This window comes from Lathyrus oleraceus, chromosome 1 (assembly GCF_024323335.1).
Source record: "Lathyrus oleraceus cultivar Zhongwan6 chromosome 1, CAAS_Psat_ZW6_1.0, whole genome shotgun sequence".
Lineage (NCBI taxonomy): Eukaryota > Viridiplantae > Streptophyta > Magnoliopsida > Fabales > Fabaceae > Lathyrus > Lathyrus oleraceus.
Window position 1 is genome coordinate 94,757,235 of NC_066579.1, and position 63,299 is coordinate 94,820,533.

The 63,299-nt window shown below is 42.6% G+C and overlaps 1 long non-coding RNA gene across 10 annotated transcripts; it reads right to left on the reverse strand.

Moving 5' to 3' along the window:
- Positions 1 to 22,715: 22,715 nt before the first annotated feature.
- Positions 22,716 to 54,749, reverse strand: LOC127118767 (uncharacterized). Of its 10 annotated transcripts, XR_007802355.1 has the most exons (6): positions 54,354 to 54,749; positions 54,067 to 54,256; positions 53,738 to 53,926; positions 38,546 to 38,714; positions 38,027 to 38,443; positions 22,719 to 23,229 (listed from the first exon to the last, which is right to left on the reverse strand). It is a non-coding gene; the product is annotated as an uncharacterized LOC127118767 (long non-coding RNA). The 10 variants fall into 10 exon arrangements; XR_007802342.1 differs by lacking the exons at positions 38,546 to 38,714; positions 54,067 to 54,256; positions 54,354 to 54,749 and adding exons at positions 52,932 to 53,348; positions 53,451 to 53,619 and having other exon boundaries at positions 22,716 to 23,229; positions 38,027 to 38,133; positions 53,738 to 54,060; XR_007802358.1 differs by lacking the exons at positions 38,027 to 38,443; positions 38,546 to 38,714; positions 54,067 to 54,256; positions 54,354 to 54,749 and adding exons at positions 52,932 to 53,348; positions 53,451 to 53,619 and having other exon boundaries at positions 22,718 to 23,229; positions 53,738 to 54,060.
- Between the last annotated feature and the right edge of the window lie 8,550 nt (positions 54,750 to 63,299).

Here is a 63,299-nt window from a genome sequence, read left to right on the forward strand (position 1 = left end):
AAAATCATAACTCACAAACCACAAATGATAAATTCACAAACTCTACACCAAAATCACCATGAGTGTGTCTAGTTTAAGCACAAAAAATTTGGGAGCCATTGGATACATTCTCATCATTTCACAATTGATTTGGCAAAGTGTACAAAAATTGGTCACATGTCACAAACCCTAGCAACATTTAAAAACCAACCATCCAAAAATTCTGGAAAAAATATGATAAAATACTAGAGATCATGATGAACACAACACAAAAAATCCCATTGAAATTGGATTAAAATTGAAGCACTTATGATTTTTGGAAGTTTGAGTATCATAGTGAAATGAAATGAAGAAATAAAATGAATTGATAATGCAAGAATGGCATTTTGGTAATTCTTGAATCCACTTATTGAAGTGCTGCCGTTTTGGGCCAAGGAACGAAATGTTCCTATTGGCTGAGGCAATGAACCATGCCATGTACGTGAGAAAGAGGAAAAAATTCTGGGAAATGCATTGGAGAACTAGGGTTTCAAACAGTACAGCATCATCTCATCCCTTTCCCAAATCGAATTTTACAAACTTTCCCAAAAATCAAAATTGATTATACCCAAATGACCAGCAAGCAATGACAAACATGACTCCACCATTGGTTTCCATTAAAACACCACACAGCTCAAGAATCGAGCAAAATAAATAAGCATCATCAAACTTCAAGATGACATAACTTCATGAATAAGCATCCATTTCAAAAAGTAAAAGCATCATGACAATCAGCATGGAGAGACCTTTTGAAAGCATGTAATAATTAAACAAAAGGGGGAGGTCGAATCCATACCAAAAATTGAAGCAGAATGAGAAACAATGTGGTTTTGGCCCTTTAATGGTGAGACAGATGAAGCAAGGCCTTCCAAGTGTTGATTGGTTGAAGAGCTTTGGCTTGTGGATGCTTGGAATGAGCTCAAACAATTTCTGCCATGGATGATGCAAGGTTGAAGACAGTGGTGGAAAGGCTTCTACAGGTGGAAAATGATGATTGCCACAGGTCCATAATGCTGTTTTGATGATGTTTCAACAAAAGCCAGGCTTGGTTATGTGGAGTTTTTGGACTGTGTTTTGGAAATGCACAAAGGTCATTTTTTGAGAATGAGAGCACAATGGTCTTTTTGCTGGTTTGTGGCTGCCATCTCATGGTTTCAAAATGGTGCTTGGACAGTGCAAATAATCATGGCCAAGCTCAGCCTCTTTGAGTTCTTGACTGGTTTTGAAAGTGCTAAGAATGAGTTTTCAGAAGAGGGATGAAATTGGTCTGTTCTATGTGTTATGTTGGCTGCTGTTGGTTGGTTGCTAGCAGGTTTTGTTAGGCTTTCACTTTTGGGAGTCTTGACAGGTTTTAGGAACAAGTGCCAAGCAAAGTCAATTTTTTTAGGATGAGCATGAATCAATGCAGTTCTGTTGGTTTGATGATGGCTGCTATTGATTTAAGATGCTGCTTGAATAGTGAGAATAACAATGCCAGGTTTTTGTTCATTGGAAGTTTGGACAGGAAATTCTAAAATGCCAAAGCAAAAGTCAATGCAGTTTTAGGATCAGTGATCTTTTTCTGTGTTGCAATGTTTGATGGCTGCAGCTGGTTTCATGTGACAGGAAATGATGGAAGATATGGTATTTGGTATTGTGCAAATCCTTTGTCTCTTGACAGTTTTGACAGGTTTTCTAAAGAATGGCCAAAGTGGTTTTTAGCATGAATGAAATTCTATATGTTTGTCATGTCTTGCCAAGAGTTTGTAGTATGACAGAAAATGAACAAGACTGCTATGTGCAGTACCAAGCATGGCCAGTTTTTTTGTTCTTTTGAAATTCTTTTGACAGCTCTTTGAAATGTAACAGCAAGGTGAGTTTTTTGAGAGAGTGGACCATGCTTCTTCTGCTGTCAAATGGCTGCTATTAGGGGCTGGTCATGACAGAAAATGATGATGATTCTGCTGTCATGGTACAAAGCATGGTTGTGGGATGTGGTGGTTGCAAATTGTACTTTTCTTCCCATTTTCAAGCAACTAGGCATGGCTATGTGATGGGTGCAAGTACTTGCACGAATTTGACTTTGTACATGCTGCAAATAACATTCCAAGCAAGTTCCAATTGGCCCCAAGTGTTAAAAATGCATAATTCAAAAAGTCAACCATTGGTCAAACTTGAATTTCACATATGCTAGGTTCAAAAATGCCATTTTGATTGGCAAGGTTTTGGTTCATGAAATTTATATTTTTGGAAAGAGGAGATGAAATGTGACTTGTAGGAAAAAACCCCACCAAAATTGGCCAAACGGTTTGAGAGATATGGCCCTTTGAAGTTCAAGATTTTCTGAAATCGATTCGATCATAACTTGCCAACCACACATGGGAATTGAGAGTTCTTGGACTTTTTGGAAATGGGAGAACAAGATCTTCAACTTTCATGTTGGGCAAAAATTCATTTGAAGCTTGTATCATGATGTAAGTTTGAGGATCAAGACTTTCCATTTATGGCAGGTTTCAGTTACAGGTCCAGTTTCCACTTTTGGAAATTTTTGATCTGGCTTCAAATTCTTCCATGATGGTGTTTGACATGATATATGAGGACTATTTGGCCATGAATGAGCTCTCACAAACCAAATCCAATCATCAAATCACTGATTAAATGGACAGTTGACCAACAGTTGACTTTTAGGGTTTCTGTCTGATTGTGCATTGACTGATGACTTCCAAACCCTAATTCCTTGAGAATTTGACTTCAAATGATGTCCCAAGTTGTATGAACTCTTGATTAATGAGCATGGTGTCCAAATTCCACAAGAATGGCCACCATCCACTGCTTTGACTGACTGTTGACTGTCTAGGGTTTTTGACTGTCTGTGTATGAACTGATGACCTCTGAGCCTTCAACCCTTGACTTGAACACTTCAAATGGACCTCCAAGTCATGTGAACTTGTTGGACACCCTAGGGCCTTGGCTCCTTGAAAAATGCACTTGCCTGCTTGACTGACTGATCTCCTGATCAGTTTGACCTAATTCTTGCTTGCTTGCTCTTGAGGCAACTGAGGGTTATGCAAATGCTATGCAATGGACCATGATATGCTATGACCTAATATGAAAATGTATGTACAATGATAGGTGCAAATTTGAGGTGCTACAATGCTTAGCTCATATGCTTTGAGCTTTGTGCATTGCACATTTGACTGATTGTGTAGACTGTTGATCCTTATCTTATATTGGTTTTGAATTTGAGTTGTATTGGTTTTGAATTTGAATTTGTGACATGTCTTTGTTGTTTGCCCATTGAGGACAATTGTAAGACCATTCATTGGCCATTGTTCCTATGATATGGAAGTGAGTATAAGACCATTTCATTGGCCACTCATCTTCTCTTTGCTTGATGGATTTGTTTGTTGTATGTGAGGATGCAATTGTAAGTCCGTGTAATTTGGCATTTGTTTTCCTATGATCATATGTTGGAGGTTAGAGTAAGCCCAGATAGACTGGCATCTGACATCCAAGTTGTTTGCTTTGTTTTTGTTGGAGATTGGTATAAGTCCAGATAGATTGGCATCCGGTATCCACTTTTTATTTCTTTGTTGAGGAGATTGATATAAGTCCATAGAGTGGCCTCTGATATCCAGTTTTGTTTTAGGAGATTGGTATAAGTCCAGTGATTGGCATCCGGTATCCGCTTTTGTTGACTTTCTTCCTTTGCTTTGTTTGTTTGTTATTTCTCATTGCCCATTCCAAAGGACACACTTGAGTCATCTTCTATATGATTTCAAGAGGTGAACCTTCTAGGAAGTTTTACACTCCATCTTCATCCATTCATCCCATTTTGTCCTAAACCTTTTCACACATTACTTTCAAAACTTGAGATAAATATTGTGCAAACATCTTCATGATTTCAAATTAAAAACCTGGACCCAAGTCCTTGACTTTTCAAACTCCATTTCATAATACTTCTTTTGAATCAATCTTAATCATACTTTGACCCTCCTTTTGTAAATACTCATAATCAATTAACTTCACCCATTCAATGGTTTTGTGGCTTTGTCCATTCTTGTTAAGTTTTCATACATTAGCCATAGGTTTGATTTATCCTAGTTGGTTGATGTTAATCTCACCTATTCGTCCTTAGTTGATTGAACTGTAAGTCTTCCTTGCTTATTATAGGGTTAACCCCTCACTAGCAAGTTGAAGCTTTTCTCACATGGTGGACTCGTTGTTTTATAAGGTTGAGTTTTCTCCCGTGGATAACGTAAGACCTTAGGGCTTGTGTTTAAAATTGAATCCACTAACTTTTGGAAATCTTTTAGCCGAACTACGGCGTTTTGATCCTTACCTTTGATGGAAGGTACGTAGGCAACGGGTTCATCCGTTCGAACACAAAAATAATAAAAATTGTATATTCTTTTCTCATCATCCCAATCATGTTTTCACAATAAATATTTCATAACAAATAACAATTTAGTACAACAAGTGTGAAAAGGGCTCCCTAGGAGTACCTAGGACGTTGTGGGTGCCTAACACCTTCCCATTGCGTAATTTACCCCTTACCCAGACTCTCTGATCTTTTAATTAGTTTTCTACGCGTAAAACTTCTTAGGCTTTTGTTCGCTTTTTAGCCAGTCCTTTGGATAAATAAAAGTGCGGTGGCGACTCGATTGATTGTATGCTTTGCTTATGGTTTAATCAATAAATCATATAGCGACGAATACACCGCTACAGAAAAGTGGCGACTCTGCTGGGGATGCTTAAATCCTTGGTGGTATTGCCTATTTTTCACCCTTGTTGTGATATATTGTTATTTGTTATATGACATATTTTTGTACCATTTGGGATAACTGTATTGATTGTAATGTTTGAATTGCTTGATATACAATTGTTGTTTGCTTTGGTGATCTGTGAGATGAGTTCTATACCCGAACTCGAGTGCACTCTAGGATAGGAGAATGGCATAGTCTTGTTGACTGGTGTGGAGTATTCCTTAGCCAGTTGACTTGCGAGTCCATTCACTTGGTGGAGGTCATGTTGGATTAATAATGTCACACAAGTTATTTGTGGTTAGGCATTATTCTTTCAATCATGTGCCGCAGAAGCCAAGGACCTTAGTTTACCAAGCCCATCTTGGCCTATTTTTTAGGACGTAGTGCGGAGGTCGTTCAGATGTAAGTTCTGATGCGATTGTTACGCGATACTACACTCATAAGAGTTTCTCTTGAGAATATTTTTGGAATACGAGTATTCGTTCCTCCGATGATATTCGAAAGATGGGACGATGATTATGGGAACCTCTGGTAGAACATGTCTGGCAGGTTTAAACCCTAGTACACTCCCTTTGGGTGGTTCTTAACCGAGACTCCATGCTCGTGACTCTCAGCAAACCCGTGATTCGTGGTTGAGTCGTTCAGACAACCTTAATATCAATGGAACCTGGGCGTTGATCAGGTATAAAACCTAAATCCCCCAAAACGGATGGTTGATATTAAGGATGTTCGAGCCGGTTCATGTACCGTTAATATCAATGGAACTTGGGTGTCGATAAGGTGAAAACCTAAATCCACCAAAATGGATGATTGATATTAGGGATACAATGAGCTTTCCCATGACCTTTGTTTGGTGTGACTTGTTTGATCCTTGAGTGTGATTGTTGCATTCATGCATTCATGCATTCATCTGCACTTCATGTCATCAGAAAAAAGAAAATTTTCAAGGAACTTAAAAGGGTTTATTTGCAAAATTTTCAGACATGGAAAGACCAAAAAGGCATACAAAGAAGTACAGCTTTAGACAGCCCGATGTAAAAGAGTTAAGGAATCTGACATCTTATGTATTAGATCCCTTGGGTTTCAAAGCTCGCTATGGGAAGCTTCTACCTCTGCTGACTACTCAGGTTGACGAAGGGCTGATGAGTACTCTGGCTCAGTTTTATGATCCGCTGTATCACTGTTTCTCTTTCCCGGATTTCCAGTTGTTGCCAACCTTGGAGGAGTATTCTCACCTCATTGGGATTCCGATTCTGGATCAAGTGCCGTTCAGTGGCCTAGAGAGTATTCCGACTGCTCGAGAGATTGCCAACTTGTTACACATAGATGAAGATCTGATTAGGGCTAATCTGACTACCAAAGGCGGAATTCAGGGTTTTCCTTCCGAGTTCCTCATTGCTCAAGCTACCTTTTATGGGAAGGCCATGAGTGAGGATGCCTTTGAGGCTTTGTTTGTGCTGCTCATCTATGGATTGGTGTTGTTTCCCAATTTCGACAAGTTCGTGGACATGAACGCCATTAGGATCTTCTCAGTTCTTAATCCCGTTTCGACTTTGTTGGGCGATGCCTATGTCTCTTTGCATTTGAGGAACGCAAAGGGTGGAGGAGTTATTGTCTGCTGTCTACCTCTGCTGTACAAGTGGTTTATTTCGCACTTGCCGCAGACAGTTGCTTTCAAGGAGAACAAGGGATGTCTACGGTGGTCTCAGAGACTTATGTCTCTCACCAATGATGATATCACTTGGTATGATCGCGTGTATGATACCGTCCAGATCATTGACTATTGTGGTGAATTCCCTAATGTGCCTCTTCTTGGCACATGTGGTGGGATCAGCTACAATCCCATTCTCGCACGACGTCAGCTTGGGTTCCCCCTAAAGGATAAACCTCATAACATTCTGTTAGAAGGTGTGTTCTTCCAGGAGGGTAAAGATCCCCAAGGCCTGAAAGCCAGATTTGTCCGTGCTTGGCGCAGTATTCACAAGAAGAGTAGGAACGAGTTGGGTCCAAAGAACTGCATTGCTTTGAAGCCATACACCTCTTGGGTCAGACAGAGAGCTGCCGTGTACTTGATGCCATATGATCATCCGAGACCTACACCGTTGGATGTGGCTGGGCCTTCAACCCTCCCTACCCAACGTGTAGAGGAGTTGAGAGAAGAAGACCTTTCACGTGCTTGGATCCGTGAAAGAGAAGAATTGCTTCAGCAGCTTAAGGAGAAGGACGCTATGATTGAGTTCCTCGAGCATCGAGTGATCGACGATCCGAACGACACTTGGACCTCTCTGCTTCCTCAGTCTTCCAAATTCTGGAAAAGGAGGTATGATCGACTTGCAAAGGAGAAAGCAGACATGGAAGCGGCCTATGAGAGAGAGATCAAGAAGCTGTGTACTTCTCGTCTTCCAGCATCCCGAGCTTCTAGGGATCCATAGGATGTTTATTTCCCTTTTCTCTTTGTAATGATAAAAAATGATGTACTTCTTTGTCTCGATATATTGAATGAAATATTTTCCATGAGAAATTAAAATGCTTCAACTATTCAAAATATTGCAAATAATACCCTAAGGGTTCCTTGAAAAAAAAAAACAAAGCATCTGCACAAGCATTTCATGCATCATTTTTGCATAAGCAGGTACCCTTTGTTTCTGGTCTTCTTTTCCTAACTCTGTGTTCTTCATTTATTTTGAAGACAAGCTGACTCACCGGTATTATACTCGAGTCAATTCTGCAAGAGTCATGGAGCAGCTAGAACAAGAGAACAGAGAACTGAAAGAAGAGGTCGCCAGACTTGGCGCTTTGATGGAGCAACTCCTCACTGCTCAAAATCAACCTGCTCAATCGCCTGCAACGCCTGCCCAGAGGACGGTCATCTCAGAGGTCGTCACTTCGACTGTGCCAGTCAGTGCTCATCAGGTGCCCAATGCTATGCCAGCCGGGTTCTCTTGGGGAATGCCTCCAGGTTTTATGCCTGATCTGCCTGCGCCAACTTTTGCTCATATGCCGGCATCTAGCCCGGTCCCTGTTCCCGCTCCTCCTGTCGTGCATACCATGCCAAGGGTGGACGACACCATCTATCACTCCGAGCCATCTGAGGGCTCAGACGTTCATGAAAAGATGGACGCCATGAACGACCAATTCCTTGAGCTGAGAAAGGAATTGAGGACTCTTCGAGGTAAAGATTTGTTCGGCAAGTCTGCTGCCGAGTTGTGCCTTGTTCTCGGTGTGAAGATACCGATTAAATTCAAAGTACCTGACTTTGAAAAGTATAAAGGGAACACCTGTCCACTCGCACACCTGGTCATGTACGCCAGGAAGATGTCTACCCAGACTGATAATGATCAGCTTCTGATTCATTATTTCTAAGACAGTCTGTCCGGTGCGGCGCTCAGATGGTACATGAGCTTAGACAGTGCCAATATCAGATCCTTCAACGACCTTGGCGAAGCCTTCGTCAAGCAGTATAAATATAACGTCGATATGGCGCCTGACCGAGATCAACTCAGGTCCATGTCGCAGAAGGACAAGGAAACTTTCAAGGAGTACGCCCAGAGGTGGCGAGAGCTGGCTGCTCAAATTACTCCACCGCTGGAGGAGAAAGAAATGACCAAGATCTTTTTGAAGACTCTTGGCTCATTCTATTATGAGCGGATGGTAGCAAGCGCTCCCTCTGATTTCACCGAGATGGTGAACATGGGGATGCGTCTTGAGGAAGGTGTCCGTGAAGGATGATTGGCGAAGGACGAGAGCTCTTCTTCTAAACGATATGGAGCGTTTAAGAGGAAGGATGGGGAAGCACATGCTGTGCAATCCCATCCCACGCACAGAAGACCCTCTGCTCAGAGGAAGCCAACACGTCGTGCCGGTCATCAGCACCAGGTGGCTCATATAGCAAATGTATTCAAAGATAATGCTCAGCAACATCAGCAGTATCAGCATCAGCAACAATATCAACAGCCTCAGTATCAGCAACAACATCGTCCATATCAACAGGCTTACCAGCCTCGTGGCAGTACAACCAATCAAGCTAACCTGAGTTATGATAGGAAGAAGATCAGCTTCGATCCAATTCCTATGACATATGCAGAGCTTTATCCTTCCTTGTTGGAAAGGAAATTGGTTTCTCCCAGAGATCCCCCTGCCATTCCTGCAAATCCACAATGGTGGTATAAACCAGATCAGCATTGTGTTTACCATTCCGGTGCTCTGGGTCATAACATTGAGAATTGCTACCCACTCAAGACTAAGGTTCAAGACCTTATGAGATGTGGAATCTTGAGTTTTGAAGATTCGGGCCCGAATGTCACCAAGAACCCATTGCCTGCGCATGGGAAATCGGTTAATATGGTTCAGGAATGCCTTGGGAAGTACACGGTCAGGTATGTAAGCCACATTAGGCAGTCGTTGGTTGAATTACATCGTTTGCTGTGTCAGTACAGCTACTTAGAGCATAACCACGACAAGTTCCGCGTCTGCTCGGTTAACCGCTTGGGTTGCAACCAAGTACGAAGAGAACTCCAAAAGTTGTTGGATGAGGGTACCATTGAGATTCTGTAGAATCGCAATGTGGATGAAGACGAGCCTGAGGTGAATGTGATTTCACCAGTGTTCAAGCTGCCTGAGCCTGTTGTTATTCGTTACAATAGCAGCAAGCCGAAGGCTTCCCCTTCTTTGGTCATTAAACCTGCAGGCCCTGTGCCTTACTCTTCAGACAAAGCCGTACCATTCAGATACAATCCTGTCGCTGTGCAAGATGGGGTAGAAGTGCCTTTGCCTTTAACTTCCGTGACCAACGTCGCTGACGTAAGTGGGTTGACCCGAAGTGGTCGTGTGTTTTCTGCGCCTCCTAAGGCTGTTGCTTCTGATTCCGCTGAGCGTCCGGTTGGGACCGCTGTTAATATTCAGAATCAGGCACGTGATGTTGCCAAACTATCCTCCTCTGTACAAGAAACTCTCGTTTCTTCAGTAGGCCCGAGTGGCATTGTAGATGAAGAATCTGATGAGATGCTGAGGCTCATCAGAAAGAGTGAGTACAACGTTGTAGACCAGCTTCTACAAACGCCATCCAAGATTTCCATTCTTTCTCTGCTGCTGAATTCGGAACCCTATAGGGAGGCTCTGCAGAAAGTCTTGGATCTGGCGTATGTTGATCACGACGTCACTATTGAGCAATTTGATAGTATTGTTGCAAACATTACCGCTTGCAACACTTTGAGCTTTTGTGACGCTGATCTCCCTGAGGAGGGAAGAGACCACAACATGGCTTTACATATCTCCATGAATTGCAAATCTGATGCAATGTCCAATGTGCTGGTGGACATTGGATCTTCTCTAAATGTATTGCCAAAGACCACACTCTCCAGATTGTCATATCAAGGTCCTCCTATGAGGCAGAGTGGGGTTGTTGTGAAGGCATTTGATGGGTCGCGGAAGACCGTGATTGGGGAAGTTGATCTCCCAATCAAAATTGGACCAAGTGATTTCCAAGTTACCTTCCAGGTAATGGATATCCACCCATCTTATAGAGATCTCTTAGGCAGACCATGGATTCACGAGGCTGGCGCCGTGACATCCACCCTACACCAGAAGTTGAAATTTGTGAAAAATAAGAAACTGGTTGTAGTAGGGGGAGAAAAGGCTCTCCTGGTTAGCCATTTGTCTTCTTTCTCGTACATTGACGCTGAGGATGAAGTTGGAACGCCATTCCAAGCTTTATCTATTGATGAACCAATCGAGAAGAAGTCTCCTTCATTCACTTCCTACAAAGATGCGAAGCTGGCCATTGAATGTGGCGCAGTTGCTGGTTTAGGGAAGGTGATCGAGCTTGAAGACAATAGATCCCGGGCTGGCATTGGCTACTGTTCTGGGGCATGTAATGAGCAAGGTTTGTTCACAAGTGGAGGATTCATCCATACTGATCAACCTGAAGAGGAAGCTGCTGTTATCTTGGAAGAGGATGCAGAAGACGTGAACAACTTCGTTATTCCTGGTGGTGTCTGCCACAATTGGGTCGCTGTAGATGTTCCTACGGTCATCCATAGATCAGAGTAATTGTTCACTTTGTTTAAAACCCTTCTCCCATGCCAAAAGGAGAAGTGATGACATTGTTGGCAAAGCATATATACAATGATGTTTTCATTCAATTAATGCATTATTAAACATTTGTTTTTCCTTTGTTTTCACTTTTTGCTTTTGCATGAAATCAGTGATCACAAAAAAACCATAAAAACCTGAATAAAAACAATCTTTTTCATCTGCATAATGGTTTACTTGTTTAAATGCTAAAGTTTTTCATTAACCAAAATCATTATGCAGGTTGATCCTAAAACCCATTGAACATAATGATCCAACGCCATCTCCCAATTTTGAATTCCCTGTATTTGAGGCAGAAGAAGATGACGTTGAGGGGATTCCTGATGAAATTACCCGTCTCCTTGAGCACGAAGAGAAGATCATTCAGCCGCATCTCGAAGACTTGGAAACAGTCAACTTGGGGTCTGAGGATTGTGTTCGTCTGGTGAAGATTGGGGCACTTCTTGAAGGGTCTGTCAAGGAAGATTTGATCAGTTTGCTACGAGAATATTCAGATATCTTTGCTTGGTCCTATGAAGACATGCCGGGTTTAGATACAGATATTGTGCAACATTTCCTGCCTTTGAAGCCTGAGTGCGTGCCTGTGAAGCAGAAGCTCAGAAGAACTCATCTAGATATGGCAGTGAAGATCAAAGAGGAAGTTCATAAGCAAATTGATGCGGGGTTTCTGGTGACTTCTACATATCCTCAATGGGTGGCCAATATTGTGCATGTTCCTAAGAAGGACGGAAAAGTCCGTATGTGCGTTGATTATAGAGATTTGAACAAGGCTAGCCCAAAAGATGATTTTCCTCTACCACACATTGATATGTTGGTAGACAATACAGCTAAATTCAAAGTCTTTTCCTTTATGGACGGATTTTCCGGATATAATCAAATCAAGATGGCACCAGAGGATATGGAGAAGACAACATTCATCACACCTTGGGGAACATTCTGTTATCGAGTGATGCCCTTCGGTTTGAAGAACGCCGGAGCCACGTATCAACGAGCTATGACTACCTTGTTTCATGATATGATGCACAAGGAGATAGAGGTCTATGTTGATGATATGATTGCTAAGTCCCGAACGGAAGTTGAACATGTTGAGCATTTGTTGAAGCTTTTTCAGCGTTTGAGGAAGTTCAGACTTCGTCTGAATCCGAACAAATGTACATTTGGAGTCCGTTCTGGTAAGTTGTTGGGTTTTGTGGTAAGAAAGAGGTATTGAAGTTGATCCTGCAAAGGTCAAAGCAATACAAGAGATGCCTGCACCCAAAACTGAGAAGCAAGTCCGAGGTTTTCTTGGCCGCTTGAATTACATTTCCAGATTTATATCCCACATGACTGCCACATGTGCGCCGATATTCAAGCTCCTTCGGAAAGATCAGTCTTATGATTGGACCGAGGACTGCCAGAAAGCTTTCGACAGTATCAAAGAATATCTGTCCGAACCTCCGATATTGTCTCCGCCTGTGGAAGAAAGACCTCTGATCATGTATTTGACAGTTCTTGAAGACTCGATGGGTTGTGTACTCGGTCAACAAGATGAATCAGGGAAGAAGGAATTTGCTATATACTACCTCAGTAAGAAGTTTACTGATTGTGAGTCTCGGTACTCTATGCTTGAGAAGACGTGCTGTGCTTTGGCTTGGGCTGCTAAGCGTTTGCGCCAGTACATGATAAATCATACAATTTGGTTGATATCCAGAATGGATCCAATTAAGTATATCTTCGAGAAGCCTGCTTTAACTGGGAGGATTGCCCGTTGGCAGATGTTGTTGTCTGAGTATGATATTGAGTATCGAGCTCAAAAAGCTATCAAAGGTAGTATCTTGGCTGACCATTTAGCGCACCAGCCGATCGAAGATCATCAGTCTGTCCAGTATGACTTCCCGGATGAGGAAATTCTGTATTTGAAGATGAAAGATTGCGATGAGCCTACACTTGATGAAGGTCCGGAACCTGGTTCCAGATGGACGATGGTGTTTGATGGCGCTGTTAATCAATATGGAAATGGAATTGGGGCAGTGATCATTACTCCTCAAGGTTCACACATTCCGTTTACAGCAAGGCTAACTTTCAAATGCACGAATAACATGGCGGAGTATGAAGCCTGTATTATGGGACTTGAAGAATGCATTGATTTGAGAGTCAAGTATCTTGATGTGTATGGTGATTCGGCCCTGGTTGTTAATCATATCAAGGGTGAATGGGAGACGAATCAACCTGGTCTCATCCCATACAGAGATTATGCAAGGAGAATTTCAACATTCTTCACAGAAGTTGAATTTTATCACATTCCTCGAGAGGATAATCGGATGGCAGATGCTCTTGCTATGCTTGCTTCCATGATTGTGGTCAGACGGTGGAATGATGTCCCCAACATTACTGTGATGCGCTTGGACAGACCAGCTCACATATTTGCGATTGAAGAAGTGAAAGATGACAAGCCTTGGTATTTTGATATCAAGAATTTCCTCCAGAACCAGGTCTACCCGCCTGGGGCATCTGTGAAAGATAGGAAAACTTTGAGAAGGTTGTCAGGCAGTTTCTACCTCAGTGGTGAAGTGCTGTATAAGAGAAATTTTGATATGGTTTTGCTCAGATGCGTGGATAGACACGAAGCAAACCTATTGATGACTGAGGTCCATGAGGGTTCATTTGGTACTCATTCCAATGGACATGCCATGGCTAAGAAGATGTTGAGAGCAGGCTACTATTGGCTGACAATGGAGTCTGACTGTTGCAAGTATGTGAAGAAATGTCACAAGTGTCAAATTTATGCGGATAAGATTCATATTCCTCCGACACTTCTGAATGTGATTTCATCACCATGGCCTTTCTCTATGTGGGGGATCGACATGATCGGCATGATTGAGCCGAAAGCGTCCAACGGACACCGGTTTATCCTCGTAGCAATTGATTACTTCACCAAATGGGTTGAAGCCGCTTCGTACGCGAATGTAATCAGGCAGGTGGTTGTGAAGTTTATCAAGAACCAGCTGATTTGCCGTTATGGTGTTCCAGAGAGGATCATTACTGATAATGGATCTAATCTGAATAACAAGATGATGGATGAGTTGTGCGCTGAATTCAAGATTGCACACCATAATTCCTCTCCCTACAGACCTAAGATGAATGGGGCTGTTGAAGCTGCTAATAAGAATATCAAGAAGATTATCCAGAAGATGACTGTCACGTACAAAGATTGGCATGAGATGCTGCCATTTGCTTTGCATGGATATCGTACGTCTGTACGCACTTCAACAGGGGCAACCCTTTTCTCTCTTGTTTACGGCATGGAAGCTGTTCTCCCAGTAGAGGTGGAGATCCCATCAATGAGAGTCTTGATGGAAGCCAAGTTGACTGATGCTGAATGGATGCAGAGTCGTTATGACCAATTGAATTTGATTGAAGAGAAGCGGTTAACTGCCATGTGTCATGGTCAGTTATATCAACAGAGAATGAAGAAAGCATTCGATAAGAAGGTCAAGCCTCGTGTGTTCCGAGAAGGTGACCTCGTGCTCAAGAAAGTTTTGTCTTTCGCGCCCGATTCCAGGGGCAAGTGGACTCCAAACTACGAGGGTCCATATGTTGTTAAGAGAGCCTTTTCAGGCGGAGCATTGATGCTTACAACAATGGATGGGGAGGATTTCACTCGTCCTGTGAATTCAGATGCAGTCAAGAAATACTTTGCCTAGAAAAAAAAGTATATGCAAATGAAAAACAGAATGGCTCGCTAAGTTGAAAACCCGAAAGGGCGGCTTAGGCAAAAATGAGCGTCTCGGTGGAGAACCCGCAAGGGTAATCCAGGCAAAAATTAGAGACTTGAAAAAAAAGAATATTTGCATCCCGCTAGATTGAGTACCTCACTCTGGGGCAATCTAGGCAAAAATTAGGGATTTGGCAAGTAACTGCATCCTGACAAGACTTTCTGTTCCACAGCTGTCATTTCGTCAGAGGATTCTCGATTCGTCGTCAAACTGAAGCTTCGAATACATCGAGATTCAAATTGGTAGAGAAAGGATCATTATGTTCAATGTAGCCCTCTTCCAATATATATCACTGATTTCAAATTTGTACAGATCTATGGAGTCTTGCCATTTGCAGGCTACCATTCCATCAAATGAATTTGAGCTTTTTATCCAATTATTTGCACTCTTATTTGTTTCAATTCAACAAATGTTTTGCATGTTTTAATTGATAAAATATCATTGTTTTTAACCAAATAAATTTTTCAAAAAAATTGTTGTTTTAAACAAAGTGAATATTCACAATGTTGAAAGGATACTCAAGAATATCTCAGTGCTCTCCCAAAGGTGGCATGATCTCCAACAGGTAAGACATTTGGTTCATATTCCTGGTTTGATTGTATCTTCTTTCTCCAGATCTTGTGATGGGGTTGTTCCCCAGCATAGTTGCAAGCAGAATGTTGTTGAAGACTCAGTTTTCTCCAGCAGCAATTTTTCCCAGTAGAGTTGCTTATGCAGTTGGATTCTACTTGGATGATGTTCTTCTCCTTCAGTGGGTTGTTCCCCGGAGTTGTTTGGAGTTACAAAGCTTTTTGTTTCTCAGTTGATGTTGAGATCCCCTGCGGATCTTCGAGATTTTCTCTTGTTCCCCAACAGATTCGTCTTGGTGGCTGTTTTGCCCGTTGTGACTTTCTGTACCCCGATTGGGTTGTTTGCTGATCCATCACTCAGAGATTTGGTGTTTCCTGATATCTCTGATCCTCTGCTCTCCAGCAGTACCCGCAGATCTATGTTTTATAGCATGTAGATCTCCGCAGATGGGCTTTCCAGTTGGTTCCCCCTGGAAGTATAGTACCGGGCGTTTGATTCCTGGACCTGTTTGTGTTAGATATTGTCTGTTTTGTCAGCATTCATCAAACATAAATCACGCATATTCATGCATATTCATAAACATTCAGATATTCATGTTGCATTTCTTGCCATATATCTTTTGTTGATTGTTCCTTGCTATGGTGGTGCAGATCCCCAATAGATCTCCCCTAGCAGATGTCGGGTGTTAAATCTCTCCATATAGAGTCAACCCCATAAGCAGAAAGTGTCTATTGTCTGTCCTTCTGCAGTTCCCCACTGAGATATATCCTCGTGGATGACGGTTTCTTCCGTTTCCGCCCAACATATATATTGGGATGGATTTTCCTATTTGAGTTACATCCTCATTAGGACGTGTCTTGATTCAGTCTGTCTTTTCGGATTATCCCCGAATTGGCTATTTGTCAACTGTCTTGTGCTTCCCAGTGGGTTGTTCCCCAGCGGAGTTTTTCGGGCCTCTACCCTTATACCGGTAGTTGTAAGTCCTATTTTTCTTTGCCCTTTCAGCGAATTGGTGGTTATATACCTTTTATTCCTCGGCAAGTTTTTCGGTTTTCTACCCCTTATTCGGTAGATGTAAACCATAGTTCATGGTTATCCCCACCAGAGTATGGCTATTACCTCGTATTCGGTAGTTGTAAGTCCTATCTCTTTTCCCCTAACAGGGTAACTTTTGTGGTTCGTCCTGATTATAAATGGATCTCTGTTGTTGTGGTTTATCCCTAACAGAGTTGGTGTCTCCCTGTGGTGATTTCTATCCCCAGTTGAGTTTGTGGTCTTCTACCCCGTATTCGATAGTTATAAATCCCGAGTGATGATGTTTCTCCCCAGCGGAGTTTGTGCCTTGTGGTACAGTTGGATAATTGCCGGATGCTTGCAATTTGTCCCCAGCGGGTCTCCTTTCATTTACCCTTGTGTTGGTAATGTTGTTGTTCCCTTTGATTGGTCATCATTATATACCTAGTTTGGTATCCCGATACCTTTCTTTTCGGTTGATCTATCTTTTATTAACCCAGTAACCGGTTGTGGATAATCTTCCATGCGTGTATATTATTCACGGTCTGCCGGTAATGAATAATATATCTCATGCACTCTTCAATCGAAGCCTTTTGTGTTTCCCTGGTCGAGTAAGATTCGTTATTTCCCTTTGTGGAATCGAATATTTCTCTGTTGTTGGATAATTGCCGGATGCTTGCAATTTATCCCTTTGAGTTATCTTTCGTTTACCCGGATGCTTGGTATCGATTGTCTCTCTTTTTGGTTAGTCACCTATTATATACTTCGGTATCTCTGGTGTCTTTTCCTTTCGAGTATATTATTCACGGTCTGCCGGTAATGAATAATGTGTCTCGTGCGCTCTTTAGTTTGGAATCCTTTGTTGATTTTCCCCAGCTGAGCAAGATTCGTATTCTTTGAAGAATCGAATATCCATCCTTAAACCAGTTTGTGTTTCGGATGATGAGTGTTTTGGCATATATACCAATTCACGTGTTCGGTAGGTCACCTATTATATGCTTCGGTATCTCTGGTGTTTCTCACCATGCGAGTTTATTATCTATGTTCTGACGGTAATAGATAATATATCTCATGCGAGTTTTCTTATCCACGGTCTGCCGGTAATGGATATTATATCTCATGCACTCTTTGGGTTTGTGTCCCCAGTTGAGTAAGGTTCGTCTTCCCGTTGTGGATTCGAATGTCCATCCTGTAATTCGATTTGCTTTTTCAAGCCCTCCTTTCGGATGATGAGTGTTTTGGCATATATACCAATTCACGCTTTGGTCGGTCACCTATTATATACCTCGGTATCCCTGGTTTCCTTCCTGTCTGCTCCCTATTATGACTTCGGTCCCCTGTGGAGTCAGATTTTCCTGAGTTTATGTACCTTTTTCAGGTCTTTCTCAGATGTGTGGTTGATTGATATCTCTCACCTTTATATCGGTCTTAGATATTCATTCTTCCTGAGTTTGTTACCCTTATACCGGTAACACCTCAATTCTTTGGTGTTTCCTCAATGGAGTTTCCTGTTGCTTCTCCCCAGGAGTCAGCTTGTGTCTCTCCAATGGATGTTTTTCCTTTGGAATTTCCTTTTCCCCAGTGTGAGTCCTTCACTCCCCAGTTAGGTCTCCAGTCTGATTTCTGTTACCCTAATCAGAGTCGTGTCTTGTTCACGCTGTGTCAATTTTGTTTTTCCCAACTTGAAGTCGTGTCCTGCTCACGCATCCTTTTTCTTTTACTATCCCCAACAAGAGTCTTGTTAGAGTCTCTGTTCCTGGTGAGTGTATTACTCCGATGGATCGTCTTTTCTTCTGTGTGAACTGTATCCCCACAGAGTTTGTGTCTTTTGCATACATACATTTGCATCATGAGGTCTCTTAGGGACCAAAATTTGTCTCATTACTGTTATTTAAGCCCATTCTACCGCGTCGAGATGAAGATTTCTAAACTTCACTTCTCCGGCTAGAATGACCTTAAATAGGGGCATCTGTAAGACCCCAATTTTGTCCCTAAGATCCCTCATGGCATCATATCATACCATATCATTGCCTCAAGGATCTTTGTGCACCTTTGCTTCCCTCCTAGTGGGTGGGTTATCTTGTGAGTGTGGTTCTTGATCACCAAGCATGTTTTGCATTTGTATATCATTGCTTTTCATCTGTCCATTAACCAAAAGTACAAAAATATTGTCATCTAACCATGCTACTTGCAGATGAAGCAAGCTAGGTCAAAACAGTCAAATCAGCCATTGAACAGTGGATGGTGGCCATTCTTGAAGAATTTGGGCACCATGATCATTCATCAAGAGTTCATATGAGTTGTGACATCATTTTGAACCAAGATCTCAAGTGGTAGGGGCTTGGAATTCATCAGAGCATGGTTCAGTCAACCAAAACCCTAGCAAAGTCAATTGTGGTCAACTGTGCATTTAATCAGTGATTTGATGGTGGGAATTGGTTTGAGAGGTCTCATTCATGTCCATATAAGCCTCATATAACATGTCAAACATCCACAGTAAAGAATTTGAGGTCAGACAAGAAATTTCCAAAAATAGTAAGTTGACCTGTAATTGGAATTTGCCAAAAATGGAAAGTTCTTCTCCTTAAAATTACTTCATCATACAAGCTTCAAATGAATTTTTGTCCCACATGAAAGTTGAAGATCTTGCTCTCCCATTTCCAAAAAGTCCAAGAACACTCATTTCTCATGTGTGGTTGGCAAGTTATGATCAAATCATTCTCAAGAATTTTTGAATTTCAAAGTGAGATAACTTCCAAACCATTTGGCCAAATTGAGTGAGGTTTTTTGCTACAAGTCACATTTGATATGCTCTATCCAAATCCTTGTTCACATTTCACCAAAAATCATCCAATCAAAATGGCCTTTTTCAAGTGCATTGAATTAAAAAAGAGAGGGGTGAAAAATGAACTTTCAAATTAATCATTGTCCACATATTCTACCAATTGCCAATGTTCAGAAATTACATTTGGAGATTGCCTAAGCCCATTTTCGCACTGTAGCATGCCATGCACATGCCATTTGAGTGGATTTCACCAATTAACCAAAACACTTCATTTAAGCTAATTTCAATTACCACTTCATTAACCAAACTTAAGCTTCATTAATCAGAGTATATATGACTCATTTCAGACTGAAAAACCCTAGCCACTATTGACAAACCAGATCTGGAATTCATTTTCTCTCAAAAATTCTCATTCTTCATTTGAAACTTTTTCTGAAAATCTTCAAAGAACTCGTGTTCTTGAGCTTTGGTCCATCCTCTACCATCATTGTTGAGGCCTTAGCAAGCATCATTTCATCACTGTAAAGCCATTCCCATACTGTTGCATTGAAGCTTCCTTCCATGGCAGTCGAGCTTTGGAGCTAGAATCAAAATAGCTGAGCTTGCAATACTTGTCCATTCATCATCTGGAGCATCAAGAAGCTACTGTTTCAACTCAACACGACCAAATAACCACCAAATCATTACTGCTCTTCACAATCAAGTAAAATTCGAATCACCCCATTGTTGAAATCGTGCTATGCTTATTAAAGATCTCTCCATGCTGATTGCAATGAAACTTGAATCGTGAGAAATGGTTGATTATTGAGAAAGAAACATGGATTTAAAGTTTGTTGGTCAAATGTGTTTTTGCTTATTTCTCCCTTGTTAGTTCGAATTAATGAAAACTAGGTTTAGATTATTGATGTACATTGTTAGCTGATTTGAATGGTGTGCTTGCTTCAAAAATCTGGGAGATTTGTTCATCACGATGATGAACATGTACTGTTGCTCATAAACCCTAGTTTGCTGTACCCAGAATTTGGCTTGATCGTGTTTGGTGTTTCTTTGCATGAGATTCACTGTTCCATTGCCATGCGCCAATCAGCACGCGACACGCCCTTAAGTGAAACGCGGCGTTTCACTTAAGGGACCGGTTATTTACGATTATGCCACTGTCCGTGTTAATTTCATTTAAATCATTTTCTTTTTTCAATATTTATTTCATTTTGTATGCCAATCTTCAAAAATTCATAAGTCACTCAATTTTAATCCAAATTTGATGGGATTTTTTGTGAAATGCTCCTCATGATCTCTAGTTTATTATGGTGATTTTTCCAGATTTTTTGCACGTGTGGATTTTTAAATGTGCTAGGGTTTGTTCATGTGTGTCCATTGTGCCTATGTTTTACCATTTTGCTTATGAAATGATGATACTTAATTCAATGCCTCTGAAATTTTTTGTGCTTAAACTAGACATGTTCATGGTGATTTTCGTGTAGAGTTTGTGAATTTATCATTGTTGGTTGATGAGATATGATTTTTTGAATAGAGGTGTGACAATTTGTGTCACACCATTCATGTCAACTTCATGATTTTAATTACCATGCTTCTTGAATTCAAAATGGTCTGAATTTTTGCATGAACATACTTATGGATGTTGAGAATACATGTGAATTTTTCTGGAATTATTGATGGCATTTCCTATTTGATTGGAATTTTCTCCCCTGTTTGGTCCCATTAATTTATCATGTTTTACCACTGTTTTATGATTAATTGAAGTTAGTGCATGTTTTGATGCTTTGTATGAGTTTGCTTGAACTTGCTTTGACTTTCTGATTTTCATTGACCTACTTCCCTTGATTCAAATGAGCTGAAAGTTGGTATGCTTATCATGTTATGGATGATGTTTGATCATGAATTATTTGAGGATTTATTGAAATGTTTGTGATTGGATTTGAGTGGAGTCTTTCTGTTGACTTCTTTGAGGTTCTATATGACATGCCTTGACCTAATTTGTTTGTGAAATGATAATGATGAATGATATGAATGTGAAACCACTTGGGTTTGTTTCTTAATTGTTTTAACTTGATTTTGGATATCTTTCACTTGCTGTTTTGGAGTTTTTATCTCCTTTTGACCCTAGGCTTGTCCTAGTGGTCTTGTTGCTCATGTTTAAGTTTGGTTTTTCAGGTTAAGAAGCAAATGCTTCAAGGAGATTAATGCAAGTTGCTTGAGTTTGATTGATTATCATGAACTAACTTGTTTGTTTTGTAGGATGCTTAGCTCATATGCTTTGAGCTTTGTGCATTGCACATTTGACTGATTGTGTTGACTGTTGATCCTTATCTTATATTGGTTTTGAATTTGAGTTGTATACTGATTTTATTTGATTGATTTCAGGTACCTTTAGTTGCTCAGTTCTTTTAAGAACTTGCTTTGCTTTGCTTGATAGCATTTGCATTGAGGTAGAATCTCTTGTCTTCATGTAGTCTGGAAGACCTGGCCTGTTACTCGGCCAGGCAACTGTCTGAAGTCCTCCTTAAGAGGCGATGTTTGTGCTTGTTTACTTTTGTCCCAAGCAGGAAAAGTCCTTTGAATAAGGCAATTGGTAGACAAAAGAGATATGTAGCCTATCTCCTACTATTCTGTGAGTCACTCACCTTGCTCACACCACATGTGTTGATGCATAGTGAGTAAAAACCCAAGATCAATCGAGTCAATAATCTGTGGAGAGAGTTCCTACTTTCTGAACTCCCACACTTTCTATCATTTGAAGCTCTCCCTGACCAGGGATAAGAGCATGAGGCACACCCCTCATATCCTTTCATCTGCTTCACCTTGGCTCTTAATGTCAAGGTTAAGAGCACCATTAACCCTATTCCAGTTGGCTTCAATGCCTACCCTTTTGTATGAGCCTCATTGTTTGGTTATAGAGTGTGCTGAATGACTTTGGTTGATTGATTACTTAGTTCATTTGTACATGTCTGCTTGCTTGCCTTGTGCATTTATCATCATTAATTGCTCATTAGTGCATGATCATTTCATTTGTCTTTGTGACATGTCTTTGTTGTTTGCCCATTGAGGACAATTGTAAGACCATTCATTGGCCATTGTTCCTATGATATGGAAGTGAGTATAAGACCATTTCATTGGCCACTCATCTTCTCTTTGCCTGATGCATTTGTTTGTTGTATGTGAGGATGCAATTGTAAGTCCGTGTAATTTGGCATTTGTTTTCCTATGATCATATGTTGGAGGTTAGAGTAAGCCCAGATAGATTGGTGTCATACCCCGATTTTGATCCTGAATTTTTATGTTCGTTTGGCATGCTTGACCTAACTTTGCTTTGTTTTTATATGAGGATTGGTTTTGATTCAAAGTCATGGTGTTGTGATTGTGGGTACATCTATGGTCTGGGTCATCTGAACAACCAAGTTTTCTTGTGTTTCTAACCACGTGCCAGTCACGTTATTGGTTCATGGATACTATAACCTTATGGTCTCATTTCATGGTTTTTGTTCATACACATTATCAGTCAAGTTGTTTTCTTTTCAAAAGTCAAACATTCAAGTCATGATTAAACCAATTGTGAAACCAACTTCAAACCATTTTGTTAATCCATTTCAATTTTATTTCATTACATTTGATTCCATACAAAAAATACAAAATTTGGCATTTTTGACCAACTGTTGACTTTGGTCAACAGTTGACTTTTTGGTCAACTTTGACCAAAGTCAACCCAATTTCATTAAACCCTAAATTCACCCATAATTGTCCATTGAATTCCATTTACAAAGAAAATACAAAAATTGACACTTTTGACCAATTGTTGACTTTGGTCAACAGTTGACTTTTTGGTCAACTTTGACCAAAGTCAACCCAATCCTAAAAACTCTAAAATCCCAAATCCTTTTCCTAATCTTGACCTCGATCTCCCATATTCCATTTTGATCTTGGATTGGCCAAGTAAGCATAATGCTTCATGATTCTTGTTGGTGTCATGAAACTTTGTATGTCCAACACATGAAGCCATAACCTGCGTGAGCGGCAAAAGAAAACAAGGAAGTAACCCACAACCTGAAGTGAGCCAGTACGGATGCACAATCATGTCAAAATCAAGGCAATGCAAATACATGACCTAACCAATGGAGACACTATGCTACCCCTGCTGCTGCAGCAGTTCATGCTACAACCTACTGCACACACTTTGCCTTGTCTATTATTTTGTAGCAGCACCATAAGCACATAACCAGTGGAGCCTATACTTGACCTTGAGTTTGTCATGATGATAACGGCATGGAAGCTGCAACCTGGAAACCCCTGCTCACAATCCAACACAACAATGGCGGTTTCATGACGGTTAACAGCTGAATGGCTAGTGGGGTTTTGAACTGTCTTCGGCGGATGAATTTGAAGAGGAGTTTCCACCTTTGGCTGGCGGCATCGCATTCAGAAGAGCAACTCCTACATGGGCCTGCTTTAAAGCTCCAACATCATTGGTTCCATCCCCGCACATCAATGTTACCCGTCCAACTGTTTTGAAAGTGGTCAAGATAAGTTCCTTTCGCTCAGGAGCAACTCTAGCAAAAAAAAACCTTCACATAAGGGATGACCAGAAGATGAGCTGATGTTTATTGCAACATCTCAACGCAATCAACTCCAACTGCAATACCACCACTTACAATCATCAGCCAACAAACAACCATGCTTACAACCTGCAACCATAACACACTTCAATTGCATCAAAACAGTAGGCCTGCAACTTCCTCACATTGCCACAACCAAAATATTAAGCAACCCCTTAACAAACCTTGCGTTCACATCATGAGCAACATCATGTAACATCAAATCCTGCAAGCAACAACATACAATATTACAACAGTCAGTTCCAATTTCATGACCTACCATTCCAATCCCTTGCACATGTAGCGTGAACAATCCAAATAACAATATAAACTTGAATCCAAACCTTGCCAAATCACTGCAATAGCAGGCCTGCAAATACACCCATACTACACCAATCAGGATGAGTGCTTGCTATAGGCAGTGAGACCAAGTCATGATACATCTGCAGAATATATATGCAGCCATGAGGAGCAAACCAATGCAGTATAACAAACCATCCAAACAGACATGCATCCAGGGAAGCCAAGTAATCCTGCAATGTATCAGTTTACATCAAGTAATTGGTAAGGCATCTAGGCCAAGTCATGTAGCAAATCATAAACCTAAAGCCTCTATCAAACTTGCAGTAGGACCTGTCATGTAAATTTTCTAAAAAAAACCAATGCAACCAACCTTACACAAGTGGACCTGACCTGCAGTATGAAATCCAACTTGCAACAAACCAACATTACCACATAAGCATAAAACCAACTGCAGCAGCACCACATGAGTGTGCTCATTCCTTGCTCACAATACACCACATTACAAGGCCAAATCTCCATGATTTAACCAACAAAAGGCCATAACAAACCTACAATTGGCCCTGCAGTAGACAAAAAAAAAACATGAATGGAAGCCACAATAGTTTTACCCAAAACCGAAACTATTTGTAGATTGAAACAGGCAAAATGAAGACTTACTGGTTTCACCGTGGCATTAACAATAGGCTTGATGAATATTGTTGGTTAAGAATCAGATGAAGTTCTGTTACGGTTATTTTATCCTTCGGCTGGAAATTCGAGATTGGTTCCTACTGTCATGAAATTTTCCAGGTTGGATTTCTGGTACAGGCATTTATGCAAAGGTTTGAGTTCAGTCCTAATTCTGCATCTCACAGCCTTCAGTTAGGTCCAGAAAGTGAATCAAATGAAACTAGAGCTGATGTTGAGTCTCACTTGCATTCATCAAAATATGATAACAATGGTAGCCACTTTCAGAGGCTGCAGTATCAAGTAACAAAATTGTTTAAGGGCTTTTCAAGTCCACCTGATGTTGAAAATGAAAACAAAACTTACAATCCTGAGATTTTGACTAGTCTCAAGCGTCAATGGGCTGTAAACTTTCAGTTGAAGTATATGGGTCATAGGTCTTTCAAGAAGCCCTCACAACTGTCTGAAAGCATAGTGGTTGTTGGACTTCACCTGAATTGTGATGATCAGACACTACATAGACAACTTGTTGGTAGAAAACTTGAAGAATCTGCCAAATTGAGAAGTGCACTTGGTTGTCAGAATCAATCTCCAGTAGAACCCAATATTGAACCTCAGGTCTTGTTTGTTTATCCTTCAGGAAAAAACCAATGCTCCATTTTTTTCACTGCAGTAACAAGTAATTAGCCAAAGCAGTGAAAAGTCAGAAAAATTCCCAAATCGGCATTGAGACAAAATTCAAAGGGAAGGCATGAGTTCAGGTTACCTTTTCAGAATCAAGCATCAAAAAGGCCAATCCCAACTGAGCGCATCAAAAGTAGTTTGCAGAAGATATTCTTTGGAATTCCAGGCAACAACCCTAAACCCTAAAGCTGTGAAGATAAAAGGAGAAGGAAGCGAATCAGAGGGGAGGCGATTTTGAAGAGAACAACAGAAACAAGGAGGCGAAAAATCCCAGACAAACCCTAAATCCCAAATCAAAGCAAAACGAAAATCAACGAGAGGACGAACCCTAAGAAAGGCGCAACGAAGGAGAAAGCGGAAGGAGGATCACGTACCTGTTCGTTCACTTCCGAGACATCCCAATCCGGTAGAATTCTTGCCTTTTTGTTTGTTCCGTATTCAGATGCATGTTTACTACTTTCCAAGCCTGATGTATTCCTGCGCGATTGGTGTTTCTTTCACATTGATGATTCTAGTTTGGACTGGGTTTAGGGTTGTGTTTTTGTCATTTGCATTTGTTTTCTTCTTGATACTTAGGTTTGGTTACTGTTAGTAGGGTTTGGTTTTGCTTTGGGGGGAGTAAGCTGAGAGGAGAGAAGAGAGAGCGAGGGAGGAAGACGATGGAGACGAGCTTCTGCTGTTTCCATTTCCTTTTTTTTTCTTTTTTTGTTATTTCTTTTTACTATTTAATTTATTTTGTTTTTTAATACAAAAATCAGAAAATGTTTATATGTTCTTGATTTCTTTTTTATTATTTATTCTTTTTATTATTTAACTTAATTTGTTTTTAACAGAGATAATACGAAAACCATGAAAATGTTTGTTTTATTTTTTATTTTATTTTAAATTTTTAACCCAGTTCATTTATTTTTGGCAGTACTTCAATAGCAGATAGTGTTGAATGGCCTAGTGGAGAGAGGGTAGTTGAATAATATTAGGTGGGGAGGGTTCAATACTCATGTGTGTTGCTTTTGCTTGTTATTTGATTTTATCTTCCTTTAGCATTTTTTATTCTTTTAGTATGTTGATTAATATCTTTTATATACTCATGATTTCATTTGTTAATAATGCATAGTTGTTGTATTTTAGTTTAGTTCAAAACCATTTTTTAAAACTATAAAAATCATACTTTTCTCGATTTAATATCGAGCCCATTTTTACACCCTCGTAAGTCGATTGCTTTTTAAGCATCGCCATCAACCTCACATAGCTTACTCTTGGGCTTTCTTACAATGAGACATGTCCCTTGCACTTACACTCATACATTGTTTAATGCTTCATTATTTCATTCTTTGATTATTTGATTTGATCATATACTTGTTTATATCTTAATTGTTTGATTAACTGTGGCCTACTTGTATGGTGTATGAGGCATGTATTATTATTGTTTGTTTGCCATGAACAACCCCCATTCATAACCAATGTATCCCTCTCCCATGAAATGTATAATATTTATTCTTTCATTCTTTATTCATCTGTTAATACAAGAATTAAAATGAACATTCGATAACCATTTCAAAACAAGATCAAAACCTCGATCCAACGTCGAGTAATCATTTTTCAAAACCTAACAGAACCAGCACGTATTCATCCACCCTTTTGTAAGTCGATTGCTTTATGCATCGCCATCAACCTTGTAAGTCGACTGCTTTATGCATCGCCATCAACCTTGTAAGTCGATTGCTTCATGCATCACCATCTACCCTTTTCCCCAACACTTCTCCTTGCTCCACTCGTCAATTCTTGTTCCGATTAGGTAGCACCCATTAGATAGAACCCTTTGTATGATAACATAGGTAGTTTTCCCATATCCTTTTGTATGATAACATAGGTAGGATTCCCATATTCTTTGCATGCTAACATTAGGTAGATATTCCCATTTGTAAATCCTAAACACTTAAGTACACATTGCATGACAACTTTAGGGCAGAGCTTCCCCCACTTCTAGACCTTTCCGAGCGTCTCCGATCTTGTGGCATGTAGTCCGTTCTATTGCAAAGAGGTAACTGCCTAAGACTCGATTCAGCGAGCTGCGACACCTACTGCTAGGACGTGAACACATTGCCCACTCTCCTTTGACACAACTGGTGTCCTCCTTTTCTAAGTCCATATTCAGATGGCAATCCCTATGTAGGGGAACTACGTCGCCCTGATTCTCATACCAGATGAGGTACGTAGGCAGGAGATCGTGCGAGATCTCTCCGGGCGCCCCTTTTCTTTTTCAACCTTTGTGTCTCAACCCCCTTGTTTGGTTGTTGTGTGCTTGGAAGCTGATGTAAGTCCATCGAGTGGCATTCGGGTTCCAGTGTGCGTGTGTTTTGGTTCGGATGCCGATGTAAGTCCAGTGATTGGCATTCGGGCTCCACGTTTGCCTTCTTGTGTGTGTTTTGGTTCGGATGCTGATGTAAGTCCAGTGATTGGCAGTCAGGCTCCACGTTTGCCTGTGTCTGTTTGTGTGCGTGTTAGCCGAACTACGGCAACTCTGATTCTCATGTTCAGATGAGATACGTAGGCACAAGATGCGATGTCTTGCCGAGTTTGACTAACGACTAACAACTAATCCTTGTTTGCTTTCGCCCTCGTTGCGATCCTTTCTCTCGCCCTCGTTGCGATCGAGACATTCCCTTTCTCTTGCCCTAGTTGCAATCGAGACCCTTATTCCCGTAGTTAGCTGAACTACGTTTTGCTCTGATTCTCATTCCCGATGAGATACGTAGGCATAAGACGCGATGTCTTAGCGAGCACACTTATCCTTAACCCATAGGTGGCCGAGCTACGAAGACTCTGATTCTCATATTCAGATGAGATACGTATGCAGTGGATGAAACATCCGTGCGAGTCATTTTCTTTGACCCCTTCTTTTAGTAAATAGTACATTAGATAAACATACACCTTTTAGACAAGAAACAACAAGAGTGGATCCCGTAGAGTACTACGGATGCGTAGGGGTGCTAATACCTTCCCTTCGCATAACCGACTCCCGAACCCAAGATTTGGTTGCGAGACCTTGTCTTTTCCTTTCCTCTCTTCAGGTTTACTTCGAGCGTTTCCTTTCCCTCCTTTGGGATAAATAACGCACGGTGGCGACTCTTCTGTCATTTCTTTCTCGCCGGTTGTTTTTTTCGCAGACCGTATTTTTCGGGTTGCGACAGCTGGCGACTCTGCTGGGGAAACCGGTTTCCCTAAGCGAGTCCCTCCTAGCTTTTGTAGGTTTCTTGTTTGTTGGGTGTTTATTCTTTTGTACAGTTATTTATTTTCAGCATTTACCTGTTTTATCTTATTGCATTCATGTACATATGTTTGCTGTATCTGTTGCCGTTTATCTGTTTGTTGGGGTGGGGTGTTCTATGAGAGGTAAGCCCATTACCCGGGCTTGAGTGTACACACAGATTTTAGAGTGGATGTTCATGAGGCTTGCGTGGCATGTTGCTACGTTAAGTCGTTCGTGAAGAACCACACCCAGACGAGGTTTCTCTTGGATATATTATGTCCTACGGATGTTCCGTAACGACATGATGTTCCTCTAGAAATTGTCGACTCTGGTGACCATTTCCCGAGAACTCAGTCGAGGCCTCTCCTCCGAGACGCGTTTATGTTAGCTCTGGTGGGCGCATTCTCGCTGCTCAATCCGAGGACCCCGAGACTGGGAACTTGCTTTAGGATATCCTGTTGAGGGGAGTCAGCAGAGGTCTTTTATCCCGTAATAATGCCAAACCTTCAGTGGTAAACGTATTATTCTCGACTGAAGGGCTGAAGCTGACAAACTTCTGTTCTTAGAACCTACCAGTAAGGGGAGGGTTTGATCTCTACAGATACGGTTTCTGCCAGTGGTGCTGTGATGGTGACTTTGGTTCAGCCAAATTTATGGACATTTATTTCTGGGACGCCGGAGTTCTGTCCGTGGTTTATCAATGGGTTCCGTTTATTTCGGATCCCCGGGTTGAATTTGAAAGTACCTGTTCAGAGGATCTGACTGTCATCCGTTCAGTGGATGTTCCTGTGATGATAGTGATGTAATCTCTAGTTCCGTTTATTTCGGAACTCCCCAAGTCGGATTTATGGTGACTTAGTCCCGATGACTGTGACTAGCTCAGAGAATGGGTTTTCAGATGACTTGGTGGCGCAGTGACTTGCATTCATGCATTTGCATCGCATTCATCTGCATTCAACTCGTGTCTATCCGTACTCAGGGTCCACTTTTTGATTAAGATTCTGGTTGAGAGATATCCAGATGTCAGAATGTTATTGATGAAAAATTATCTGTCTCTGTGAAACCAAAATCAAAGGAATATTCCTGGTACGGATAGACATTGCATGCGTGAGTCATACTAACCCATTTGTTGTTTTGTAGGTGTCAACCGGTGCGCATAGCTCTTCCATTCAGACATACAGTCAGACTCAACAAATCCAAGCTGATGGATCTTCCCAACGCCGACATCCTTGAACTGAAAGAGATGATGAGGGGATTGTTCAGTATTGTGCAAGGGCTTGCCTTGGGGCAGAAAGCCATGTCTGAGAGATTGGAAAGGATTGAGAGCTGGATGATCAAGGAGAAAGTTCAGGGAAAGGCTCCATCATCCGATGTAACAAATCCCTCTGGCTCGGTAGCAAAGAAACTCTCTGACAGTGGTCCGCTCAAAAAGGAGGTTGAGTCAAGTGGTGAGCCAACAAAGAAAGAACGCAGTAAGGATCGTTATCATCCGTATGCTGTTGATGTAACCACTCTTGTTGGTAACTCACCTGTACCCCCGCAACAACCACCACCTCAACAGAAGGCACCGAGAGCTAGGAGCCAGGTGAAGAGAAAGAAGGAGGATCGTCAGTTTGAGGAGCCACCTGTGACCTACACCCTTCTGTTCAGGAGATTGAGGGATTTGGGGTTAGTCCGGCCAAGGATTTTGATTCCCATAGCACAACAGAAGAGGCCTGCACACTATGATGAGAATGCCAGTTGTGAATTCCATTCTGAGGCACCTGGGCACAGTGTTGAGGGTTGTAGAGCTTTCAAGCATGTCGTCCAGGACATGGTGGACTCCAAGACCATCAGCTTGGCCCAGATAATGAATGGGGATGTCAACCCGGTACCCAGGCAGGGTCCTGTAAAAGTGAAGATGGTGAAAAAGGTCAAGAAAGGAATGGAGATGACTGAGGAAGATCAGATAAAGGTTCCCCTGGCTGTGGTTCCAAAACCTCTGGTGCAGGATGGAGTCTTCCCTGTGGTTGATAATTGCTGTGCGGCCGTTGCCACAGAGGGGTGTGTATTGATGGGAGACACGACCCAGAAGATGAAAGAAGTAGAAATGGACATTGGAAAACTTGAAATACCCAGTCAAGCAATCGAAACCGTCCAGGTGGAGAGCGCTCTTGTTGTCGAGAAAGAGAAGAAGCTGTCCATTTCTTCTTATAAACAAGCTCTAGAGGTGGTGAAGAACCAAGAGGCCCGAGGTTGGGGCAGGATCATCGACATAGTGGTAAAGGCAGACATGTTCGGGATTGGTTATCCAGATCAAGAGTCGTCTAGACCAAACAGAGGACGTCGTCCACCGTACCCCTTTGTCAGTGCAGGAATGTTGGATCCTGATCATGCTTGTTCAGTGAGTGAAAAGATCGACCGTGACCGCGAGCTCGAGTTGTGGATAAGGTCGTGCGTACCAGGAAACTGGAAGGTCTCCAAAAGCATCACTGTCGCTCACCCGGAAGTGTAGTATTTCTGGTTTTAATTGTTGTTTGCATGAAAGCCATACGTTTTGCCCGAAACGTACCGGTCCATTGTAAGGGCCATCTCATGTGTTTCATTTTGCAACGTTTTGCATCAGTAATAAATGGATGTTTTTGTGATTAAAAGCGGTGTTCCCTGTTTTTCATTTTTTACCGTTTAAAAAAATAAAAATAAAAATGGCAATGTTTTTATTCTCTTTCCTTTTGATTCATTTGGTTCCGACCTCAAAAGTGATTACCCTCCTGATCTCATCGATAACAATTTGGTTACACCTTTGTATGACTTCGACAATTCGATCTATCATGCCGAAGGAGAAGGCGAAGAAATTTGTGATTTGTTGGAATTAGTCGGGTCGTTGAAACCAGAGGAGAAGGTGATTCAACCGCATGAGGAGTGCTCAGAATTGTTGCTCCAAGCACCGCCGAGGTCAGAAAGCGAATATTGAGGCCGCTTCAGAGGCAAATCAAGAACAGGATGGTATATGTGCGCCTGGTTGTATCTAGATACACCAAGGTAAGATACCAATGTTGTGGAGGCACGAGTTACCATGGAGAGAAGACTGTCCTCCAGGGAAGCGGAAACTGGTGCTGAAAGATGAGAATGTGTGTGGACTGTCGAGATGTGAGCTGAGCTAATCTGAAAGATGAATTCCCGGTACGTCACAACGAGGTATTGGATTGATTATAATGCTCAGTTTATCTTCATGGATGGCTTCTTGGCCGAGACCAGATTGAACTGTTGCCAGATGATATGACGTAGACCATGTCCATCACACAAGGGGCACCTTCTGGTTATAAGGTGATGTCGTTCAGTATCGAGAAGGCCGGTGCCAAGTATCAGAAGTCTAGGGTGACTTTGTTTCATGATATGATTCATCGTGAAAGCAAATGCCATGTTGATGACATGATGGCAAAGTCCCAAGCAGAAGAGGGGCATCCGGTGGATCAAGTTGTTTGACAGGTAGAGATAACTCATACTGTTGAGTTCGAATTAGCGCACTTATGGAGTGCTGCCTAGCAAGCTGCCGAGGCATGTTGCGAACGAAAGAGGAATCAAGGTTGATCCTGCAAAAAAAAAAAAAAAAAAAAAAAAAAAAAAGGGAACAGTATTAGAAACGCCTGAACCATAAACAAACGAAAAAAGAAAGAAATCAAATGGTCAGGTGGAATGAGGACTGCCAAGGGGCATGGAAAGAAAAAAAAGGAGTAGCAGGAACCTTTGATTCTGATACCTTCCGGGGAAGAAACGACTGCTAATCTGGTACCTGACAACCCTTAAGGGGTCTATGAGGTGCGTATTGAGTCAGTATGACTAGTCTTGTCGAAAAGAGCACGCAATTTACCTAAGCAAAAAGTTTATCGACTGTGAAACAATACACTCACTGCTCGAGAAAACTTGATGTACTTTGGCATAGGCTGCTCGCCGATTGAGACAGTGTATGCTGGTTCATACCACCTTGTGGATGTCCAAAATGGATCTGATCAAGTATGTGCTTGAGGAGCTAGCATCGAACGGACGGGTTGCGAGAGGGCAAGTGATGTCGACTGAATACGATATTCAGTATACCTCCCAGAAAGCAACCAAGAGGAGGGTATTGTATGGTTATCTCGCCCAACAGCCCACTGATGATTGTCAACCAAGGAAGTCTGAAGTCCCTGATGAGGACGTCTCGAGGTACTCAAATCGAAAGATTGAGAGTGACCGATCCCGGAGGAGGGGCCTGACCCCGAATCCGAACGGGTTTTGATGTCTGATGGGGAGAGTTTAAAGAGAGTGAGCTAGTGCTTCCCCGATAACATGTGAACGCACCAATGATAGTGGCTGAGTACGAAGTTGGTATCCTGAGTGTCGTACTTTGGTACGTGCATCTACTAGGGCAACGCCTTCCTCATGCGGTATGGGATGGAAGTGATCTTGCCTGCTGGAGGCTAGATTTCATTGTAAAGAGTCTGGATGGATGAGAAGTTAGAAAAGGGCAAGTGGATGAGAACTCGGTATAACGCGTTGAGCCTGGTTGGGAAAAGAGGCTGACAGTTACTTGTCATGGGGCAGTTGTACCCAGTAAATGAAGCGTGTTGTTGACCGAGAAGTGCGACCTCGTGGGTAGCATGGAAGAGATGTGGTGTTGAAAAGGATCCTTCCTCCTCAAGACGATCGTGGGGCAAGTGGATAAACAATTATGAATGTCCGTTCGTGGTCAAAAAAGGGTTTCCCCTGACAGAGCCTTGTCGCTGACGACCACGGATGATGAGGATTTTCCATCCCCTGTGAATGCGGACGCAGTTAAAAGATACTTCGTGAGAAAGAGACCCGCTGGACAAAAAGAATAAAAGAGTCCAGGCAAAAAAGGGCATCCCGGCGAACCAAAAAAAAAAGAGAGAAAAGGTTCGGGCAAAAGTTAGGGATAATAAATGAAAAGAACTGTACACCCGGCAAGTCGAAAACCCCACAAGGGCGACTTGGGCAAAAAAGGGTATCCCGGTGGACTGAAACCCGAAAGGGCGGTCCAGGCAAAAGAGGGAATGAAACGAACAACTGCGTCTAGCATGATCGTTTGTGCTCATGATGACTTGGAGAATCTCCAACAGAGACCAATCGGAAGCATCTTGTTCAGAAGACAGAAAGTGCGGAAAGTCTTGAGGACATATGAGGTGTAACTGAGTTGGAACCCGATAAGATCATGGTTTCACATTGCCACTAGGATAGAGTTTTTTCTGTTGTGTGCAATCACCTCTTTCCAGGGTTTGCTTCCTGTGTGTTGCTCGGTTGTGAGCCATCTTTTATTCCAGTCAATAAAGCGTGTGTTCGGTCAAATAAATTTTGTTTTTGTGTCATTACCATTTTGATTACGAAAACATCCGTTTATTTTGATAAGAATATTTGCATTTTGAAACATAGAGGTCCCTTCCGATGCATGCTTATGAGGTTGAAATCTGGAAATCTTATTCGGAAGTTTGAGTGACTTAGGCGTTGAAAGATCGGAACACCTGGGGCATACCTGGGGCACGCTTTTATCTAACGATCCCTGCTGCAGAGCCTGATCAGGGGCAAGAGATAGTTGAAGGATGAAAAGACAGTGAAGGATTACGACGACAGTCCTGGAAAGTTAATCAAGAAGACTCTTCAAAGTCTGATGATTGGAAAGTTTGTATGAATACCAGGAGTTCGATCTCCGTGGAGTACGGACGAGATTGGGAATACAAGATGATGGAGCAGAAAAGTCCAGAAGCGTCTGGGAGTTCGTAAAAGAGGGAGAGCCGACACTGTGGGTGGACGATGGATGCCGCAATTCGGCGACTCGACAGGTGTTCCGTGTCTAATAAGCTGTATTTCCCCAGTAGGTGTGATAGGGTTACCTCCCTAACAGATTTGAGATCAGTGTCTCCTCAGCGAGCCTGAAGGTTACTGCCTTCCCAGTAGGGTTTGTGTTGATGGTTTTCCCTCAGTGAGATCCCCAAGCGGATCGGGTTTGGAGAAAATCATCCCCAGTAGAGATAAGAATGGGTTGCCTCCCCTAGCAGGGTAATCTCCAAGCAGTTCGGGTTCGATGGAGTGCATCCCCAGCAAGGTTTGTCTTTCCCCAGCAGGGTGGAAGTTGACGTGGTTATAAGATCCTCAGCACAGTTCCTGGAGGTCCCCGGTGTTGTCTCTGGAGGAGACGTGTGTTTATGCATTCATCATTTAGATAAGCATAGCATATTGCATCATTAGTGCATAGCATTTCCATGATCATGGGGCATTGTGTAAAACAAAAAAACTCATGCATCAATATTGCAAACATGTCCATTAGCCCTAGGCCGTGGTGACCAGCCGAGATTGGGTTGTTGGAAAGAGTTTAGCATCGCGCCATTGGATCGGCTTCAGAATTGGGTTCATCAGCATGGTTGAGAAGTTGGTGTTTTCCCAACAAGTGACCCCTTAGTTGAGTGGGTATCCCCAGCAGTGTTACTCCCCGAAGTTGGCATCATTTTGCAAGCTTGGTTCAATTCCCCTAGCATATGTGGGCGTGTCTGATCTCTCCATATAAAGTCGACCCCTTAAGCAGAAAGTGTCTACCATTTCCTTCTGCGCTCCCCACTGAGTTACATCCTCGTGGATGACGGTTGTTTCCGTTCCCTCCCAACACACATTGGGATGGGTTTTCCCTATTGAGTTCTTTCCTCATTAGGATGAGTCCTGATTCAGTCTGCCTTTTTGGCTCGATCCTAAACTGGTTTTCTTTGTTGGCTGTCTCTTGTGCTTCTCTGGGGCATAAATGAATGTTTGCTCACTAACCGGCACTCATTCATCTCATCCTCAGCGGAATTTTTGGCTTCTACCAACGAACCGGTATTTGTAAGTCCTATCTTTGTGGTTTTCTACTAGTTGGTAGTTGTAAAATCCCACTTTCATCCCTTTGGCAGAGTTAACCCTTTGTGCTCATCCTATCGATGACTGGTTACCTTTCTGTGGTTTTCTGCCTACAAACCGGTAGATGTAATCCCCTCTTTGTGGTATTGATAGTCTTGTCCCCTTTGGATACTTGCCCTGATCAAGCAGTATTGTCCCCAGTGGGTCTTCCCCTTTCTTTTGGGTATTTGCTCCGAGTTAGCAACTTTATCCTCTTTTGATTGGTCATCTTTTGCATGCCTAGCCCTGGTACCCTGATACTTTTCTTTTCGGTCGATTATTCATTTAACAACCTACAACCCGGTTATGGATAATCTTCCATGTGAGTGTATTATCTACATTTTGACGGCTACAGATAATATATCTCATGCACTCTTTGGTCAATCTTTCGATTGTTATCCCCAGCATAGGTCTTTGGCATGCGTGCCGGCTCACGTATCACTTTTTTGTTATCTTCGCCGATGCTGATAGACATGAAGAATTTTCCGGTGTTCAGACCGAGGCGGTATTCAGACCGAAGTGGCGTTCAGGCCAATTTCCGACTTCCAGATCGAAGAAGTTTCCGACGATCAGGTCGATGTACTTATGGCATTCAGGCCAATTTTCCGGTGTTCAGACCGAGACGGTATCCAGACCGAAGTGACATTCCAGGCCAGTTCCCGGTATCCAGACCGAAATGGCATTCAGGCCAGTTTTCCCGGTATCCAGACCGAAGTGGCATTCCAGGCCAGTTTTCCCGGTATCCAGACCGAAATGGCATTCAGGCCAGTTTTCCCGGTATCTAGACCAAAGTGGCATTCCAGGCCAGTTTTCCCGGTATCCAGACCGAAGTGGCATTCCAGGCCAGTTCCCGGTATCCAGACCGAAGTGGCATTCAGGCCAGTTTTCCCGGTATCCAGACCGAAGTGGCATTCAGGCCAGTTCCCGGTATCCAGACCGAAGTGGCATTCAGGCCAGTTTCCGATTTCCAGATCGAAGAAGTTTTCGACAATCAGGTTGAAGAACTTATGGTATTCAGACCAGTATTCCGGTGTTCAGACCGAGGCGGTATTCAGACCGAAGTGGCAGTCCAGGCCAGTTTTCCCGGTATCCAGACCGAAGTGGCATTCAGGCCAGTTTTCCCGGTATCCAGACCGAAGTGGCATTCAGGCCAGTTCCCGGTATCCAGACCGAAGTGGCATTCAGGCCAGTTTCCGATTTCCAGATCGAAGAAGTTTTCGACAATCAGGTTGAAGAACTTATGGTATTCAGACCAGTATTCCGGTGTTCAGGCCAGTTCCCGGTATCCAGACCGAAGTGGCATTCAGGCCAGTTTTCCCGGTATCCAGACCGAAGTGGCATTCCAGGCCAGTTCCCGGTATCCAGACCGAAGTGGCATTCAAGCCAGTTTCCGATTTCCAGATCGAAGTGGAGTTCAGACCAGATTTCCGGTGATCAGACCAACATTGATACTCTCATATTCCAATGCTTAGTGTTCAGACTAATGTGTGGCGTTCAGGCCATGGGTATTCCTGTGTTACCATTTATTTTGGTATCCAGGTCAACTTTCTGTTTCGGTACTCAGGCCGATTTTCACCGTACCAGACGGACTCTTCTTTCGAGATTGCTTCTTTGCCGATTCTGACAGACATTGTTAACTATTTCATGGGGATTCAGGATCAAAATCCGGGTCTTCTTAGTATTTAATCATCTCCCACTATGATCATATGAAGAACGTCCTGCTTCATTTTCTCTAGTTGAAGACGCTTAAATAGGGGCAGCTGTCATACCCCGATTTTGATCCTGAATTTTTATGTTCGTTTGGCATGCTTGACCTAACTTATCTTTGTTTTTATATGAGGATTGGTTTTGATTCAAAGTCATGGTGTTGTGATTGTGGGTACATCTATGGTCTGGGTCATCTGAACAACCAAGTTTTCTTGTGTTTCTAACCACGTGCCAGTCACGTTATTGGTTCATGGATACTATAACCTTATGGTCTCATTTCATGGTTTTTGTTCATACACATTATCAGTCAAGTTGTTTTCTTTTCAAAAGTCAAACATTCAAGTCATGATTAAACCAATTGTGAAACCAACTTCAAACCATTTTGTTAATCCATTTCAATTTTATTTCATTACATTTGATTCCATACAAAAAATACAAAATTTGGCATTTTTGACCAACTGTTGACTTTGGTCAACAGTTGACTTTTTGGTCAACTTTGACCAAAGTCAACCCAATTTCATTAAACCCTAAATTCACCCATAATTGTCCATTGAATTCCATTTACAAAGAAAATACAAAAATTGACACTTTTGGCCAATTGTTGACTTTGGTCAACAGTTGACTTTTTGGTCAACTTTGACCAAAGTCAACCCAATCCTAAAAACTCTAAAATCCCAAATCCTTTTCCTAATCTTGACCTCGATCTCCCATATTCCATTTTGATCTTGGATTGGCCAAGTAAGCATAATGCTTCATGATTCTTGTTGGTGTCATGAAACTTTGTATGTCCAACACATGAAGCCATAACCTGCGTGAGCGGCAAAAGAAAACAAGGAAGTAACCCACAACCTGAAGTGAGCCAGTACGGATGCACAATCATGTCAAAATCAAGGCAATGCAAATACATGACCTAACCAATGGAGACACTATGCTACCCCTGCTGCTGCAGCAGTTCATGCTACAACCTACTGCACACACTTTGCCTTGTCTATTATTTTGTAGCAGCACCATAAGCACATAACCAGTGGAGCCTATACTTGACCTTGAGTTTGTCATGATGATAACGGCATGGAAGCTGCAACCTGGAAACCCCTGCTCACAATCCAACACAACAATGGCGGTTTCATGACGGTTAACAGCTGAATGGCTAGTGGGGTTTTGAACTGTCTTCGGCGGATGAATTTGAAGAGGAGTTTCCACCTTTGGCTGGCGGCATCGCATTCAGAAGAGCAACTCCTACATGGGCCTGCTTTAAAGCTCCAACATCATTGGTTCCATCCCCGCACATCAATGTTACCCGTCCAACTGTTTTGAAAGTGGTCAAGATAAGTTCCTTTCGCTCAGGAGCAACTCTAGCAAAAAAAAACCTTCACATAAGGGATGACCAGAAGATGAGCTGATGTTTGTTGCAACATCTCAACGCAATCAACTCCAACTGCAATACCACCACTTACAATCATCAGCCAACAAACAACCATGCTTACAACCTGCAACCATAACACACTTCAATTGCATCAAAACAGTAGGCCTGCAACTTCCTCACATTGCCACAACCAAAATATTAAGCAACCCCTTAACAAACCTTGCGTTCACATCATGAGCAACATCATGTAACATCAAATCCTGCAAGCAACAACATACAATATTACAACAGTCAGTTCCAATTTCATGACCTACCATTCCAATCCCTTGCACATGTAGCGTGAACAATCCAAATAACAATATAAACTTGAATCCAAACCTTGCCAAATCACTGCAATAGCAGGCCTGCAAATACACCCATACTACACCAATCAGGATGAGTGCTTGCTATAGGCAGTGAGACCAAGTCATGATACATCTGCAGAATATATATGCAGCCATGAGGAGCAAACCAATGCAGTATAACAAACCATCCAAACAGACATGCATCCAGGGAAGCCAAGTAATCCTGCAATGTATCAGTTTACATCAAGTAATTGGTAAGGCATCTAGGCCAAGTCATGTAGCAAATCATAAACCTAAAGCCTCTATCAAACTTGCAGTAGGACCTGTCATGTAAATTTTCTAAAAAAAACCAATGCAACCAACCTTACACAAGTGGACCTGACCTGCAGTATGAAATCCAACTTGCAACAAACCAACATTACCACATAAGCATAAAACCAACTGCAGCAGCACCACATGAGTGTGCTCATTCCTTGCTCACAATACACCACATTACAAGGCCAAATCTCCATGATTTAACCAACAAAAGGCCATAACAAACCTACAATTGGCCCTGCAGTAGACAAAAAAAAAACATGAATGGAAGCCACAATAGTTTTACCCAAAACCGAAACTATTTGTAGATTGAAACAGGCAAAATGAAGACTTACTGGTTTCACCGTGGCATTAACAATAGGCTTGATGAATATTGTTGGTTAAGAATCAGATGAAGTTCTGTTACGGTTATTTTATCCTTCGGCTGGAAATTCGAGATTGGTTCCTACTGTCATGAAATTTTCCAGGTTGGATTTCTGGTACAGGCATTTATGCAAAGGTTTGAGTTCAGTCCTAATTCTGCATCTCACAGCCTTCAGTTAGGTCCAGAAAGTGAATCAAATGAAACTAGAGCTGATGTTGAGTCTCACTTGCATTCATCAAAATATGATAACAATGGTAGCCACTTTCAGAGGCTGCAGTATCAAGTAACAAAATTGTTTAAGGGCTTTTCAAGTCCACCTGATGTTGAAAATGAAAACAAAACTTACAATCCTGAGATTTTGACTAGTCTCAAGCGTCAATGGGCTGTAAACTTTCAGTTGAAGTATATGGGTCATAGGTTTTTCAAGAAGCCCTCACAACTGTCTGAAAGCATAGTGGTTGTTGGACTTCACCTGAATTGTGATGATCAGACACTACATAGACAACTTGTTGGTAGAAAACTTGAAGAATCTGCCAAATTGAGAAGTGCACTTGGTTGTCAGAATCAATCTCCTGTAGAACCCAATATTGAACCTCAGGTCTTGTTTGTTTATCCTTCAGGAAAAAACCAATGCTCCATTTTTTTCACTGCAGTAACAAGTAATTAGCCAAAGCAGTGAAAAGTCAGAAAAATTCCCAAATCGGCATTGAGACAAAATTCAAAGGGAAGGCATGAGTTCAGGTTACCTTTTCAGAATCAAGCATCAAAAAGGCCAATCCCAACTGAGCGCATCAAAAGTAGTTTGCAGAAGATATTCTTTGGAATTCCAGGCAACAACCCTAAACCCTAAAGCTGTGAAGATAAAAGGAGAAGGAAGCGAATCAGAGGGGAGGCGATTTTGAAGAGAACAACAGAAACAAGGAGGCGAAAAATCCCAGACAAACCCTGAATCCCAAATCAAAGCAAAACGAAAATCAACGAGAGGACGAACCCTAAGAAAGGCGCAACGAAGGAGAAAGCGGAAGGAGGATCACGTACCTGTTCGTTCACTTCCGAGACATCCCAATCCGGTAGAATTCTTGCCTTTTTGTTTGTTCCGTATTCAGATGCATGTTTACTACTTTCCAAGCCTGATGTATTCCTGCGCGATTGGTGTTTCTTTCACATTGATGATTCTAGTTTGGACTGGGTTTAGGGTTGTGTTTTTGTCATTTGCATTTGTTTTCTTCTTGATACTTAGGTTTGGTTACTGTTAGTAGGGTTTGGTTTTGCTTTGGGGGGAGTAAGCTGAGAGGAGAGAAGAGAGAGCGAGGGAGGAAGACGATGGAGACGAGCTTCTGCTGTTTCCATTTCCTTTTTTTTCTTTTTTTGTTATTTCTTTTTACTATTTAATTTATTTTGTTTTTTAATACAAAAATCAGAAAATGTTTATATGTTCTTGATTTCTTTTTTATTATTTATTCTTTTTATTATTTAACTTAATTTGTTTTTAACAGAGATAATACGAAAACCATGAAAATGTTTGTTTTATTTTTTATTTTATTTTAAATTTTTAACCCAGTTCATTTATTTTTGGCAGTACTTCAATAGTAGATAGTGTTGAATGGCCTAGTGGAGAGAGGGTAGTTGAATAATATTAGGTGGGGAGGGTTCAATACTCATGTGTGTTGCTTTTGCTTGTTATTTGATTTTATCTTCCTTTAGCATTTTTTATTCTTTTAGTATGTTGATTAATATCTTTTATATACTCATGATTTCATTTGTTAATAATGCATAGTTGTTGTATTTTAGTTTAGTTCAAAACCATTTTTTTAAAACTATAAAAATCATACTTTTCTCGATTTAATATCGAGCCCATTTTTACACCCTCGTAAGTCGATTGCTTTTTAAGCATCGCCATCAACCTCACATAGCTTACTCTTGGGCTTTCTTACAATGAGACATGTCCCTTGCACTTACACTCATACATTGTTTAATGCTTCATTATTTCATTCTTTGATTATTTGATTTGATCATATACTTGTTTATATCTTAATTGTTTGATTAACTGTGGCCTACTTGTATGGTGTATGAGGCATGTATTATTATTGTTTGTTTGCCATGAACAACCCCCATTCATAACCAATGTATCCCTCTCCCATGAAATGTATAATATTTATTCTTTCATTCTTTATTCATCTGTTAATACAAGAATTAAAATGAACATTCGATAACCATTTCAAAACAAGATCAAAACCTCGATCCAACGTCGAGTAATCATTTTTCAAAACCTAACAGAACCAGCACGTATTCATCCACCCTTTTGTAAGTCGATTGCTTTATGCATCGCCATCAACCTTGTAAGTCGACTGCTTTATGCATCGCCATCAACCTTGTAAGTCGATTGCTTCATGCATCGCCATCTACCCTTTTCCCCAACACTTCTCCTTGCTCCACTCGTCAATTCTTGTTCCGATTAGGTAGCACCCATTAGATAGAACCCTTTGTATGATAACATAGGTAGTTTTCCCATATCCTTTTGTATGATAACATAGGTAGGATTCCCATATTCTTTGCATGCTAACATTAGGTAGATATTCCCATTTGTAAATCCTAAACACTTAAGTACACATTGCATGACAACTTTAGGGCAGAGCTTCCCCCACTTCTAGACCTTTCCGAGCGTCTCCGATCTTGTGGCATGTAGTCCGTTCTATTGCAAAGAGGTAACTGCCTAAGACTCGATTCAGCGAGCTGCGACACCTACTGCTAGGACGTGAACACATTGCCCACTCTCCTTTGACACAACTGGTGTCCTCCTTTTCTAAGTCCATATTCAGATGGCAATCCCTATGTAGGGGAACTACGTCGCCCTGATTCTCATACCAGATGAGGTACGTAGGCAGGAGATCGTGCGAGATCTCTCCGGGCGCCCCTTTTCTTTTTCAACCTTTGTGTCTCAACCCCCTTGTTTGGTTGTTGTGTGCTTGGAAGCTGATGTAAGTCCATCGAGTGGCATTCGGGTTCCAGTGTGCGTGTGTTTTGGTTCGGATGCCGATGTAAGTCCAGTGATTGGCATTCGGGCTCCACGTTTGCCTTCTTGTGTGTGTTTTGGTTCGGATGCTGATGTAAGTCCAGTGATTGGCAGTCAGGCTCCACGTTTGCCTGTGTCTGTTTGTGTGCGTGTTAGCCGAACTACGGCAACTCTGATTCTCATGTTCAGATGAGATACGTAGGCACAAGATGCGATGTCTTGCCGAGTTTGACTAACGACTAACAACTAATCCTTGTTTGCTTTCGCCCTCGTTGCGATCCTTTCTCTCGCCCTCGTTGCGATCGAGACATTCCCTTTCTCTTGCCCTAGTTGCAATCGAGACCCTTATTCCCGTAGTTAGCTGAACTACGTTTTGCTCTGATTCTCATTCCCGATGAGATACGTAGGCATAAGACGCGATGTCTTAGCGAGCACACTTATCCTTAACCCATAGGTGGCCGAGCTACGAAGACTCTGATTCTCATATTCAGATGAGATACGTATGCAGTGGATGAAACATCCGTGCGAGTCATTTTCTTTGACCCCTTCTTTTAGTAAATAGTACATTAGATAAACATACACCTTTTAGACAAGAAACAACAAGAGTGGATCCCGTAGAGTACTACGGATGCGTAGGGGTGCTAATACCTTCCCTTCGCATAACCGACTCCCGAACCCAAGATTTGGTTGCGAGACCTTGTCTTTTCCTTTCCTCTCTTCAGGTTTACTTCGAGCGTTTCCTTTCCCTCCTTTGGGATAAATAACGCACGGTGGCGACTCTTCTGTCATTTCTTTCTCGCCGGTTGTTTTTTTCGCAGACCGTATTTTTCGGGTTGCGACAGCTGGCGACTCTGCTGGGGAAACCGGTTTCCCTAAGCGAGTCCCTCCTAGCTTTTGTAGGTTTCTTGTTTGTTGGGTGTTTATTCTTTTGTACAGTTATTTATTTTCAGCATTTACCTGTTTTATCTTATTGCATTCATGTACATATGTTTGCTGTATCTGTTGCCGTTTATCTGTTTGTTGGGGTGGGGTGTTCTATGAGAGGTAAGCCCATTACCCGGGCTTGAGTGTACACACAGATTTTAGAGTGGATGTTCATGAGGCTTGCGTGGCATGTTGCTACGTTAAGTCGTTCGTGAAGAACCACACCCAGACGAGGTTTCTCTTGGATATATTATGTCCTACGGATGTTCCGTAACGACATGATGTTCCTCTAGAAATTGTCGACTCTGGTGACCATTTCCCGAGAACTCAGTCGAGGCCTCTCCTCCGAGACGCGTTTATGTTAGCTCTGGTGGGCGCATTCTCGCTGCTCAATCCGAGGACCCCGAGACTGGGAACTTGCTTTAGGATATCCTGTTGAGGGGAGTCAGCAGAGGTCTTTTATCCCGTAATAATGCCAAACCTTCAGTGGTAAACGTATTATTCTCGACTGAAGGGCTGAAGCTGACAAACTTCTGTTCTTAGAACCTACCAGTAAGGGGAGGGTTTGATCTCTACAGATACGGTTTCTGCCAGTGGTGCTGTGATGGTGACTTTGGTTCAGCCAAATTTATGGACATTTATTTCTGGGACGCCGGAGTTCTGTCCGTGGTTTATCAATGGGTTCCGTTTATTTCGGATCCCCGGGTTGAATTTGAAAGTACCTGTTCAGAGGATCTGACTGTCATCCGTTCAGTGGATGTTCCTGTGATGATAGTGATGTAATCTCTAGTTCCGTTTATTTCGGAACTCCCCAAGTCGGATTTATGGTGACTTAGTCCCGATGACTGTGACTAGCTCAGAGAATGGGTTTTCAGATGACTTGGTGGCGCAGTGACTTGCATTCATGCATTTGCATCGCATTCATCTGCATTCAACTCGTGTCTATCCGTACTCAGGGTCCACTTTTTGATTAAGATTCTGGTTGAGAGATATCCAGATGTCAGAATGTTATTGATGAAAAATTATCTGTCTCTGTGAAACCAAAATCAAAGGAATATTCCTGGTACGGATAGACATTGCATGCGTGAGTCATACTAACCCATTTGTTGTTTTGTAGGTGTCAACCGGTGCGCATAGCTCTTCCATTCAGACATACAGTCAGACTCAACAAATCCAAGCTGATGGATCTTCCCAACGCCGACATCCTTGAACTGAAAGAGATGATGAGGGGATTGTTCAGTATTGTGCAAGGGCTTGCCTTGGGGCAGAAAGCCATGTCTGAGAGATTGGAAAGGATTGAGAGCTGGATGATCAAGGAGAAAGTTCAGGGAAAGGCTCCATCATCCGATGTAACAAATCCCTCTGGCTCGGTAGCAAAGAAACTCTCTGACAGTGGTCCGCTCAAAAAGGAGGTTGAGTCAAGTGGTGAGCCAACAAAGAAAGAACGCAGTAAGGATCGTTATCATCCGTATGCTGTTGATGTAACCACTCTTGTTGGTAACTCACCTGTACCCCCGCAACAACCACCACCTCAACAGAAGGCACCGAGAGCTAGGAGCCAGGTGAAGAGAAAGAAGGAGGATCGTCAGTTTGAGGAGCCACCTGTGACCTACACCCTTCTGTTCAGGAGATTGAGGGATTTGGGGTTAGTCCGGCCAAGGATTTTGATTCCCATAGCACAACAGAAGAGGCCTGCACACTATGATGAGAATGCCAGTTGTGAATTCCATTCTGAGGCACCTGGGCACAGTGTTGAGGGTTGTAGAGCTTTCAAGCATGTCGTCCAGGACATGGTGGACTCCAAGACCATCAGCTTGGCCCAGATAATGAATGGGGATGTCAACCCGGTACCCAGGCAGGGTCCTGTAAAAGTGAAGATGGTGAAAAAGGTCAAGAAAGGAATGGAGATGACTGAGGAAGATCAGATAAAGGTTCCCCTGGCTGTGGTTCCAAAACCTCTGGTGCAGGATGGAGTCTTCCCTGTGGTTGATAATTGCTGTGCGGCCGTTGCCACAGAGGGGTGTGTATTGATGGGAGACACGACCCAGAAGATGAAAGAAGTAGAAATGGACATTGGAAAACTTGAAATACCCAGTCAAGCAATCGAAACCGTCCAGGTGGAGAGCGCTCTTGTTGTCGAGAAAGAGAAGAAGCTGTCCATTTCTTCTTATAAACAAGCTCTAGAGGTGGTGAAGAACCAAGAGGCCCGAGGTTGGGGCAGGATCATCGACATAGTGGTAAAGGCAGACATGTTCGGGATTGGTTATCCAGATCAAGAGTCGTCTAGACCAAACAGAGGACGTCGTCCACCGTACCCCTTTGTCAGTGCAGGAATGTTGGATCCTGATCATGCTTGTTCAGTGAGTGAAAAGATCGACCGTGACCGCGAGCTCGAGTTGTGGATAAGGTCGTGCGTACCAGGAAACTGGAAGGTCTCCAAAAGCATCACTGTCGCTCACCCGGAAGTGTAGTATTTCTGGTTTTAATTGTTGTTTGCATGAAAGCCATACGTTTTGCCCGAAACGTACCGGTCCATTGTAAGGGCCATCTCATGTGTTTCATTTTGCAACGTTTTGCATCAGTAATAAATGGATGTTTTTGTGATTAAAAGCGGTGTTCCCTGTTTTTCATTTTTTACCGTTTAAAAAAATAAAAATAAAAATGGCAATGTTTTTATTCTCTTTCCTTTTGATTCATTTGGTTCCGACCTCAAAAGTGATTACCCTCCTGATCTCATCGATAACAATTTGGTTACACCTTTGTATGACTTCGACAATTCGATCTATCATGTCGAAGGAGAAGGCGAAGAAATTTGTGATTTGTTGGAATTAGTCGGGTCGTTGAAACCAGAGGAGAAGGTGATTCAACCGCATGAGGAGTGCTCAGAATTGTTGCTCCAAGCACCGCCGAGGTCAGAAAGCGAATATTGAGGCCGCTTCAGAGGCAAATCAAGAACAGGATGGTATATGTGCGCCTGGTTGTATCTAGATACACCAAGGTAAGATACCAATGTTGTGGAGGCACGAGTTACCATGGAGAGAAGACTGTCCTCCAGGGAAGCGGAAACTGGTGCTGAAAGATGAGAATGTGTGTGGACTGTCGAGATGTGAGCTGAGCTAATCTGAAAGATGAATTCCCGGTACGTCACAACGAGGTATTGGATTGATTATAATGCTCAGTTTATCTTCATGGATGGCTTCTTGGCCGAGACCAGATTGAACTGTTGCCAGATGATATGACGTAGACCATGTCCATCACACAAGGGGCACCTTCTGGTTATAAGGTGATGTCGTTCAGTATCGAGAAGGCCGGTGCCAAGTATCAGAAGTCTAGGGTGACTTTGTTTCATGATATGATTCATCGTGAAAGCAAATGCCATGTTGATGACATGATGGCAAAGTCCCAAGCAGAAGAGGGGCATCCGGTGGATCAAGTTGTTTGACAGGTAGAGATAACTCATACTGTTGAGTTCGAATTAGCGCACTTATGGAGTGCTGCCTAGCAAGCTGCCGAGGCATGTTGCGAACGAAAGAGGAATCAAGGTTGATCCTGCAAAAAAAAAAAAAAAAAAAAAAAAAAAAAAGGGAACAGTATTAGAAACGCCTGAACCATAAACAAACGAAAAAAGAAAGAAATCAAATGGTCAGGTGGAATGAGGACTGCCAAGGGGCATGGAAAGAAAAAAAAGGAGTAGCAGGAACCTTTGATTCTGATACCTTCCGGGGAAGAAACGACTGCTAATCTGGTACCTGACAACCCTTAAGGGGTCTATGAGGTGCGTATTGAGTCAGTATGACTAGTCTTGTCGAAAAGAGCACGCAATTTACCTAAGCAAAAAGTTTATCGACTGTGAAACAATACACTCACTGCTCGAGAAAACTTGATGTACTTTGGCATAGGCTGCTCGCCGATTGAGACAGTGTATGCTGGTTCATACCACCTTGTGGATGTCCAAAATGGATCTGATCAAGTATGTGCTTGAGGAGCTAGCATCGAACGGACGGGTTGCGAGAGGGCAAGTGATGTCGACTGAATACGATATTCAGTATACCTCCCAGAAAGCAACCAAGAGGAGGGTATTGTATGGTTATCTCGCCCAACAGCCCACTGATGATTGTCAACCAAGGAAGTCTGAAGTCCCTGATGAGGACGTCTCGAGGTACTCAAATCGAAAGATTGAGAGTGACCGATCCCGGAGGAGGGGCCTGACCCCGAATCCGAACGGGTTTTGATGTCTGATGGGGAGAGTTTAAAGAGAGTGAGCTAGTGCTTCCCCGATAACATGTGAACGCACCAATGATAGTGGCTGAGTACGAAGTTGGTATCCTGAGTGTCGTACTTTGGTACGTGCATCTACTAGGGCAACGCCTTCCTCATGCGGTATGGGATGGAAGTGATCTTGCCTGCTGGAGGCTAGATTTCATTGTAAAGAGTCTGGATGGATGAGAAGTTAGAAAAGGGCAAGTGGATGAGAACTCGGTATAACGCGTTGAGCCTGGTTGGGAAAAGAGGCTGACAGTTACTTGTCATGGGGCAGTTGTACCCAGTAAATGAAGCGTGTTGTTGACCGAGAAGTGCGACCTCGTGGGTAGCATGGAAGAGATGTGGTGTTGAAAAGGATCCTTCCTCCTCAAGACGATCGTGGGGCAAGTGGATAAACAATTATGAATGTCCGTTCGTGGTCAAAAAAGGGTTTCCCCTGACAGAGCCTTGTCGCTGACGACCACGGATGATGAGGATTTTCCATCCCCTGTGAATGCGGACGCAGTTAAAAGATACTTCGTGAGAAAGAGACCCGCTGGACAAAAAGAATAAAAGAGTCCAGGCAAAAAAGGGCATCCCGGCGAACCAAAAAAAAAAGAGAGAAAAGGTTCGGGCAAAAGTTAGGGATAATAAATGAAAAGAACTGTACACCCGGCAAGTCGAAAACCCCACAAGGGCGACTTGGGCAAAAAAGGGTATCCCGGTGGACTGAAACCCGAAAGGGCGGTCCAGGCAAAAGAGGGAATGAAACGAACAACTGCGTCTAGCATGATCGTTTGTGCTCATGATGACTTGGAGAATCTCCAACAGAGACCAATCGGAAGCATCTTGTTCAGAAGACAGAAAGTGCGGAAAGTCTTGAGGACATATGAGGTGTAACTGAGTTGGAACCCGATAAGATCATGGTTTCACATTGCCACTAGGATAGAGTTTTTTCTGTTGTGTGCAATCACCTCTTTCCAGGGTTTGCTTCCTGTGTGTTGCTCGGTTGTGAGCCATCTTTTATTCCAGTCAATAAAGCGTGTGTTCGGTCAAATAAATTTTGTTTTTGTGTCATTACCATTTTGATTACGAAAACATCCGTTTATTTTGATAAGAATATTTGCATTTTGAAACATAGAGGTCCCTTCCGATGCATGCTTATGAGGTTGAAATCTGGAAATCTTATTCGGAAGTTTGAGTGACTTAGGCGTTGAAAGATCGGAACACCTGGGGCATACCTGGGGCACGCTTTTATCTAACGATCCCTGCTGCAGAGCCTGATCAGGGGCAAGAGATAGTTGAAGGATGAAAAGACAGTGAAGGATTACGACGACAGTCCTGGAAAGTTAATCAAGAAGACTCTTCAAAGTCTGATGATTGGAAAGTTTGTATGAATACCAGGAGTTCGATCTCCGTGGAGTACGGACGAGATTGGGAATACAAGATGATGGAGCAGAAAAGTCCAGAAGCGTCTGGGAGTTCGTAAAAGAGGGAGAGCCGACACTGTGGGTGGACGATGGATGCCGCAATTCGGCGACTCGACAGGTGTTCCGTGTCTAATAAGCTGTATTTCCCCAGTAGGTGTGATAGGGTTACCTCCCTAACAGATTTGAGATCAGTGTCTCCTCAGCGAGCCTGAAGGTTACTGCCTTCCCAGTAGGGTTTGTGTTGATGGTTTTCCCTCAGTGAGATCCCCAAGCGGATCGGGTTTGGAGAAAATCATCCCCAGTAGAGATAAGAATGGGTTGCCTCCCCTAGCAGGGTAATCTCCAAGCAGTTCGGGTTCGATGGAGTGCATCCCCAGCAAGGTTTGTCTTTCCCCAGCAGGGTGGAAGTTGACGTGGTTATAAGATCCTCAGCACAGTTCCTGGAGGTCCCCGGTGTTGTCTCTGGAGGAGACGTGTGTTTATGCATTCATCATTTAGATAAGCATAGCATATTGCATCATTAGTGCATAGCATTTCCATGATCATGGGGCATTGTGTAAAACAAAAAAACTCATGCATCAATATTGCAAACATGTCCATTAGCCCTAGGCCGTGGTGACCAGCCGAGATTGGGTTGTTGGAAAGAGTTTAGCATCGCGCCATTGGATCGGCTTCAGAATTGGGTTCATCAGCATGGTTGAGAAGTTGGTGTTTTCCCAACAAGTGACCCCTTAGTTGAGTGGGTATCCCCAGCAGTGTTACTCCCCGAAGTTGGCATCATTTTGCAAGCTTGGTTCAATTCCCCTAGCATATGTGGGCGTGTCTGATCTCTCCATATAAAGTCGACCCCTTAAGCAGAAAGTGTCTACCATTTCCTTCTGCGCTCCCCACTGAGTTACATCCTCGTGGATGACGGTTGTTTCCGTTCCCTCCCAACACACATTGGGATGGGTTTTCCCTATTGAGTTCTTTCCTCATTAGGATGAGTCCTGATTCAGTCTGCCTTTTTGGCTCGATCCTAAACTGGTTTTCTTTGTTGGCTGTCTCTTGTGCTTCTCTGGGGCATAAATGAATGTTTGCTCACTAACCGGCACTCATTCATCTCATCCTCAGCGGAATTTTTGGCTTCTACCAACGAACCGGTATTTGTAAGTCCTATCTTTGTGGTTTTCTACTAGTTGGTAGTTGTAAAATCCCACTTTCATCCCTTTGGCAGAGTTAACCCTTTGTGCTCATCCTATCGATGACTGGTTACCTTTCTGTGGTTTTCTGCCTACAAACCGGTAGATGTAATCCCCTCTTTGTGGTATTGATAGTCTTGTCCCCTTTGGATACTTGCCCTGATCAAGCAGTATTGTCCCCAGTGGGTCTTCCCCTTTCTTTTGGGTATTTGCTCCGAGTTAGCAACTTTATCCTCTTTTGATTGGTCATCTTTTGCATGCCTAGCCCTGGTACCCTGATACTTTTCTTTTCGGTCGATTATTCATTTAACAACCTACAACCCGGTTATGGATAATCTTCCATGTGAGTGTATTATCTACATTTTGACGGCTACAGATAATATATCTCATGCACTCTTTGGTCAATCTTTCGATTGTTATCCCCAGCATAGGTCTTTGGCATGCGTGCCGGCTCACGTATCACTTTTTTGTTATCTTCGCCGATGCTGATAGACATGAAGAATTTTCCGGTGTTCAGACCGAGGCGGTATTCAGACCGAAGTGGCGTTCAGGCCAATTTCCGACTTCCAGATCGAAGAAGTTTCCGACGATCAGGTCGATGTACTTATGGCATTCAGGCCAATTTTCCGGTGTTCAGACCGAGACGGTATCCAGACCGAAGTGACATTCCAGGCCAGTTCCCGGTATCCAGACCGAAATGGCATTCAGGCCAGTTTTCCCGGTATCCAGACCGAAGTGGCATTCCAGGCCAGTTTTCCCGGTATCCAGACCGAAATGGCATTCAGGCCAGTTTTCCCGGTATCTAGACCAAAGTGGCATTCCAGGCCAGTTTTCCCGGTATCCAGACCGAAGTGGCATTCCAGGCCAGTTCCCGGTATCCAGACCGAAGTGGCATTCAGGCCAGTTTTCCCGGTATCCAGACCGAAGTGGCATTCAGGCCAGTTCCCGGTATCCAGACCGAAGTGGCATTCAGGCCAGTTTCCGATTTCCAGATCGAAGAAGTTTTCGACAATCAGGTTGAAGAACTTATGGTATTCAGACCAGTATTCCGGTGTTCAGACCGAGGCGGTATTCAGACCGAAGTGGCAGTCCAGGCCAGTTTTCCCGGTATCCAGACCGAAGTGGCATTCAGGCCAGTTTTCCCGGTATCCAGACCGAAGTGGCATTCAGGCCAGTTCCCGGTATCCAGACCGAAGTGGCATTCAGGCCAGTTTCCGATTTCCAGATCGAAGAAGTTTTCGACAATCAGGTTGAAGAACTTATGGTATTCAGACCAGTAAGCCGGTGTTCCAGGCCAGTTCCCGGTATCCAGACCGAAGTGGCATTCAGGCCAGTTTTCCCGGTATCCAGACCGAAGTGGCATTCCAGGCCAGTTCCCGGTATCCAGACCGAAGTGGCATTCAAGCCAGTTTCCGATTTCCAGATCGAAGTGGAGTTCAGACCAGATTTCCGGTGATCAGACCAACATTGATACTCTCATATTCCAATGCTTAGTGTTCAGACTAATGTGTGGCGTTCAGGCCATGGGTATTCCTGTGTTACCATTTATTTTGGTATCCAGGTCAACTTTCTGTTTCGGTACTCAGGCCGATTTTCACCGTACCAGACGGACTCTTCTTTCGAGATTGCTTCTTTGCCGATTCTGACAGACATTGTTAACTATTTCATGGGGATTCAGGATCAAAATCCGGGTCTTCTTAGTATTTAATCATCTCCCACTATGATCATATGAAGAACGTCCTGCTTCATTTTCTCTAGTTGAAGACGCTTAAATAGGGGCAGCTGTCATACCCCGATTTTGATCCTGAATTTTTATGTTCGTTTGGCATGCTTGACCTAACTTATCTTTGTTTTTATATGAGGATTGGTTTTGATTCAAAGTCATGGTGTTGTGATTGTGGGTACATCTATGGTCTGGGTCATCTGAACAACCAAGTTTTCTTGTGTTTCTAACCACGTGCCAGTCACGTTATTGGTTCATGGATACTATAACCTTATGGTCTCATTTCATGGTTTTTGTTCATACACATTATCAGTCAAGTTGTTTTCTTTTCAAAAGTCAAACATTCAAGTCATGATTAAACCAATTGTGAAACCAACTTCAAACCATTTTGTTAATCCATTTCAATTTTATTTCATTACATTTGATTCCATACAAAAAATACAAAATTTGGCATTTTTGACCAACTGTTGACTTTGGTCAACAGTTGACTTTTTGGTCAACTTTGACCAAAGTCAACCCAATTTCATTAAACCCTAAATTCACCCATAATTGTCCATTGAATTCCATTTACAAAGAAAATACAAAAATTGACACTTTTGGCCAATTGTTGACTTTGGTCAACAGTTGACTTTTTGGTCAACTTTGACCAAAGTCAACCCAATCCTAAAAACTCTAAAATCCCAAATCCTTTTCCTAATCTTGACCTCGATCTCCCATATTCCATTTTGATCTTGGATTGGCCAAGTAAGCATAATGCTTCATGATTCTTGTTGGTGTCATGAAACTTTGTATGTCCAACACATGAAGCCATAACCTGCGTGAGCGGCAAAAGAAAACAAGGAAGTAACCCACAACCTGAAGTGAGCCAGTACGGATGCACAATCATGTCAAAATCAAGGCAATGCAAATACATGACCTAACCAATGGAGACACTATGCTACCCCTGCTGCTGCAGCAGTTCATGCTACAACCTACTGCACACACTTTGCCTTGTCTATTATTTTGTAGCAGCACCATAAGCACATAACCAGTGGAGCCTATACTTGACCTTGAGTTTGTCATGATGATAACGGCATGGAAGCTGCAACCTGGAAACCCCTGCTCACAATCCAACACAACAATGGCGGTTTCATGACGGTTAACAGCTGAATGGCTAGTGGGGTTTTGAACTGTCTTCGGCGGATGAATTTGAAGAGGAGTTTCCACCTTTGGCTGGCGGCATCGCATTCAGAAGAGCAACTCCTACATGGGCCTGCTTTAAAGCTCCAACATCATTGGTTCCATCCCCGCACATCAATGTTACCCGTCCAACTGTTTTGAAAGTGGTCAAGATAAGTTCCTTTCGCTCAGGAGCAACTCTAGCAAAAAAAAACCTTCACATAAGGGATGACCAGAAGATGAGCTGATGTTTGTTGCAACATCTCAACGCAATCAACTCCAACTGCAATACCACCACTTACAATCATCAGCCAACAAACAACCATGCTTACAACCTGCAACCATAACACACTTCAATTGCATCAAAACAGTAGGCCTGCAACTTCCTCACATTGCCACAACCAAAATATTAAGCAACCCCTTAACAAACCTTGCGTTCACATCATGAGCAACATCATGTAACATCAAATCCTGCAAGCAACAACATACAATATTACAACAGTCAGTTCCAATTTCATGACCTACCATTCCAATCCCTTGCACATGTAGCGTGAACAATCCAAATAACAATATAAACTTGAATCCAAACCTTGCCAAATCACTGCAATAGCAGGCCTGCAAATACACCCATACTACACCAATCAGGATGAGTGCTTGCTATAGGCAGTGAGACCAAGTCATGATACATCTGCAGAATATATATGCAGCCATGAGGAGCAAACCAATGCAGTATAACAAACCATCCAAACAGACATGCATCCAGGGAAGCCAAGTAATCCTGCAATGTATCAGTTTACATCAAGTAATTGGTAAGGCATCTAGGCCAAGTCATGTAGCAAATCATAAACCTAAAGCCTCTATCAAACTTGCAGTAGGACCTGTCATGTAAATTTTCTAAAAAAAACCAATGCAACCAACCTTACACAAGTGGACCTGACCTGCAGTATGAAATCCAACTTGCAACAAACCAACATTACCACATAAGCATAAAACCAACTGCAGCAGCACCACATGAGTGTGCTCATTCCTTGCTCACAATACACCACATTACAAGGCCAAATCTCCATGATTTAACCAACAAAAGGCCATAACAAACCTACAATTGGCCCTGCAGTAGACAAAAAAAAAACATGAATGGAAGCCACAATAGTTTTACCCAAAACCGAAACTATTTGTAGATTGAAACAGGCAAAATGAAGACTTACTGGTTTCACCGTGGCATTAACAATAGGCTTGATGAATATTGTTGGTTAAGAATCAGATGAAGTTCTGTTACGGTTATTTTATCCTTCGGCTGGAAATTCGAGATTGGTTCCTACTGTCATGAAATTTTCCAGGTTGGATTTCTGGTACAGGCATTTATGCAAAGGTTTGAGTTCAGTCCTAATTCTGCATCTCACAGCCTTCAGTTAGGTCCAGAAAGTGAATCAAATGAAACTAGAGCTGATGTTGAGTCTCACTTGCATTCATCAAAATATGATAACAATGGTAGCCACTTTCAGAGGCTGCAGTATCAAGTAACAAAATTGTTTAAGGGCTTTTCAAGTCCACCTGATGTTGAAAATGAAAACAAAACTTACAATCCTGAGATTTTGACTAGTCTCAAGCGTCAATGGGCTGTAAACTTTCAGTTGAAGTATATGGGTCATAGGTTTTTCAAGAAGCCCTCACAACTGTCTGAAAGCATAGTGGTTGTTGGACTTCACCTGAATTGTGATGATCAGACACTACATAGACAACTTGTTGGTAGAAAACTTGAAGAATCTGCCAAATTGAGAAGTGCACTTGGTTGTCAGAATCAATCTCCTGTAGAACCCAATATTGAACCTCAGGTCTTGTTTGTTTATCCTTCAGGAAAAAACCAATGCTCCATTTTTTTCACTGCAGTAACAAGTAATTAGCCAAAGCAGTGAAAAGTCAGAAAAATTCCCAAATCGGCATTGAGACAAAATTCAAAGGGAAGGCATGAGTTCAGGTTACCTTTTCAGAATCAAGCATCAAAAAGGCCAATCCCAACTGAGCGCATCAAAAGTAGTTTGCAGAAGATATTCTTTGGAATTCCAGGCAACAACCCTAAACCCTAAAGCTGTGAAGATAAAAGGAGAAGGAAGCGAATCAGAGGGGAGGCGATTTTGAAGAGAACAACAGAAACAAGGAGGCGAAAAATCCCAGACAAACCCTAAATCCCAAATCAAAGCAAAACGAAAATCAACGAGAGGACGAACCCTAAGAAAGGCGCAACGAAGGAGAAAGCGGAAGGAGGATCACGTACCTGTTCGTTCACTTCCGAGACATCCCAATCCGGTAGAATTCTTGCCTTTTTGTTTGTTCCGTATTCAGATGCATGTTTACTACTTTCCAAGCCTGATGTATTCCTGCGCGATTGGTGTTTCTTTCACATTGATGATTCTAGTTTGGACTGGGTTTAGGGTTGTGTTTTTGTCATTTGCATTTGTTTTCTTCTTGATACTTAGGTTTGGTTACTGTTAGTAGGGTTTGGTTTTGCTTTGGGGGGAGTAAGCTGAGAGGAGAGAAGAGAGAGCGAGGGAGGAAGACGATGGAGACGAGCTTCTGCTGTTTCCATTTCCTTTTTTTTTCTTTTTTTGTTATTTCTTTTTACTATTTAATTTATTTTGTTTTTTAATACAAAAATCAGAAAATGTTTATATGTTCTTGATTTCTTTTTTATTATTTATTCTTTTTATTATTTAACTTAATTTGTTTTTAACAGAGATAATACGAAAACCATGAAAATGTTTGTTTTATTTTTTATTTTATTTTAAATTTTTAACCCAGTTCATTTATTTTTGGCAGTACTTCAATAGTAGATAGTGTTGAATGGCCTAGTGGAGAGAGGGTAGTTGAATAATATTAGGTGGGGAGGGTTCAATACTCATGTGTGTTGCTTTTGCTTGTTATTTGATTTTATCTTCCTTTAGCATTTTTTATTCTTTTAGTATGTTGATTAATATCTTTTATATACTCATGATTTCATTTGTTAATAATGCATAGTTGTTGTATTTTAGTTTAGTTCAAAACCATTTTTTTAAAACTATAAAAATCATACTTTTCTCGATTTAATATCGAGCCCATTTTTACACCCTCGTAAGTCGATTGCTTTTTAAGCATCGCCATCAACCTCACATAGCTTACTCTTGGGCTTTCTTACAATGAGACATGTCCCTTGCACTTACACTCATACATTGTTTAATGCTTCATTATTTCATTCTTTGATTATTTGATTTGATCATATACTTGTTTATATCTTAATTGTTTGATTAACTGTGGCCTACTTGTATGGTGTATGAGGCATGTATTATTATTGTTTGTTTGCCATGAACAACCCCCATTCATAACCAATGTATCCCTCTCCCATGAAATGTATAATATTTATTCTTTCATTCTTTATTCATCTGTTAATACAAGAATTAAAATGAACATTCGATAACCATTTCAAAACAAGATCAAAACCTCGATCCAACGTCGAGTAATCATTTTTCAAAACCTAACAGAACCAGCACGTATTCATCCACCCTTTTGTAAGTCGATTGCTTTATGCATCGCCATCAACCTTGTAAGTCGACTGCTTTATGCATCGCCATCAACCTTGTAAGTCGATTGCTTCATGCATCGCCATCTACCCTTTTCCCCAACACTTCTCCTTGCTCCACTCGTCAATTCTTGTTCCGATTAGGTAGCACCCATTAGATAGAACCCTTTGTATGATAACATAGGTAGTTTTCCCATATCCTTTTGTATGATAACATAGGTAGGATTCCCATATTCTTTGCATGCTAACATTAGGTAGATATTCCCATTTGTAAATCCTAAACACTTAAGTACACATTGCATGACAACTTTAGGGCAGAGCTTCCCCCACTTCTAGACCTTTCCGAGCGTCTCCGATCTTGTGGCATGTAGTCCGTTCTATTGCAAAGAGGTAACTGCCTAAGACTCGATTCAGCGAGCTGCGACACCTACTGCTAGGACGTGAACACATTGCCCACTCTCCTTTGACACAACTGGTGTCCTCCTTTTCTAAGTCCATATTCAGATGGCAATCCCTATGTAGGGGAACTACGTCGCCCTGATTCTCATACCAGATGAGGTACGTAGGCAGGAGATCGTGCGAGATCTCTCCGGGCGCCCCTTTTCTTTTTCAACCTTTGTGTCTCAACCCCCTTGTTTGGTTGTTGTGTGCTTGGAAGCTGATGTAAGTCCATCGAGTGGCATTCGGGTTCCAGTGTGCGTGTGTTTTGGTTCGGATGCCGATGTAAGTCCAGTGATTGGCATTCGGGCTCCACGTTTGCCTTCTTGTGTGTGTTTTGGTTCGGATGCTGATGTAAGTCCAGTGATTGGCAGTCAGGCTCCACGTTTGCCTGTGTCTGTTTGTGTGCGTGTTAGCCGAACTACGGCAACTCTGATTCTCATGTTCAGATGAGATACGTAGGCACAAGATGCGATGTCTTGCCGAGTTTGACTAACGACTAACAACTAATCCTTGTTTGCTTTCGCCCTCGTTGCGATCCTTTCTCTCGCCCTCGTTGCGATCGAGACATTCCCTTTCTCTTGCCCTAGTTGCAATCGAGACCCTTATTCCCGTAGTTAGCTGAACTACGTTTTGCTCTGATTCTCATTCCCGATGAGATACGTAGGCATAAGACGCGATGTCTTAGCGAGCACACTTATCCTTAACCCATAGGTGGCCGAGCTACGAAGACTCTGATTCTCATATTCAGATGAGATACGTATGCAGTGGATGAAACATCCGTGCGAGTCATTTTCTTTGACCCCTTCTTTTAGTAAATAGTACATTAGATAAACATACACCTTTTAGACAAGAAACAACAAGAGTGGATCCCGTAGAGTACTACGGATGCGTAGGGGTGCTAATACCTTCCCTTCGCATAACCGACTCCCGAACCCAAGATTTGGTTGCGAGACCTTGTCTTTTCCTTTCCTCTCTTCAGGTTTACTTCGAGCGTTTCCTTTCCCTCCTTTGGGATAAATAACGCACGGTGGCGACTCTTCTGTCATTTCTTTCTCGCCGGTTGTTTTTTTCGCAGACCGTATTTTTCGGGTTGCGACAGCTGGCGACTCTGCTGGGGAAACCGGTTTCCCTAAGCGAGTCCCTCCTAGCTTTTGTAGGTTTCTTGTTTGTTGGGTGTTTATTCTTTTGTACAGTTATTTATTTTCAGCATTTACCTGTTTTATCTTATTGCATTCATGTACATATGTTTGCTGTATCTGTTGCCGTTTATCTGTTTGTTGGGGTGGGGTGTTCTATGAGAGGTAAGCCCATTACCCGGGCTTGAGTGTACACACAGATTTTAGAGTGGATGTTCATGAGGCTTGCGTGGCATGTTGCTACGTTAAGTCGTTCGTGAAGAACCACACCCAGACGAGGTTTCTCTTGGATATATTATGTCCTACGGATGTTCCGTAACGACATGATGTTCCTCTAGAAATTGTCGACTCTGGTGACCATTTCCCGAGAACTCAGTCGAGGCCTCTCCTCCGAGACGCGTTTATGTTAGCTCTGGTGGGCGCATTCTCGCTGCTCAATCCGAGGACCCCGAGACTGGGAACTTGCTTTAGGATATCCTGTTGAGGGGAGTCAGCAGAGGTCTTTTATCCCGTAATAATGCCAAACCTTCAGTGGTAAACGTATTATTCTCGACTGAAGGGCTGAAGCTGACAAACTTCTGTTCTTAGAACCTACCAGTAAGGGGAGGGTTTGATCTCTACAGATACGGTTTCTGCCAGTGGTGCTGTGATGGTGACTTTGGTTCAGCCAAATTTATGGACATTTATTTCTGGGACGCCGGAGTTCTGTCCGTGGTTTATCAATGGGTTCCGTTTATTTCGGATCCCCGGGTTGAATTTGAAAGTACCTGTTCAGAGGATCTGACTGTCATCCGTTCAGTGGATGTTCCTGTGATGATAGTGATGTAATCTCTAGTTCCGTTTATTTCGGAACTCCCCAAGTCGGATTTATGGTGACTTAGTCCCGATGACTGTGACTAGCTCAGAGAATGGGTTTTCAGATGACTTGGTGGCGCAGTGACTTGCATTCATGCATTTGCATCGCATTCATCTGCATTCAACTCGTGTCTATCCGTACTCAGGGTCCACTTTTTGATTAAGATTCTGGTTGAGAGATATCCAGATGTCAGAATGTTATTGATGAAAAATTATCTGTCTCTGTGAAACCAAAATCAAAGGAATATTCCTGGTACGGATAGACATTGCATGCGTGAGTCATACTAACCCATTTGTTGTTTTGTAGGTGTCAACCGGTGCGCATAGCTCTTCCATTCAGACATACAGTCAGACTCAACAAATCCAAGCTGATGGATCTTCCCAACGCCGACATCCTTGAACTGAAAGAGATGATGAGGGGATTGTTCAGTATTGTGCAAGGGCTTGCCTTGGGGCAGAAAGCCATGTCTGAGAGATTGGAAAGGATTGAGAGCTGGATGATCAAGGAGAAAGTTCAGGGAAAGGCTCCATCATCCGATGTAACAAATCCCTCTGGCTCGGTAGCAAAGAAACTCTCTGACAGTGGTCCGCTCAAAAAGGAGGTTGAGTCAAGTGGTGAGCCAACAAAGAAAGAACGCAGTAAGGATCGTTATCATCCGTATGCTGTTGATGTAACCACTCTTGTTGGTAACTCACCTGTACCCCCGCAACAACCACCACCTCAACAGAAGGCACCGAGAGCTAGGAGCCAGGTGAAGAGAAAGAAGGAGGATCGTCAGTTTGAGGAGCCACCTGTGACCTACACCCTTCTGTTCAGGAGATTGAGGGATTTGGGGTTAGTCCGGCCAAGGATTTTGATTCCCATAGCACAACAGAAGAGGCCTGCACACTATGATGAGAATGCCAGTTGTGAATTCCATTCTGAGGCACCTGGGCACAGTGTTGAGGGTTGTAGAGCTTTCAAGCATGTCGTCCAGGACATGGTGGACTCCAAGACCATCAGCTTGGCCCAGATAATGAATGGGGATGTCAACCCGGTACCCAGGCAGGGTCCTGTAAAAGTGAAGATGGTGAAAAAGGTCAAGAAAGGAATGGAGATGACTGAGGAAGATCAGATAAAGGTTCCCCTGGCTGTGGTTCCAAAACCTCTGGTGCAGGATGGAGTCTTCCCTGTGGTTGATAATTGCTGTGCGGCCGTTGCCACAGAGGGGTGTGTATTGATGGGAGACACGACCCAGAAGATGAAAGAAGTAGAAATGGACATTGGAAAACTTGAAATACCCAGTCAAGCAATCGAAACCGTCCAGGTGGAGAGCGCTCTTGTTGTCGAGAAAGAGAAGAAGCTGTCCATTTCTTCTTATAAACAAGCTCTAGAGGTGGTGAAGAACCAAGAGGCCCGAGGTTGGGGCAGGATCATCGACATAGTGGTAAAGGCAGACATGTTCGGGATTGGTTATCCAGATCAAGAGTCGTCTAGACCAAACAGAGGACGTCGTCCACCGTACCCCTTTGTCAGTGCAGGAATGTTGGATCCTGATCATGCTTGTTCAGTGAGTGAAAAGATCGACCGTGACCGCGAGCTCGAGTTGTGGATAAGGTCGTGCGTACCAGGAAACTGGAAGGTCTCCAAAAGCATCACTGTCGCTCACCCGGAAGTGTAGTATTTCTGGTTTTAATTGTTGTTTGCATGAAAGCCATACGTTTTGCCCGAAACGTACCGGTCCATTGTAAGGGCCATCTCATGTGTTTCATTTTGCAACGTTTTGCATCAGTAATAAATGGATGTTTTTGTGATTAAAAGCGGTGTTCCCTGTTTTTCATTTTTTACCGTTTAAAAAAATAAAAATAAAAATGGCAATGTTTTTATTCTCTTTCCTTTTGATTCATTTGGTTCCGACCTCAAAGTGATTACCCTCCTGATCTCATCGATAACAATTTGGTTACACTTTGTATGACTTCGACAATTCGATCTATCATGTCGAAGGAGAAGGCGAAGAAATTTGTGATTTGTTGGAATTAGTCGGGTCGTTGAAACCAGAGGAGAAGGTGATTCAACCGCATGAGGAGTGCTCAGAATTGTTGCTCCAAGCACCGCCGAGGTCAGAAAGCGAATATTGAGGCCGCTTCAGAGGCAAATCAAGAACAGGATGGTATATGTGCGCCTGGTTGTATCTAGATACACCAAGGTAAGATACCAATGTTGTGGAGGCACGAGTTACCATGGAGAGAAGACTGTCCTCCAGGGAAGCGGAAACTGGTGCTGAAAGATGAGAATGTGTGTGGACTGTCGAGATGTGAGCTGAGCTAATCTGAAAGATGAATTCCCGGTACGTCACAACGAGGTATTGGATTGATTATAATGCTCAGTTTATCTTCATGGATGGCTTCTTGGCCGAGACCAGATTGAACTGTTGCCAGATGATATGACGTAGACCATGTCCATCACACAAGGGGCACCTTCTGGTTATAAGGTGATGTCGTTCAGTATCGAGAAGGCCGGTGCCAAGTATCAGAAGTCTAGGGTGACTTTGTTTCATGATATGATTCATCGTGAAAGCAAATGCCATGTTGATGACATGATGGCAAAGTCCCAAGCAGAAGAGGGGCATCCGGTGGATCAAGTTGTTTGACAGGTAGAGATAACTCATACTGTTGAGTTCGAATTAGCGCACTTATGGAGTGCTGCCTAGCAAGCTGCCGAGGCATGTTGCGAACGAAAGAGGAATCAAGGTTGATCCTGCAAAAAAAAAAAAAAAAAAAAAAAAAAAAAGGGAACAGTATTAGAAACGCCTGAACCATAAACAAACGAAAAAGAAAGAAATCAAATGGTCAGGTGGAATGAGGACTGCCAAGGGGCATGGAAAGAAAAAAAAGGAGTAGCAGGAACCTTTGATTCTGATACCTTCCGGGAAGAAACGACTGCTAATCTGGTACCTGACAACCCTTAAGGGGTCTATGAGGTGCGTATTGAGTCAGTATGACTAGTCTTGTCGAAAAGAGCACGCAATTTACCTAAGCAAAAAGTTTATCGACTGTGAAACAATACACTCACTGCTCGAGAAAACTTGATGTACTTTGGCATAGGCTGCTCGCCGATTGAGACAGTGTATGCTGGTTCATACCACCTTGTGGATGTCCAAAATGGATCTGATCAAGTATGTGCTTGAGGAGCTAGCATCGAACGGACGGGTTGCGAGAGGGCAAGTGATGTCGACTGAATACGATATTCAGTATACCTCCCAGAAAGCAACCAAGAGGAGGTATTGTATGGTTATCTCGCCCAACAGCCCACTGATGATTGTCAACCAAGGAAGTCTGAAGTCCCTGATGAGGACGTCTCGAGGTACTCAAATCGAAAGATTGAGAGTGACCGATCCGGGAGGAGGGGCCTGACCCCGAATCCGAACGGGTTTTGATGTCTGATGGAGAGTTTAAAGAGAGTGAGCTAGTGCTTCCCCGATAACATGTGAACGCACCAATGATAGTGGCTGAGTACGAAGTTGGTATCCTGAGTGTCGTACTTTGGTACGTGCATCTACTAGGGCAACGCCTTCCTCATGCGGTATGGGATGGAAGTGATCTTGCCTGCTGGAGGCTAGATTTCATTGTAAAGAGTCTGGATGGATGAGAAGTTAGAAAAGGGCAAGTGGATGAGAACTCGGTATAACGCGTTGAGCCTGGTTGGGAAAAGAGGCTGACAGTTACTTGTCATGGGGCAGTTGTACCCAGTAAATGAAGCGTGTTGTTGACCGAGAAGTGCGACCTCGTGGGTAGCATGGAAGAGATGTGGTGTTGAAAAGGATCCTTCCTCCTCAAGACGATCGTGGGGCAAGTGGATAAACAATTATGAATGTCCGTTCGTGGTCAAAAAAAGGGTTTCCCCTGACAGAGCCTTGTCGCTGACGACCACGGATGATGAGGATTTTCCATCCCCTGTGAATGCGGACGCAGTTAAAAGATACTTCGTGAGAAAGAGACCCGCTGGACAAAAAGATAAAAGAGTCCAGGCAAAAAAGGGCATCCCGGCGAACCAAAAAAAAAAGAGAGAAAAGGTTCGGGCAAAAGTTAGGGATAATAAATGAAAAGAACTGTACACCCGGCAAGTCGAAAACCCCACAAGGGCGACTTGGGCAAAAAAGGGTATCCCGGTGGACTGAAACCCGAAAGGG